This window comes from Scyliorhinus canicula, chromosome 4 (genome assembly GCF_902713615.1).
Source record: "Scyliorhinus canicula chromosome 4, sScyCan1.1, whole genome shotgun sequence".
Classification (NCBI taxonomy): domain Eukaryota; kingdom Metazoa; phylum Chordata; class Chondrichthyes; order Carcharhiniformes; family Scyliorhinidae; genus Scyliorhinus; species Scyliorhinus canicula.
Genome location: NC_052149.1, coordinates 109,263,101 through 109,335,189, shown reverse-complemented (window position 1 = coordinate 109,335,189; position 72,089 = coordinate 109,263,101).

Below are 72,089 nucleotides of genomic sequence, written 5' to 3'. Positions count from 1 at the left end.
GATGACGCCTATTCGGAGGCCTCAGACCAATGTGGAAACACGATACAACGAGGCCCATGCAGCAACCAGGGCAGTGGTGGAGCGCTGCCTTAGCCTCCTGAAGATGAGATTCAGGTGCCTGGACCGCTCCGGAGGGGCCCTGCAGTACCAGCCCGACAGGGTCGCTCGCATTGTTGTGGTCTGCTGTGCGCTGCACAACATCGCGATGCAGAGGGGAGATGACCTGCTGCAGGAGGCGGAGGGAGAAGCCAGTGGCAGTGGTGCCAGCACAGAGGAGGAGGAGGAGGAGGAGGAGGGGGAGGAGGAGGAGGAGGAGGAGGCTGGCGGAGTGGTGGGCGCAGCACGCAGACACGACCCAGGTGCTGGTGATGTCCAGGAGGAGGCACGACGGACCCGGCGAGGACGGCGGGCACGCGACGCCTTGATGGCAGCACGGTTCACGCGTCGTATGCGACGTCCCCGCTGAACACCAAACCACCACCTGCATCGCTAGTCATGCAGAGGGTCAACACACAACTGCCACCACCACACCCCCCCCCCCCCCCACCCCCTCTCAGTGTACACTGCTCCACTTAGACATCACCCTTACCACTGGGTCCAGACGGAATGGTACAACATCGATGGCTGTATCAGCGGGTGTGATCAGTGCCATGTGGAATGATGACAGCCCACTCTGCGAAAAGCTGTGAGCTCAGAATCGTTATAGAGAGTCTGACCCATGGCAATAGCTGAACCATCCACCTTGGTGGCCGCTGAGATCGTCACGGACACTCTATCACGTGCCCGCGTGGGCTAGCTGGGGGAGGGGGTGCGGGGGGGGGGGGGAAGGGACTGCACACCCGGCACCGAAGTTTCACCGCTCGTCAACCCCAGCGACACTCGGTCACCATCACGAATCCTGTGGCTGTGGAACAATCACACGGTATTACAAGTAAGGTGGAACAGTGCGTTTAATGTGAACAAACATTTACAGGTGCCCTAGCCCCTACAACTAAACTGTGCCCTTCACCCATGCCAACTTACTCAGTGTCTATCTTTGTCGCCTTACGGGCCCTACCACTACGTCTAAGTGATTCCCCAGATGATACAGCAGGAGTGGAGGAGGACTGCTGCGAATCGCCCCCTTCGACTAGTTTCTCCTTCGGCAAGCGTTTCCTGGGGCGACCCGGCCTTGATGGGCCAGGCTGCTCTGCTGGCGTCTCGGGTGACGTTGTGCCACCCTGCTCTGCCTGCTGCCCACCCGATGCACCAGGGATGGGGCGGGGGGAGGCCGAGAATTCCGGGACGTCCCGTGATGGAGTTAATGGGGCGGGCCCCGAAACCTCCTCCTCCCTCGGGGAGCCCGGTGGCCCCCGGGCCTCACTTTGGGACAGAGGTGCGAGCAGGGAGGTGCCCCGTCGCGCCACCGACACCTAGTGCTGCCAGTCCTGGAGGCCTGCAACGGTATCCACCAGGATCCGAAGGTTTGCAGAGACGGAGTCCAGGGAGTTAGATATTCCCGCCAGGGACTGTGCGACCTCAACCTATGAGTGCACGACGCCATCCAGCACGTGTGTCAGGCGGTTGATGCTCTCCGCGACTGACTGCTGCGACTGGGCCATGACCTGCTGAGACTCGGCCAAGGCCCACAGCGCGCCGGCAATGTCGTTTTGGCTCTGGCGCATTGCTGCCTGTGGGAGGGCAACCCTGTCCAGGGCCGAGGATGACGCCTGCACGTGAAGCCCAACGTCTTGCATAACCTGACCCATGGCCGAAACCGTTTCCCCATTGCCTCCACCGCGGATGCCACCCGTGCGGTGTCGGCCTGGGTTGCTGCCATGAGTGGCACCACTCCCTGCTCGTGGACGCGGTTCGACTCCTCTAACAGCGTCTGCAGAGTCTGGAAGACAGCCCTCATCCCGTTATTGTGTCCCTGGGTTTCTTGATGCATCGGCTGTGCGGGTGGGTTGAGAAAGTCCAGGAACTCTGAAAACGTCTGGGAGCCAGCTGCATGCTGGGCCTGGCCTAGCCTCCGCCAGTCCGGGCCCTCGGCTGCTCCGACCTCCACCTGCTGTACCTGCTCAGCTGTGATGTGCGACCCAGACTGTGACCCAGGAGCCTCATCACTAAATAGGCCCGCCGGGGTGTGTGTCTCTGGGATGATGGATGTGGTGGGAGAAAGCAGTGCCTCAAGCTCAAGGTCGTCTTGGGTGGACACCTCCTTGATGTCATCGGCCCGCTGAGAGGCCGCAGGGCGTTCGCAGGCCATTTCTTTATCTAGCGGTGTCGCCGCCCTCTGGGCGTCCTGCTCCACAGATTCGGTTGGGGAGGATGGGACTCCCCGCTGATCGGGCACCCTCTGTCGTGCGGCCCCGGGTGAGGTGGGGGCAGATGCCTGTGTCCGTCTGGAGCCAGACGGCCCTGGTCGTTCGGCATCATGTCCTAGGGAAGAGAATGAAACGGGTTATTTAGATTCGCTCGGCCGGGCGCTGGACGGTCCCAGTGGGCAGCGTGTGAAGGGACAGAGGATGGGGGAGGTGTCCAAGTGGGCAGGGTGTGTGAAGGGACAGAGGATGGGGGAGGTATCCCAGTGGGCAGGGTGTGTGAAGGGACAGAGGATGGGGGAGGTGTCCAAGTGGGCAGGGTGTGTGATGGGACAGAGGATGGGGGAGGTGTCCCAGTGGGCAGGGTGTGTGAAGGGACAGAGGATGGGGGAGGTGTCCCAGTGGGCAGGGTGTGTGAAGGGACAGAGGATGGGGGAGGTGCCCAAGTGGGCAGGGTGTGTGATGGGACAGAGGATGGGGGAGGTGTCCCAGTGGGCAGGGTGTGTAAAGGGACAGAGGATGGGGGAGGTATCCCAGTGGGCAGGGTGTGTGAAGGGACAGAGGATGGGGGAGGGGGGAGTGTTTGTCATGCAGGGTTGTCTCACTTGTTGCAGCTCCGCCAACCTCGCATTGCGCGATCTCCCGAGTAGCAGATCCGCCAACAAGGTCCAGGGCCCTCTGCTCAAAAGTGGTGAGGGGCCGCAGGATGGGCAAACCCCCTCCCGTCTTGTTCCGCTCACCGGTGTTGTGAGCGGTCTTGTCCTGTTGGGGGAGGGGGCATAGGTAGATCATTACAATACGGCAGGTATCAGCAGTCCGTTCAGATACTGGCACAGTTTGGGGGTCAAGTTGTAATAAGACGATTGCATCTCTCCACGGGGGCCAGAGCGCTGGGTCTGTGACAACTTTGTGAACCACCCTCAACTCACTCTGCCACAATCCCCCTCCACCCCCCGTGCCGGGGGGGGAGGTGGGTGATTAAGTAAAGGGGGGGAGGGATGGTTGTGACCCGGGGGCACCCTCTTGGCACTTACCCTGGCAGCCCTGGTGAGGTCGTGCATCTTCTTCCGACACTGGTCAGCTGAACGAGGGGTCTGCCCCACAGCACTGACGGCAGCAGCAACCTCACGCCAGGCCTGGCGCACCGCGCTGGCAGGGTGGCGATGCCCTCTACGCGGGCAGATGATGCCCCTCCTCTGCTCGATGGAATCGAGCAACATCTCCACATCAACCTCCATGAATAGAGGGGCTGCTCTCCTCAGCTCCGACATCCTGGCCTAGTTTCTGTGCTCGCCTGCGCCTTTCTACGGCATCGGGCGGCGTCACGTGGGCGTGTCCGTAGTGTCGCCGCATTCCGGCGTCATCGCGCATGTGATTGACGCGGCCCCGTTCCTAGCCCATTTCCCGAACGTGAATACCTCGGGTGCGGAGAATCGCGCCCTCAATGTCATATCACCACCTCCACGGTCAGAGATGGCAGGAATTAGATACAGGTGAAACTTGCCTCTAATTCAGATCAACACCCTCAGGAACGTACCACTGGAACATTGAATGAGTCTTGAGGCCTGTGAATAAGATGACCAGTTGTGTATCAGTTAGAGATAAAGGTTAGAGAACTTGGTGCATTGTGCTTACACCTACACATAACCATGGAGACAAAGTATTCAGCATTAGAGAAGATTTGTGCCAGATCAAATGGGATAAATTCTAAATCTGGGCCCAAAGGTGGCAGCTTTGTGAGAAATGAGGAATTGTGATATCTTGCGTGTGCTCGCAATTTGCTTATCACAGTATGTACAAATTTTTAAAAATCAATTTAGAGTACCCTATTGTTTATTTTTTTTTCGAATTAAGGGGCAATTTAGCGTGGCCAGTGACGCAGGGCCGGGATTCAAACCCAGGTCCTCAGCGCCGCAGTCCCAGTGCTGACCACTACGCCATATGCCGCCCTGTACAAATATTTTTTGTATAAGTGACGGTGACTTGTGAAGGATGCTCAATGTTATTTCCAGTAAAGAAAATCAAATGGGAAACTATTGCATTCTCTTCGTACCTAATTCCCAACCTAAACAAATAAACACATTTAAAAGGATCCCATAAATATACATGAATATAAATCCAACTTTGATCAGAAATTAGAAATACAAAAATGCAATATATTCATCTTAACAACAGATCTCTTCAGTGATTAGCAAACCTGCAACCTTCACCATTGGTCCTTCATCCCTGACAGCTGCCATTTTGTTTTTGTTGTTAGTGTTTCATTGACACAAAAATAACACTGTGATTTAAGTAGACTTACTTCAGTTTTTTACACTTAATCATTTACAGATATTACATTTAATCATAATAGTGGTGCCTTTTCAGTTTGAAGGGGCTCTTGGACAGATAGTTCCCGCTACTGATATTACTTATTGTACTACATAAAATAAACAAAGTGAAGAATGGTGCCCCAGTAATACTGCAGACAAAAATACTCAACCTAAAAAATGGTTTAAAATGTTCAAAAAATAACTCTTTGTACTTACATTGTTTATCAGCCTGTACACTTTGCAAATTTAATAGTGTTCTGCAATACACAGCTGAGGGCATTACATTTGACCCCATTAAAATTAGGGACAAGTGTTTATTTTCCTTCTAGACATTCATTTCAGATTTGAAGGCCCTGGAATTTATCCCAGCCCTACAAGCTCTATATCATTTTTCTTAGGCCAACAGAGAAGACAGACACATTAGAAATCAAATGTATAATCCCCTGTACCTCCACACAGACTGTCAAACCTGTGCTGTGGCAGAAACACAGCCACAGGTCGACTGCAAGAAGACTGATGTGGGTTTGTACCCAGCTCTTGGCCCTCCAGTGATTTGAGTGCCTCTCCCAGGGATTAGGGCGGATATCATCGAAATCTACTGTTGCTACAGGTATTCAGCTGAATGGCAGATTCTCGCCAATCACCTGACGAACAAAAGGTGGCTAGCATACAAAAATTGAGTGGGATGGGAACACTGACATTTTATCTGTTGACATTTTACCAAAATACAGTGTCCATGTAACCAGAATTGATCCAAATTCAGCAAACGTAAACTTACACGTGTTTTGGAAAGGTCCTTCATCTTCATATATCACTGAAACACGAAGCGTCAAAAAATGCACTTTGCTTCAATCAATTTATCCACAATCCTTAGGTTACCCACATCATACCAACTTCACAAACTATTTCTCAACCCAGAAAATAATCAGAAGACCAGGCCTCTGCCAACAAGACATCTGTGAGTTGGTGCCTGAAAGATGTGTGAATGGGTATATGTTGACTCACTCTCTGATTTTGACTTATGATAGCCTGGCTACAGCTAGAAACAAACGATGTGGGGAATTGTGAGCATTTACCCACAATGACCAACATACAACTGATTTTAGGCGCTCTGCCTCTCCAAAATAAAAGCTCCTTGGCAGGACTCTCCATTTGGGAGACTATGGGCATGATCTAACTAAAACAAAGTCGGACGTCTTTCTTGGCAGCATTAGTGGGGTCATTCCCTTTCTCCCCGCCAGTATCTAACGGCACTCTATTGCTACATTGGGCCCTAATGGGGAACACCCTGCCGAGGCCGCACTTCTGCATAATTTCCTGCAATTCCCCGACAAGCAGAGCTCCTCAGTGCAGCAAGAGACCGGGACGCCATTTTATATGGCGCCCAGATCTCACAACTTCCCAACATTAACTCTGGACTCCCCCCAATGACCCAACTCACCTATAAGGGGATCCTCACATTTGAACACATTTATTGAACAGTTAAAAATTCTCCTACTTGGGTTCGACTCTCCTGCTGATCTTGTTAAAGTAACTCAATCTAACTAACCAGTCTGCTCTAATCCATGCAGTGGGTGTGATGCTTCCCTGATCTGCCCCTGTCTCTCTTGAGTGTCGCCTACGGAAAGGGAAAGAGCATGTGTGTCCTGTCCTTTTATATGGGTAGCCCCCTTGTGGTAGTGTTACCTCTGGGTGTGTCTTGACTGCCTATTTAGCACACTGGGCTAAATCGCTGGCTTTTAAAGCAGACCAAGTCAGGCCAGCAGCACATTTCAATTCCCGTACCAGCCTCCCCGAACAGGCACCGGAATGTGGTGACTAGGGGCATTTCACAGTAACATCATTGAAGCCTACTCGTGACAATAAGCGATTTTCATTTCATTTAATTTCATTGGTCGTGTCCTATCTTACTGGCCTATTGGTTGAATGTCTATGTGTCATGATGACTCTGGTGCTCCCTCTAGTGTTTATTTAGTTCTAGTCTATTTACATTAAGTCCTTGTGTATTTACAGTGATGCATATCACCACATCCCCCCTTTTTTCGTGTTACATATTTTCTGTACATGGTTAAAGAAAATTGAACAAAATAGGTAGATAAGTGATGATATGTACAAATCATGATGAGTGATGATTACACAATAAGTCCAAATCATATGTATGAGTCCAAAGTTCATGAATTAATATGGTCGAGTGGCTTTCTTGTTTTGTTGGTGAAGTGGTGATGTTGATGGTGGCATTTCCATGTGAACGCTGTCAGTGTCCCTGTGCTTAAGGAACCAAGAAGTGGTCAAATCACTTTGTTGTCTAATTTGGACTCTTTTTTTCTTTCGATGCTTGTGGTAGTGATGTATGCAATCTGTGTTGTCCTGCCATGGTATAGAACATAGAACGATACAGCGCAGTACAGGCCCTTCGGCCCTCGATGTTGCACCGACATGGAAAAAAAAAACTAAAGGCCATCTAACCTACACTATGCCCTTATCATCCATATGCTTATCCAATAAACTTTTAAATGCCCTCAATGTTGGCGAGTTCACTACTGTTGCAGGTAGGGCATTCCACGGCCTCACCACTCTTTGCGTAAAAAACCCACCTCTGACCTCTGTCCTATATCTATTACCCCTCAATTTAAGGCTATGTCCCCTCGTGCTAGCCACCTCCATCCGCGGGAGAAGGCTCTCGCTGTCCACCCTATCTAACCCTCTGATCATTGTATTGAGCTGAGCAGTAACAGTGTCCCGCATTTGCAGAGTTGTACCATGTCGTACCAGTCGTAGTTCCATTGTTGTTGTTTTTGTCGTCCTTGTTATCGACAATGTTGCCTCTGGCACACTTCTTGATGTTGTCTTAGTTGTTGGATTTGTAGGTTTTGTTGTCGTGTTTGTTGCGCTCAAGGACCACACTCTGTGGATAATACGAGTCCTTCACACAGTTACTCGGGTCAGCGTGCTTTGTGGCATCTGCTGTTTCCTTGAGCGTGCCGTCACTGAGTCTGCGGTGCTCCCCGTCTGGAGTCATATCCGGCTTACTTGAATCAGCTTTGGCTTGTCGATGCTCCCCATCTGGAGCCCTTTCTGGTTCACCTGTGTCAGCTGAGGTTTCTTGATGCCTCCCGCCCGGAGTCGTTTCAAGTTCATTTGAGTCAGCTGCGGTTTTGTGATGCTCCCCATCCGGAGTCAAAACATTCAGGAATGCATTTGCTTCTGGAGAGGCTCGAGCAGATGAGGTTTGAAGTAATGTGGTGTCACCGGAGTCACCAGTAGTCTCACTGTGATTGTCGAGTGCCTCTGTACACACTACCTGAGGTTTGTCACGTTGCACATTTGGTATGGGAAGTGGAATGCCGTCGTCACTTGTCGCACATACCGTGGGTAGAGCCTCAGTGTCTTCTTGTCGTTCACTGGAACTGGGTCGACTGTCATAATCTTCTTGCTGTGCATTTGAGCGTGGTTCAAATAATCTGCATGGACTATCATTGTCGCTTTGTTGTTCACGTGAGGTTGCTAGACCTTCATGTTCTTGCTCATGCAAGGACTGCGCTCTGGAGTCTTGCGTTGCTTCCATCGTGGAGTCTGTCCATGAGCTCGCTGTGGAGGCTTGTGTCACTCCCTCTGTGGAGTCTTGCAGAGTTCCCTGTGTGGAATCGTGCACTGGTCGCGCTGTGGAGACTGTCATCGCTTTCTGTGTGGAGGCTGGGACCCTTCCTGGTGCGTGGACCACTCTCTGTGTGGCAGCAGGCCGCTCTCTGTGGGCTTGTACCGCTCTCTGTCTCTTGGCGTCAGGCCACAGCATAATCCTGCACTCACGAGTCGGAATGTCATATATACTGAGCTGAAGATCCTCAAACCCAAAGAACTGGTCCATATCTGTGTCAGATTCTTCACTGTACAACACGTCGCTTTGAGGTTCGAATTTGGTACTGGGGTCGCCATCTCCAAAGGTGAAATCTTCATCTGAGTCATAGTCTTCAAGAACCATATCATCACGTTTTGTGTCAGAGCTGTCATTGTGCTCACGATGTCCAAAGAAGTAATCGACGTCTGAGTCATAGTCGTCAATGACTAAATCAGCTCTTAGGGTGGTGCTAACTGCTTGTTGCAGGGTTCTGCAGAGGTTACTTTCAGCTACTGGTCGAAGTTCAGGCATTTTGTTTTCTGGCTTTAATTTTTTTTTACTGTTTTGGGACATTTCCCCTTTAAGTGGGCGTGGTCCGGGGCCTCTGACGTCATGACGCTGGTTACATAGAGCGTAGGAATGGATTGCGCATGCGCAGATCGCTTTTCCTGTACTTTGCACCGGTTGCGCAACTGTGCATGCGTGGCTTCTCGCGCATGCGCCCATGGACCGTCCTTCTCTGTGCGCAATTTGCGCAACTGCACATGCGCGGCTTCACGCGTATGTGCGAAACACTGTTTTGCCAGTACGCTTCTTATGGGGAACTGTGCATGTACTGTTCCTTTACCAAGATGGCTGCCAATCAAAATTGCCGTTTTCTGCATTTGCCTGGAACTGCCTGGAAGTCGCTCTTTTCTTGACCTTTGGAGTACTTGAATGTCTCGAAGATTTCTGCTGCTCTTGCACCGGCAATAGTGAGCAGAAGCTTTATTTTCTCTGCATCCGCCATGCCATCTAGGTCGGACGCTACCAGGTAGATCTCGAATCTCTGCCTGAACGCACGCCAGTTTGCACTAAGGTTGCTGTGGTATCTGAGCTGCTGTGGAACTGGAATCATGAACATCTTGCCTGGGTGCTGTTGCTGGTGGTCACAGATTTGTTGAGTTGAACTATAGGGATTCAACAGGTCACTAACTGGTACCATGTTGTGTTATGCTTCTTCACGTAGCATAAGCTGCTTCCTTGATGTATACTCTGACAAAGGAAGGTTCAGACTTGGAGATGGATGTAACACATTTATTGAATAGTTAATAATTCTCCTACTTGGGTTTGACTCTCCTGCTAATCTTACGATAATAACTCAATTTAACTAACCAGTCTGCTCTAATCCATGCGGTGGGTGTGATGCTTCCCTGATTTGCCCCTGTCTCTCTGAGTGTCACCTATGGAAAGAGAAAGAGCATGTGTGCCCTGTCCTTTTATATGGGTGGTAGTGTCACATCTGGGTTTGTCTTGACTGCCCATTGGCCGTGTCCTATCTTACTGGCCTATTGGTTGAATGTCTGTGTGACATGATGTCTCTGATGCTCCCTCTAGTGTTTATTTAGTTCTAGTATATTTACATTACCCCCTTGTGTATTTACAGTGCTGCATATCACCGCAGACCTCCCTTATGGGGGGGCTTCCAGGCTGGGGTCTCTCTTATGGAAGGGTCTCTGGTGAGGGTCTCTCTAATTGGGGTCTCTAATGGGGGCGGGAAGTGGGGTAATCTGGTGGTGGGTTGGGCAGCTCTTGTATTGTAGGGAAGGAGGGTTGCCCTCCCTGGACTATGGGGGCAACTCCCTTAAAGTGTTAGCCCTTTGGTCCACCGCAAGGTCCACCGCGTTTGTCAAAACCAGCATCAATTTTCGCCCACCTGGTGCCCATTAATATGATGGAAATTGCAGGAATACTTTTTGCCTGATGCTGGAGTATCCGCCACATCAGGAGTTCTGCTACGGCAATGGGCAACGGAGAATCCAGCCCCCTTTCTGAATAATCTGTTGTCTTCATTAGAATTCCTACAGTGCAAAAAGAGGCCATTCGCCCCATCGTGTCTGCATCGACCCCGTGAAAGAGCACTCAGGCTCACTCCCCACCCTATCCTGTAACCCTTTACCCCACTTAACCGGTGAACACAAAGGGGCAATTTAGCACGGTCAATCTATCTAACCTGAAGATCTTTGGGGTGTGGGAGGAAACCAAATCACTCGAAGGAAACCCACGCAGACACGGGGAGAATGTGTCAACTCCACACAGAGTCACCCAAGGTTGGAATCGAACCCGGGTCCCTGGCGCCGTGAAGCAATAGTGCTAACCACTGCACCACCATGCCGCCCTTTATTTTATCCATGTGCATTTTTCATAATTGTCTATTTTTTAAATATATGAAAATCGCTTATTGTCACAAGTAGGCTTCAAATGAATTTACTGTGAAAATATTATTTTGAAAAAAATCATTGGAGCTTCAACAGATCAATTGATCAACTGATGAACAGAAGGTTGGAAATTGCTGGCATTGGAACAGGTAAGGTTTTGATGCAAAAGTTCAAAAGAAGGACCCGTACCAATTTTAAATCAGCAATCCGAGGATTCAGGCTGGGGGCTCGCCATGTGCAGTACAGTAAGACACCAAGATAGAGCGAGACAAAGAACAAAAGATGAACATAACTTGGATGAAAGTTAAAGTTGTCCCAAATTGACACTGTTGCAAGTTAATGCTGAGGAAAGTTAAAGTTATTACTAATTGGTAATCTATCTAGAATGAACTAGACTGCTGTATCAAGCGAAGGGCGAGAGCATTCCGATACTGTGAAAAATGGTGGAAAATGTTGGTGACTCAGAGAACTGGAAGTCATATTCAGAGAAATTCCATTATTACATTTTAGCCAACAAAATATCAGAAGAAATTAAGGTCCCTGTATTCTTCAGTACAATCGGAAGCAAAACTTTTATTTCGCTAAGAAGCTTAGTTCAGCCAGAGATTCCCAAAGATAAGGCATAAGAAGTGGTGAAACTATTAGAAGATCATTATTCACCAAAGCCAGGGCAGCACGGTGGAGCTGCGATTAGCATTGCTGTCTACGGCGCTGAGGACCTGGATTCGATCCCGGCCCTGGGTCACTGTCTGTGTGGAGTTTGCACATTCTCCCCGTGTGTGCATGGGTTTCACTCCCATAACCCAAGATATGCAGGTTAGGTGGATTGGCCATACTAAATTTCCCCTTAATAGGAAAGAAAATTGGATACTCTAAATTTAAAAAAAATAATAATTCACCAAAGCCCTTTATTATTGTGAATAAGTTTCATTTTCATAAAAGGAATCAGTTAGAAAGTGAAAATATTGCGCACCCCTCAAGCGACTTGCAGAGTTTTGTGCATTTGGCGATTTGTTAGATGACACAATTAGAGATCATTTAGTATGTGGTTTGAAAAATAAGGCCATTCTATTATTAATGGGACATAATCTAAATCTGAAGAGTGCATTAGTTATTGCTGTTTCAAAGGAGCTCGAGGTTTCGGACGTTTCTCAGCTTAGAGAAAGCACAAGGATCTATAAACTGGCTGCTGCCCAGAAGAAGCCTACCTAATAAGAGGCATGCCATCACTGTGCAAAACGGGCCATTCACAGGCTGGTTGCTGGAGCAATGACAGCCAGTATAAAAATTATTGCAGAACTGGCCACGCAGCAAGAGCTTGCTGGAGTAAAATAACTTCTCCAAAGAAGATCACACAAGGAAGATATTCAAAGGAAGTCATTCAAAGGAAGACACAAAGCAAATTCAAAAAAGAAAATTCATAATGTGGAAGAAAAGAATAACAAACACAGTTAAACTAAAACAGTTCATTCAAATGAAGAATTAAAGTTGAACCTGTCATCAATTGAGGGTGAGTCACACCGTCTTTGGGTAATGCCAAAATTAAATTAGTTTTGCCCAGTTAAATGGGCAAAACTATTAAAATCGGGGTCGATATGGGGGCTGAAATCTTCCTAATTCCTGCGACCATTTATAAATGAAAATGGAACCACCTGTCTTTAAAACCAGCAGTGTGATCTTGAGAATTTATACTGAAGAGATAGTACCACTGAGTTGTTACATCACAGCCAAAGTTAAATTAAGTGGACAAACAGCAGTTACCGTTCCATGTGGGGTGAGGAAGTTTTTATTTAACTCTCTTTGGCCATTCTTGGCTGGAAAGGATTAAATTGAATTGGAGAGCAATCAACAACTTGGTTTTTTCTATTTTTAAAAAAAATTTAGAATACCCAATTCATTTTTTCCAATTAATGGGCAATTTAGCGTGGCCAATCCACCTACCCTCCACACCTTTGGGTTGTGGGGGCAAAACCCAGGCAAATATGGGGAAAATGTGTAAACTCCACGCTGATAGTGACCCAGGGCTGGGATCGAATCTGGGACCTTGGCACTGTGAAGCAGCAGTGCTAACCACTGCACCACCTTGCGGCCCCATCAACAACTTAGTTGATTCAAAGTCAGACTTACAGACCAAAATGTAGCTGTCTTTGAAGACACACTGGGATCCGTGAAAGACGTGCAATTATCCCTGAAGATTAAGGAAGATTAAGGAAAATAGCCAGACGAAATGGCTCAATACCTGAGCTGTACCCCAATATGTCCCAACGTTGAAGCAGAGCTATTGAGACTTGTGGAAACAGGAGTCTTAGAACCCATTACTATAAGTGACTGGGCAACTCCTATTGTACCTGTCATGATGTAGGATGGTACAATTCGTATCTGCACAGATTTTAAGACAACAATCAATCCGGTACTACATGTGGATCAATACCCGCTGCCATTGTTGTAAGATTTGTTCGCAGGCCTAGCAAAAGGACAGAGATTCACCAAAATTGACCTTTCACAGGCCCACCTGCAAATGATAGGGGCTGTTTAGCACAGGGCTAAATCGCTGGCTTTGAAAGCAGACCAAGCAGGCCAGCAGCACAGTTCAATTCCCGTAACAGCCTCCCCGAACAGGCGCCGGAATGTGGCGACTAGGGGCTTTTCACAGTAACCTCATTTGAAGGCTACTCGTGACAATAAGCGATTTTCATTCACTTTCACGAATGTGGCAGCTGAATCTCAACATCTGTTCACCATCGTCACTCACAAAGGCCTATTCTGCTACAAGAGATTGCCTTTTGAAATAACATCAACGCAGCTTAATTTCAACACTTAATGGACCAGATCCTAAGTGGCTTACAGGGAGTACAGTGTTACCTAGATGATATACTGATTACCAGCACAAATGAGGAAGAACATATATAACACTTTGAAGCTACACTAAATTGACTTCAAATTAATGGGTTTCATGTCAAGAACGATAAATGTGATTTCTTCTAATACAATATCTAAGACATGTAATTGACAGTAACGATCTTCATAAAGCACCTAAAAAAAATGGAAGCCATTATGGAGGCTCCAAGACCAACGAACATCACTCAACTTAAGTGATGTCTAGGCTTAATCCACAATCTGGCAACCCTATTGAGGCTGTTGCAAACATTATTGTGCACAAGACAGGCATGGCAATCGACACCAGAATGCGAAAAACATAACAATCTGTAAAAGAAGCATTGAAAAAGACGGAGGTGTTGGAACATTTCAACCTGAAGTAACTATTACAACGTGCCTGTGACATTTTGCTGTATGGTTTTAGAGTGGTGGTGTCACATACACTACCTTCGGGAAGAAAGACCAATAGCGTTTGTATCTCGTACGCTAACAAGTGCAGAATCTACCTGCGCTTAGTTGGAGAAGGAGGTGCTGAGTATTATATTTGGTGCACAGAAATGTCACCAACATCTGTATGGTCGTCACATCACGTTGTTGACGAACCACAGGCCCTTAACAACTATTTTTGGGCCAAACAAAGGCATCTCCTCATTGGCTGCAAGTAGACTCCAATGATGGTCATTAATTCTATCGACACATTCGTACAAAGTCAAATACCACCAATCCATAATCATGCCAATGCGGATGCATTATCACACGTACATTTACCAGCTGGTCACAAACTACCTAGTCGTGATTTTTTGAATGTTCATAGAAAGAGAATGTTCCAGTGACAGTAGCTCGAATACAAAGTCATAACAGAAATGATCCTGTGATGGGGAAGGTACTGGAAATGATAGTAAAGGAGAGGATAGCTGGAAAACATCCAGAGTTAAAACCGTCCATTTCCAGGAGACTTGAATTAACCGCATAGGGCATAGGTTTTGGAGCAGCTACACAAAGGACATTCAAGCATAGTGCAAATAAGTGAACTATCACAAAGTTACTTTTGGTGGCCAGTAATTGATGCCCAAATAGATGAAAAAGCAGGACTCTGCTTTTTTTTCTGTAAGGAACAAACCACCATTGTCTCCATTGTATCCATTGGAGTGGCCTAAAATGCCATGACAACATTTGCACGTTGATGTTTCTGGTCCAGTTGAGGGAAAAATGTTCATGGTCATTGTAGACGCACACTCAAAGTGGACTGAGGTGGCCGTAATGAAGTCAACCACGGTAGCAAAAACCATTGAGAAACTCGACCAGATCTTTGTGAGATTCGGAAAACCAGAGCAAATCGTGAGTGACAATGGACCACGGTTTACAGTACTAGAGTTCGAAGACTCTTAAATATGTGTGGAGTTCAACATATTAAGTCAGCACCTTACCACCCATTCACAAATAGTTTCAGCAGAAGGCTTGCCCAGTTCTTGAAACATGCATTGAAGGCTTCAAAAGACAAAAGTTCACTTCAGTGCGGTGTGAACATGGTTCTAGCAACATACCGAAATACGACACATGCAATCAAACAAAGACCACCAGCTTTGCTATTGATGATAAGGAAGCTGAGGATTACTTTTGCTTTACTCTTGCCAGAGGAGGCACCTGGCATAGTAGATCAAAACCAACAGTCACAGATCTTGAGAGGAGAAAGTAACTCAAGGAATCACTTGTTTCAACAAAGAGAACAAGTGCTAGCATGCAGCTACACCACTAATGACAAGTGATCCCTGTGACAGCATTGTCTCAGGCAGGTCCAATATCCTACAAGAGCAGCCATGCAAATCAATTATTGTCAAGAAGCATTTGTGTGCCAGTGCCAGAACTACCTCAGGAGGTGATGGTCTCTGTTCCATCTGACTGAGTAACTTCTCGTTCATCTACGGTAGAAGATATTGCACCAGAAGTACCTAACTACGACTGGTCTTCCCTCGTAAATAGAGACTACAACGCTTTCCGGGTACATACATCTACTAGAGAACTTGAAAATACGTCTGAAGAGGGTGAAGCCATGCCCGATAGTGGCAATCTTTGGGGTATCGGAGCCGCCAGAACTACACATGGGGAAGGGGGCTAACGCCCTTGCTTTCGCTTCCCTAATCTCACCCCGGAAAATCCTGCTCGGCTGGCGATCAGCAGCACCACCCAAATCTGCAGACTGGCTCGCTGACCTCTCGGAATTCCTCCACCTGGAGAAGATGAAGTATGCCATCCGAGGGTCAGAGGAAGGCTTCCTAGATACTTGGGGGCAGTTTGTCGGCCTGTTCCAAAACATGTTCGAGGCTAGCAATGAGGAGTAAGTTAAGAATAAAAAAAACAAGATAGATGAGGAACCAAAGAATTGCGCAACCCAAAGGTGTGTGTGGGGGGGGGGGGGGGGGGGGGGGGGGGGGGGGGGGGGGGGGGGGGGGGGGATGGAAGTGGGGAAACCACAAAATAAGATAAGGGGGACCCCCCTTAAAATAAAAGCAAAGTACAGCTGAAGCCAACAGTGGGGGGGGGGGGGGGAGAACAGGGGGAGTACGCAAGGGAGGGTGTGGTAGGGGGAGGGGCCATAGACCGATCCAAAGAGTGATGAAATGTATATCGGGTCAATTAGAAGAAAGTAAAATTAAACATTTCTGTACAATAAAGTAAATTAATGCGGGTAAGAAAAATGTGATGTATATATACAACTGTTTAGAAATATGCAACATGCCAATAAAAAGATTTTTTTTTAAATTACATGTAAGGCCGAGAATGACAAATTCCCGGAAGTGTGCAGGCAAACAGCGAGGAATAGATGCCCACCTGATCGCCTATCTTATTAATTGTACAATATGATGCTTGCACTAGTCAATAAACCTCTGTTAATTTCACATCAAACCCACGTGCTTCGGCAATCCTATTTCTTTTGTACAGTCAGTCTAAGGAGACAACAGAACCGGGTCCTGTACATCGGTTGATGGCCTGTTGCCCCCTCCCCCACAATGATCAGAACGCTTTCTTGTTTGAATGAGCAGCTTGTTTTCTTCTTCATTAATAGGTGATGTGTGTATACCGGGAGAATGTGGACCAATGTAGCATCCTGATCCTTTGTTATCCTGTGACCCACTCCTGAGAGTTCCAGTTCTCCTTCCTTTTTGTTTTTCTTGGGAGATGTTGACGGCAATGATCATAATCCTAATATGTTGCTCCTGGTCCCGCCTGTATCAATGTATGGATTGATGTTGGTTCTGTACTAGGCCTGAGATTGGGTTTATGTCGAGTTGTGTGATTTATATGGAACACCTTTTTAGGAATGGGTATATCCGGGACCCTGCCTGCCCTACCATGCAATCGCTTCTGGGTTGGGGCAGGCAGAATACCGGAGAGAATCCCATCTATACAATTTTACGCTCCCCCCTACCCCACCCTCCCCACCACCACCACCACGCCTCAGAAACCGCCGAAGTGGGAGCATAAACCTCTGGCCAATAATCCCCTGCTTTCTCACGACAATACATCCGTTTGTTCATTATTCTGAAATAAACATTTAAATTGATGAAAAAGTGGGTATTAGCAAACAAAATGATGTCGCCATCACCACAGTATAACGCAGTTTACTAGAATTTATTTTTAAATTCTGAACTTTGCCTCTCCAGCTTGACAGTGTAGGAGGATGTGTCAACCTCATCCCTGACACCCAACAGTTATTGAAATTCTGGGTTGACACACAAGGCACTAACTGAATTTGCTTGGCGTTGGGGCACAATATATAATCACCCACTGAGACAACCGGACCATTCATTCCAGAGATGTCACAGTCTCACAGAAGTTATACCTTACCTCACCAAAGCTACATTTCTTCATGCAATAATTATTTCTGTTTTTAAATTAATTGGAGCTGACAAAAAAACTATCGTAACAAATGCTGCTCCATCACATTGAGGCACAATTTAGCTCATCGCACATTGTTATATAATTGTTATGTAATTCATATAAATGGCAATATAAGGAGTTGAAAAAGTTAGGCCCTAACCGATACTTACAGGTCAAACAAAATGTAGCACCCCAACAACTGTGAGATGTATAATTTTTCAGTGTCACTTTGCTACAATCAACCTGAACTATTACATATAAAATAAAATCAGGGAATCCTGGAAAAAAACATCATTCCATTATCAATCTTCAGCTTCAGATTTATGGTTGTGAACCTATTTTTCATCTTCTTCTTCATCCAAATAGTTTTGTGAATTGCTTTTCTCTGGGAACTGTCAGATCTGGTCAGTTCATGCATCAGTAAGGTTCCCCTGTCAATCGTGTTCTCAAACTCACTGTCATCTTCCATGGTATGGATGTTTTGGTTTATTTTCTTTGTCATTTTCCCTGCTGACCTGTCTCTGGTAACTCAGTTCCATCTTCTTCTTTTGTTCCACATACCGTTTCCCAGTGACAGAGCTTTCCACAAATTGTGCCATTTTATCCATATGTAGGACATTTCGTTCAACCTGTAAGCTCAGGTGGTCGTCTGCGGCTCTTGCATATCTTTCTCTCTGTCTGGTCTGCATTCTTTTTGTTGCTGTTTCACTGCGTGGACCTTGATGCCTTTCTTTGAAAAAATACTTTTATTAAAGGCATTTTGCATATATACGTAGAAATATCAGGAAAATCCACAGGAACAAAAAACAGAGGCCCACAACAATCCTGATACCAAGCCCACAACTCTCCCTGCCCACTTAGTTTTGTTCCCCTTATCTCTCTTCCCAGGACAAAATCAGGCACAAACTCCTAAACACCCCCCCCCCCCCCCCCTCAACCCCCTCACCCCAACGCCTCAATTGACCTTAAAGAAATCAATAAACAGCTTCCACCTCTGGATGAACCCCTCCTCCCCTCCCTGTAAGGCGAACTTGTCCTTCTCCAAGTGCAGGAATTCTGCAGGTCGCTCACCCACACCCCTGCCTTTGGCAGCTCCGAGTCCCGCCAGCTAAACAAAATCCATCTCCAGGCTATTAGGGAGGCAAAGGCCAAGACGTCGGCCTTTCTCCCCACCTGGTCTCCCCTATTACCCCCAGCACACAGTCCTCTGTCTGCGACACTAACACCTCCGCTACCAACTTTGCATCCACATGTAGCAGAGAAATCAGGTGGAATGGCCCACACTGCTCTGGCTCCTTTCTTTAAGATCAGCAAAATGAACAAAATCAGAAACAAACCCCTGTGACTAATTTGAGGGGGGGAGCTCCCCACTTCCCCTCGACTCATTGCATATCCCCACTCGCAGAGGCCCCAGCTCTGCAGAAAACCTCATGTAAAACCCGGCTGGAAACCCATCTAGCCTTGCTTGCATCGCGCTTACATCATCCATCACCTCCCTCAGTCCAGTCATGGCCCTCCAATCCCTGCATCTTCTTCTCCTCCACCCTTGGGAACACCAGCCCTTCCTAGAAATGTCTCCTGCCTTCCTCGCCAGGAGGGAGCTCCGACTCATACAATGCTCTGTAGAAGGCCTCAAACACCCCATTCACCCATTCTGGGTCTGACACCACCTTTCCTTTTCATCCCTCAGCCTTCTGATCTCCCTCGTCGCTGCCTGCTTCCTCAGTTGGTGCACCAACATCCTGCTTGATTTTTCCCCATACTCGTACACTGTCCCTCTGGCCCTCCACAATTGCACTACACCTTGTAGACACCAACTCAAACTCCATCTGGAGCCTATGTCCGTCCTTTAGTAGCCCCTTTTCTGATGCAACCGAATACCTCCGATCCACCCTCAAAATCTCATCCACAAGCCTCGCTCTCTCCTCGCGCTCCACCTGCTCCCTATGCATCCGAATCAAGACAAATTTGCCCCTGACTGCCGTCTTAAGTGCCTCCCACAGCGTGGAGGCCGTGACCTCCCCCATGTTATTCCACTCCACATAACCTCAGAAGGCTGCCCTCAGCCTCTCACATGCCCCCTCAGCAACCAACTAGTCCACATCTAACCTCCACTGCGGCCGCTGAGCCTCCCCCCCCCCCCCCCAATACCCCCGCAAATCCACCCAATGCGGCACGTCGTCGGATGCACAATTGCCAAATACTCTGAGTCAGCTAACCCACAAACAGCGCCTTATCCATCACAAAAAAATCTAACCGGGTGTATAAAATGCGAAAAGTACAACAACTCTTTTCGCCCTCCCAAAGCTCCATCGGGCCGCTCTACCCCATAAGGTCCATGAACCCCTCAGCACCCTAGCCACCGCCGATACCAACAAGGACCGAGGACATGACCAATTAATCCTCAGATCCAAAACCATATTAAAATCGCTTCCCATTATCAGCCAGTGCATGTCCAGATTTGGGATTTTCCCCAAATCGTCCACCTCATGAAGTCCACATTGTCCCAATTTGGGGCATAGACGTTCCCCAGGACCACAGGCATTCCTTCCAGCTTCCCACTAACTATCACGTGTCTGCCCCCCCCCCCCCCCCCCCCCCCCGGGTCGGCTAAAATACTGCCCACCTCAAAGGCCACTCACTTGTTGATCAGCACCACCACCCCCTTGTCTTCATGTCCGACCCCGAGTGGAACACCTGCCCCATCCATCCCTTCTTCAGCCTCATCTGATTTCACAGCTTCAGGTCTGTCTCCTGAAGAAACACAACGTCCACCATCAAACTCCTCAAGTGTGCAAAAGCAGGTGACCATTTAACTGGCCCATTCAATCCCTACACATTCCGTATAACCAACCATGTCAAGGGATCCCCGCCCCCTTCCCCTGTCGATCAGCCATAACCCTTCTTTAACCAGCTACCCCGGTCCACAACTCACACTTTTCCAGGCCCGCCCCAAGATGTCCACCGCCATTCCTCCTTAACCAGCTGCACCACACCAACCACAGCCAGGTCCTGATGGTTACGCAACTTGTTCTCCTCCCAAGTACAGTTCGTTGTCTGCTTCACCCACCTCAGAAACTTCTTGTCAAGAACACAATGCAGCCTCACCACCATCTCCCTCAGCGGCTCCCCCACGTGCGGCCTCCTCTTCAGCGACCTGTGCACTTGATCCACCTCAAGAAGATGGTCAAAGACTCCCTCCGCATCAGCTTCTCCAGCTCACCCCATACTTGCCGGCTTCCACACCTTCAATGCCTTCAGGCATCCCCACGATCCGAAGATTTTGCCTCCTGGAGTGGTTCTCACGATCCTCCAGCTTCTCCCTCAGCCTTTTCTGACTGCTCCTCACTATCCCCATCTCTGCCTCCAGCAAGGTCAACCGATCCTCATGCTCCCCCACCATCTACTCCACTTTATGGATCGCCAGGCCCTGCCTCTGCTCCACGCCCTCAATCGGTGTCCTAAGCGGCTGTGCCACTTTTGCCAGTTCCTCTAAGGCCTCCTCCTTTGCTGCTGGAATTTGCTGTTGTGGAATTCCACAAGCTGCTCCATAGACCACTGGGTGGACAGTGCTGTCCCCTACTCTTCGGCATCTTCTCCTGTGTTGCACCACAAATACTCTCTTGCTCAAGCTGTTGTCTCTTTCTTGTTGCACTTCTTTACCAATGGGCCATAAACCTATCCCAGCAGACGGGTTTTACATTCCCTCAGTGCACAAGCACCTTTTGCCATCCAACACTATAAAATTCAGGTGAAGAAGGACCGAAAAAATCCACCTCAAGCGGGAGTACCAAATGTGTGACCACTCACTCCATGGCCACCACCGGAAGTTCGCCTTTCTCTTGACTAACTGAAGGCTAGCCATTTGGGTGGTCAGCATCTTTGTTTATCTACTCATGGCTTCATGTGCTCTGGCATTATCAACTGCCTGCAATATTGTCAACTTTTCACTCAGAGCTTTTTGTACATCAGTGTTTGTATTGCCCCAAATTCGCCTTCCTCCACTTTTTTGAATTTACACTTGTTGGCTTCATTTCTCAATCTCTCTAAGAAATTGTCAACTGGCTCACCTGATTCCTGCCTCAGGCTTTAACATTCATATCAATGGATATGGTGATTTGACTTTGGCTGGCGATATGCACTGAATTTCTCAAAACAAAATTGACTGTATTTTTCCAGTTGTCCTCATTGATCTCCCAGCTATTAGACAAATCTAATCCATTCCCTCATGCCCACAAAAGGATGCGGCAGACATTTTCCTCTTTGCCACTGCCTTTTAGAAAACAGCTGAATGCCAATCTGGACTTTTGTTTAAACCTCTCAAATACGTCTCCAACATGATTAGCCCCCCAATTCATTCTGAGCTGGAGCTGTATGTTAATTGCTTCAATGGTGGCCATTTTGTTTTCACATGATTCACTCAGCTTTTTTCTCTCTCTGGCACTAATTCAGCTTGTTTTTTTCTCAATCTAATTCAGCATTAAATCCATTAAAATATTTGGGCTATGCTCACAGACATGTGCTACCACCATGTCATGTGTTGTGGTTCCCAGAAGTTTGAAATAATCACACTTTTAAACCGAGATGCTGGAACTTCATCAAATGTATTTCTCAGGTCACCCCATGCTCTGTGCACCGATACATTGTTAGTTGGGAATACAAACTGTAGTGCATTAGTGGGTGATGTGGCATTCTGGAAAACTATGCATAAATATAGTTCCTTAATCAGATTGGAATAATATAATAGCCTATCGGGTGCTCACTTCCTGGCAAATGAATTGCCCTCTACCAATTCAGGAAACTGGAATCACAAAGCTCCGAACAAGTCTAATCAGCTACCTGTCTTGTGAAGGCAGGTAGCTCTGGCGGGCTCAAGTCACCACAGGAAAAATTACATTTGTGTGCTCCATTGATCTCCATTCCCGCCCTGATGTGGCCTGGAAATATTTCTGACCTGTTAATGGTAGGCTGTCTAAGTTCCATTCCTCCCTTCTTTAACTCATCATTTCCAATTCAGCTCCAGGTAGGAACCATGGGATTTCTAGCCACCTGGAAGGATATCTGATTAAGTGAATCATGTTTGACAGTACATACTGATGTTGGCCACAACCCACCTCCCCCTGTCTGGTCGATGTCTTTCTTATGTTTAAGGCCATTGTCCGTTTAACAGACTTTGAGTTACCTTTTATAGAGTGTTATTGTCAATGAAATGGAGGTGGGACTTACAGCAGACTATTTAACAGCAATGTCCAACTGAATCTCTACAAACTGCAGCAAAGCCCACCAATAAAAGCAGGATATTTCCCCAGGAAAGTGCAGTGAATGGAGAATAGTAACAGAGGGCGCGATTCTCTGGCCTCCCATCATTGATTGGCCGTCCCAGAATGTGGTCGCGCTGGCGCCGATTAGTACTCCTTTTGAAAAACGTGAACCTGGCGGAAGGGCTTCTGTGGGGAGCCGAGGAGGTGAGTAGCCATCTTTGCTCACAGGCAAATAGCCCGGGCACTGGGCTTTCTGCTCCTGGCCTCGGGGGTGGGGGTCCCTCAGCTGGGGGTGGGAGACCCTCCGCAGGGGTGGTCTGCAATGGGATGTTGGGGGGGAGGCAACCAGGGGGGCAACTGCATACGGCACCACCATGCCAACCCCTGGTTCATGTGTACCCATTCCTGGGGCAAGCCTTGTCCCTGCCCAGCTGCCCCATCGACTACCCATAACTCCCACCGACTGCCAATGTCTCTGGTCATGTGGCTGAAAGCTATTGCTAATAAGAAATTGGCAATCGTGGCTGAGTGAGCACTTCACATAACCCAAGTGATTCCTGTGGGTGGGCAGGCCATGTAACATGTGGGAGACATTGCCCAGCATCTCAGCACACTTTGATGCCTGGATACTGTGACTGAACACTACGAGAGGCAAGTACATGTCCATGACTGGAGGGTGGGTGGGTGCCACAGGGAGGGGGAGATGGACCAACGGTTCGATGTTTGGCCCGCATTGCAGAAGAAGGTGACAGAGGCATCATACTGGTCGTGCACAAAGGTGCTTATTGTATTTGACAATTCCCCACCCTCCCAATGGTGCTGCCTCCCCCTCACCCCGGGCCCTCAGTGATCTTCGATGTGACTGGGACATGCTGTGCAGCACCTCGGTAATGCCCCCCCATGACTGGGACAAGCTCTGCAACACCTCGGCCATTCCCACCTGAGAGCGGGACATGTCCCACAGAACCTCATCAAGGTCAGCCTGGTACTGGGCGACATCCCCCAGCAAGGTGGGCATTCCGTCGACACCCTCAGCCATGGCCGTCACTGACTACGCAACGCCTTGGACACCTTCACTAATGGTGCCGACGGCGTGCACCAGGATCTCCACTGTGCTTGCCACCCTAGCAGTGTTAGCCACGGTGCCACACATTGCCAGCGACATCTCCAGCACACACAGCCTCTGGGACCCCTCCAAACGGCTATGGGTCTGCTGGAGTGACGCTGACATCTCCCTCTGAATGTTCCGGCTGCTCCTTATCGTGTCCATCAGTTCCGGGATGACTTCTTCCACAGGCTCAGCATCAGGCTGGGACCCAGCTGGGTCCTGGGATCCGACAGACCTCCGATTGCTGTCTCGCCTGGGAGTTCCTGCCTCCACCTGATGTTAGCCTGACCACTAACGTTTCCCACTGAGGTGCCTGTATCGGCACTGGTGGAGGGTGGGGATGACAGCTGTGCTGCGACTATTATGGTGGCATCCTCGGAGCTCTCCTCCGAGGTGTTCTCCTGAGAGGCCAGACTGGTCACTTCCTGGGCCGCTCCTCGAAGGTGGTGAGGATCCTGATGTTTGGCACACCACCTCCAGTCTGGGTCTTCTCCTGGCGATTGTGGGAGAGTTTATCCCGAGGAGACACAGAGAGGCCATCGCTGGACACAAGTTTGGTTCACAGTCATGGGAGGGAGTATGTGTGAAGGAGGGGTTGCGAGAGTTGAAGGAGAGTGGTGGTGGGGGGGGGGGGGGGGGGGGGGGGGGGGTGGGGGGGGGGTAGAGGTCTCAGGTTGGGGGGGGGTGGGGGTTGGTGTCTACTCACTTGTACTGCCTGGTGAAGGTCATTGACCTTCTTCCTGCACTGGAGGCCAGTCCTACTGGTCACACTCCCCAAACTCACTGCCGCTGCCACCTCGTCCCAGACGGCACTGGCTGCCCTGTGGCTGACTCTCCTGGACCCTCGGGGGAACAGGACCTCCCTCCTGACCTCCACAATGTCGAGCAGCCTCCCCAGGTCTGTGTCTCCGAATCTTGGAGTTGGTCTCCTCGGCTCCATTGTTGTTAGCTGGGCAAGTGCAGCTTAAGTGCTGCTTGACCTTGTTAACTGAGAGTTAGTGAGCGCGGTCACGGAGAATCAGCTGGTGAGCCTTCATTTTAGGCGAGAAGCCCGTGAGGCCTCATGAAGTGGTTCAATTAACGTTAAATTGCATTGCCGGCCTCGCTGGACTGAACGCCGGGAAGCCCGCGGCAGTTCCCGCTCGCTACCACACTTAGAAAGCTTTCCGGAGAATCGCACCCATACAAATTATGTTCAGAAAATCAATTCAAGTCACTGACAGCAATGTGGCCTCCAGGCAATGGTTGAAGCTTCTTCTGGTGTTATGATATGCAGCCGACATTTCAAGGCTTAAAATATTCCCAGGTAGCATATCCAATTTAAAAATTCTAAAACTGCTATTTTAACTTAACAGCGATCAATGTGTGGAAAAAATTCAATCTATTTTGACATCTAACCCGTCTGATCTTGGGAACAGTGACATTTAATATTTAACTCCCCTGTCCATGGAGCAGATTGTGCCCCCCCCCTCCCTTACTTCCATTGCTTTTTATTGAATATTTTAATTTGAAGCATTGCCGCAAGACCACGAGCAGAAAGAATTATAATCCAGCAAAATCATATCAATAGAGGGAGTTCTGCAGCAATCGCTAATTAAAGTTACCCGCCCTTCCCTTGTGAGATCTGCATAGTTTCAGAAGTGATCGTTAATTCAGTCATGGGGCTAAGTGAGATGCAGGAGCTCCAAGCTGGGGGCCAAAACTACTGCCATGAAGCTATTGTCGCGCAATGTTAAATTCTGTCATTGGGCAACACTCACTTAGTTCACTCACTTCGAATTCCCTGTGGAACCGACTATTCATGACTGATTGAGCATGAAATTGGTGACAAGAAGTAAGTAAGATGTTCAAGGCAGTCGTCAGCTACAGGGATTCAGAGGCAGGACCTACTGGCCCATGTAATTTGGTCGATACTAATAATAATAATAATGAAGAACATATTGTTTCTTCAGTTCAACATTTACTCCCAGGAGACAAGTGACTCTTGGCGCAATCACGGACTGGAGATCCCACTGTTGGTTTCATTGCTGTTTATCACTTTGTTACCTTGGTTGTGCTGATAAGTCCTAACTGCATTTGAACTGGAGATCCTCCTGCTCGTGGAAGGTACCTGAATGGACAATTGGGTCAACAGCATTCATTTCACTCAAGTACATGTTCACTGCCAGTACCAATAGCAAATATACTCTCCAGCACTGTTAACTGAGAAGGTTCTTCTTCTGTTTCTCTGCTTGCATTAAATTACCCGACATCTCCCTTAGAATTCAACCCACAGATAAGTTATTATGAAGCTGGAGCTTATCCCTTTCCACACTGTGTCAAAAGAAACATATCCAGAATTAAATCTTAGACAGTACATAGGGCGTGATTCTCTGGGAAGATTTCTAAGTGTGGTAGCAAGCGGGAACTGCTGTGAGCTTCCCGGCGCTTGGCCCAGCGAGGCCGGCAATGCTATTTAACTTTAGTCCGTCCACTTAACGAGGCCTCGCGGGCTTCTCACCGCAAATGAAGGCTCGCCAACTGTTTCGCCAGCACCGCACTCACCAGTCCCCGTAAACAAGGTCGAGTAGCACTTAAACAACATTTGCTCAGCCAACTCCAGCCAACTCACGACAATGGCAGCCAGGAGACCACCCCCAAGATTCGGGGATGCAGATCTGGCCAGGCTCCTAGATGCAGTGGAGGCCAGGAGAGGTGTCCTGTTCTCCCAAGGGTCCCGGAGAGTCAGTCACAGGCAGCCAGTACTGCCTGGGACGAGGTGTCAGCAACTGTGAGAGGCGGGAGTGTGACCAGGAGGACTGGCATCCAGTGCCGGAAAAAAGTCAATGATCTAAACTGGGCAGCATGAGTGAGTAGACACCAACACGCCCTTCCCCCACCCCGAGACCTTTCCACGCCCACGTGAGCATCCACCCCCTCAACTCTCCATGTGACCCCCAACCTTTCCTTTACCCCCCTCCCCCCCCCCCCCTCTCAGACCACTGTGAACCACGTGTGTAGCTAACAATGCCCTCTCTGTGTCTCCTCAGGGAAAGCTCTCCCTCAATCGCCGGGAGCAGGCCCAGAAGGGCGGTAGTGTGCCGGTCATAAAAATCCTCAGCTCCTTCAAGGAGCGGGCCCTGGAGGTGACGGGGGTGGCCGAGGATAGGGTGGCCACCAATGTGGAGGCTGACAGACGCCGCAGAGGTGAGGAACCACCGCAGTGTTCTGGCACAGTGTCCAAGCATCAAGGTGTGATTGGAATGCTAGGTAATGGTTCCCACATGCTATACCGGCCCGTCCACCCACGGGGATCCACTTGGGTTGTGTGAAGTGCTCACTTAACCACGATTGCCAATTCCTTATTAGTAATAGCCTTCAGCTGCATGGCAAGAGGCCTCGGCAGTCAATGGGGGTTATGGATGGTCGGTGGGGCAGACGGGCTGGGAAAAGGCTTGCCCCCAGAATGGGTACACATGATCCACGGGTGCCGCATGGTGGGTGCCGCATGCAATTGACCCTCCAATTGCACCCCCCCCCCCCCGTTACGTGGATGGGGTGGAGGTGTGGGCTTAAGTAGGGTGCTGTTTCCAGGAGCCGGGGCAAACTCAATGGGCTGAATGGCCTCCTTCTGCACTGTAAATTCTATGATTCTATGACCTATCACTCCCATTGACCACATGTCCATTCCCCCCCAGTGCCTCCCCCCCCCTTCCCATGGCGGCCCACACCAGCTGAGGGTTCCTCCATCCCCGCCGAGATACTGGGGAAGCAAGCCCAGCGCCCCGGGCTCTTTGCATGCGAGCAAAGATGGCTGCTCACCTCCTCAGCTCCCCACAGAAGCCCTTTTGCCAAGTTCACCTTTTTCAAAAGGAGTCCTAATCGGCACCAGCGTGACCACCTGCTGGGGAGGACACTGAATCACGGGAGCCCCCTGGATATAGGGTCAGTCCCATAAGACCATAAGACATAGGAGCAGAATTAGGCCACTCGGCCCATTGAGTCTGCTCCGTCATTCAATCATAGCTGATATTTTTTTCATCCCCATTTTCCTGCCTTCGCCCCATAACCCGTGATCCCCTTATTAATCAAGAACCTATCTATCTCTGTCTTAAAGACACTCAGTGATTTGGCCTCTACAGCCTTCTGCGGCAAAGAGTTCCACAGATTCACCACCTTCTGGCTGAAGAAATTCCTCCTCATCTCTGTTTTAAAGGATCGACCCTTTAGTCTGAGATGGTGTCCTCTGGTTCTAGGTTTTCCTACAAGTGGAAACATCCTCTCCACGTCCACTCTATCCAGTCCTCGCGGTATCTTGTAAGTTTCAATAAGATCTGCCCACATCCTTTTAAACTCCAACGGGTACAGACCCAGAGTCCTCAACCATTCCTTTTTTAAAAAATAATATTTTATTAAGGTATTTGAAAATTTTTATAACAATAACATAAACAGTCCACATTAATAAGATCCGTCTCCGGGCTACCAGGGAGGCAAAGGCCAAGACGTCGGCCTCTTTCCCCCCTGGACTCCCGGATCTTCCGAGACTCCAAAGATCGCTACCTCCGGACTCGGCACCACCTGTGTTTTGAGTACCGTGTACATTGCCTTAGCAAAACCTGCCAAAACCCTCTAAGCTTCGGGAGTGCCCAAAACATGTGAGCATAACTTGCTGGGATTCCCGCACACCTTTCACACCTATCCTCAACCCTGAAGAAATTACTCATCCAGGCCACTGTCATGTGTGCCCGGTGAACTACCTTAAATTGTATCAGGCTAAGCCTGGTGCACGATGAGGAGGTATTAACCCTGCTTAGGGCATCCGCCCGTAGACCCGCCTCTATCTCTCCTCCTAGCTTGTCCTCCCACTTGCCCTTACGCTCCTCCACCGGGGTTTCCTCTGCCTCCGAAAGCTCCTGGTAAATATCCGATACCTTCCCCTCTCCCACCCAGGTACTGGAAACTACTCTGTCCTGTATCCCCCGTGGCGGCAGCAGTGGAAAGGCCGGCACCTGTTTTCTCAGGAAGTATCGCACCTGCAAATACCTAAAGCCATTCCCTGCTGGCAATTTAAATTTATCCTCCAAAGCTTTCAAGCTGGGAAGGCTCCCATCTATAAATAGATCCCCACATCCTTCCAATTCCTGCCTCTGCCAACTCCGGAACCTACCCGGTATAAACCTGTAGCTATTAGCAATTTGGGTCCAAATCAATGCTCCCTACACTCTCTTATATCTCCTCCATTGCCCCCAGATCCTCAGAGCCGCCACTACCACCGGACTTGTGGAATATCGGGCCGGCGAGAATGGCAGAGGTACCAATGCTCCCAGACTGGTGTCTTTACATGACGCTGCCTCCATCCGCTCCCATGCCGACCCCTCTCCCACTACCCACTTCCTAATCATGTCTATATTAGCCGCCCAGTAGTAATTGCAGAAGTTCGGCAGCGCCAACCCACCCTCCCCCTTACTGCGCTCCAGCAACACTTTCTTCACTCGTGGGGTTTTATTCGCCCACACAAAGCCCGAAATAATCTTATTCACCCGCTTGAAAAAAGGCCTTAAGGATGAGGATGGGGAGGCACTGAAAGACAAACAGAAACCTGGGGAAGACCGTCATTTTCACGGTCTGTACCCTCCCCGCCAGTGACAACGGGAGCATGTCCCATCTCTTAAAGTCCTCTTCCATTTGTCCTACCAACCGGGATGGGTTTAATTATGTAGTACCTCCCATTCCCGGGCCACCTGGATTCCCAGATATTGAAAGCTCTTCCCTACCATTCTAAGCGTCAGCTCTCCCAGTCTCGTCTCCTGCCCTCTTGCCTGGATCGCAAACATCTCGCTTTTCCCCATGTTCAATTTATACCCCGGAAAACTGGCAAATTCCCCCAAGATTTGCATTACTTCCCCCATCCCCTCCAACGGGTCCAAAATGTACAAAAGCAGGTCACCTGCGTAGAGCGAGACCTGGTGCTCCACACCACCCCCCCCCCCCCCCCCCCCCGCCCCCCCCGAACCAGCCCTTTCCAATTCCTAGAGGCTCTCAACGCCATGGACAATGGCTCTATGGCCAGAGCAAACAGTAATGGGGAGAAGGGGCACTCTTGCCTCGTCCCTCGGTGTAGTTCAAAATACCCCGACCTCAGCCGGTTCGTACGCACACTCGCTACTGGTGCCTGATAGAGCAACCGCACCCAGTCAATAAAGGCCTCACCAAACCCAAACCTTCCCAGCACCTCCCTCAGGTAATTCCACTCCACCCGATCAAAGGTCTTCTCTGCATCCATCGCCACAGCCACATCCGCCTCCTCTCTTTCTGAGGGCATCATAACAACATTTAGAAGCCTACGAACATTGTCCTTGAGTTGCCTGCCCTTAACAAATCCCATCTGGTCATCCCCTATCACCCCCAGGACACAGTCCTCTATCCTTGTGGCCAGTATCTTAGCCAGCAGTTTGGCATCCACATTCAGTAGAGAAATCGGCCTGTGTGACCCGCATTGTTCCAGATCCTTCTACTGTTTCAGGATCAATGAAATAGAGGCCTGCGATATAGTTGGGGGGAGGACTCCCTTCTCTTTTGCTTCGTTAATGTCCTCACCAGCAGTGGGCTCAATATCTCTGAAAACCTCTTATAGAATTCCACTGGGTAGCCGTCAGGTCCCGGGGCCTTGCCCGTCTGCATGCCATCCAGCCCCTTAATTATTTCCTCAATCTCAATTGGGACTCCCAGCCCCTCCATCAGGTCCTCCTCCACCCTCGGGAACCTCACCTGATCCAGAAATTGCCTCATTCCCTCCACCCCAGCCGGGGGTTCCGACTCATATATAATTTACTATAAAAGTCCTTAAACACCTCGTTCACCCCCGCTGGGTCCAGGACAGTATTACTGTCTCTACTCTTTACTTTACCTATTTCCCTGGCCGCCTCTCTTTTCCTGAGCTGGTGCGCTAACATTCTGCTAGCCTTTTCCCCGTACTCATAGATCGACCCCCTTGTCTTCCTCAACTGTTCCACTGCTTTCCCTGTGGTCAACAGCCCAAACTCCACCTGTAACCTCAGCTGCTCCCTGAGTAGCCTCTGAGTATCTCCTGTCCACCTGGAGTATCTCCTCCACTAATCTATCCCTCTCGGCCCGTTCCAACCTTTCTCTGTGGGCCCGTATCAAGATTAATCCCCTCTGACTACTGCCTTCAAAGCTTCCCAGACCGTCGCTGCAGAGACCTCCCCCATATAATTTCTTTCCAGGTAGTTCTGGATGGGCTTGTACACCTTCCCACAGATCATTTCATCCGCTAGCAACCTCACATCCAGTCTCCACAGCGGGCGTTGCTCTCTCTCCACACTAACCCGTAGATCCACCCAGTGTGGGGCATGATCCGACACTGCAATTGCCGAATACTCAGTATCCACCACCTTCGGTATTAGCACCCTGCTCAGAACAAAAAAGTCGATGCGAGAATATACCTTGTGGATAGGTGAAAAAAAGAAAAACTTCTTCGTCCTTGGCCGTGAAAACCACCATGGGTCTACTACCCCCATCTGTTCCATAAAACCCTTCAATTCCTTTGCCGCAGACGGCCTCCTCCCTATCCTGGATTTTGACCGGTCCAATTCCGGATCAATGACCGTGTTGAAGTCCCCTTCCATGATCAGGTTATGTGACTTTAAGTCTGGGATCTTACCTAACACCCGCCTCATAAATTCCACATCGTCCCAATTCGAAGCATATACGTTCACAAGTACCAGTCGCACCCCCTCCAGCTTCCCACTCACCATTATGTACTTTCCCCCCCTTGTCTGATACGATTCTGCCTGCCTCGAATGCCACTCATTTGCTGATCAAGATCGCAACCCCCCTGGTCTTTGAGTCCAGTCCTGAGTGGAACACTTGGCTAACCCACCCCTTCCTCAATCTCTTCTAGTTTGCAACCTTTAGATGTGCCTCTTGTAGCATTGCCACGTCCGCCTTCAGTTCCCTCAAATGTGCGAACAAGCGAGCCCTCTTGACCGGCCCATTCAGTCCTCTCATGTTCCATGTGATCAGCCTGGACGGGGGACTTCCAACACCCCCCCCCCCGGCCAACTAGCCATCACCCTTATTAGGCCAGCCTCGAGCTCACACCCTCCCATTCCTCGAATCCCCACTCGGGCTATGGCCTTCCTGACCTCCCATTTGTCCCCTAGTAACAGTTCCTCCCCTGTCAGCAAAGCAGCTCCCCCCTCCCTCCCCCCCAGCAACAACACTAGAAACACAATCCCCCAAGTCAAGCTCCAGCTTAACACCTGCTCACCCCCCACTGTGCTTCCGAGAGTCAGCTGACCCATGCTGACTCAATAGCTCCCGCCCCTGGCATCAAGCAGCCTGTCTCCATATTGTACTCTCCTCTCTCCCCCACACATGAATAAACATTTTAAAAGCATCACATTCCCCAGTAAACAAACAACAGAAAAAACAGTGAAGAAACAGTGACTTTAGAAAAATAGTCATCCAAAAAGCAGAACGAAATTCAAAGCCCATCCCCCCCTAACAAGGTCTCTGCAAGACAGATCAATCTTTAACCATTCACACAGCCCATTATTTCACATGGAGCCACTTAAATGTATACAATCCAGCACCACAAATCGCCGCCACAGTACTTCTCCAAGGCTTAAGTGTCTTTTAATTCGCCTCCAGCTTCATTTCTTTAATAAAGGTACATACTTCATCTGACATTTCAAAGTAGAAGTCCCGTTCCTCATGTGTGACCCACAGACGGCAAGGGTACAGCATCACGAACTTCACCCCCTTCTTAAAGAGGGTCATTTTTGCTCGATTGAACCCAGCTCGCCTCTTGGCCAAATCCGCTCCCAGGTCCTGATAAATGTGCAACTCCCACTTCTCCCACTTGCTGCTCCGTTCTTTCTTGGCCCACCGCAAAACGTGTTCCTTGTCCATGAAACGGTGAAAACATACCACCATGGCCCTCGGTGGCTCGTTCACTCTGGGTTTCCTTGCGAGGGCTCTGTGTGCTCTGTCCAATTACAGAGGCCGAGGGAACGCCCCAGCCCCCATCAACTTCTCCAACATGTCCGTCACATAGGCCCTTGCATCCGATCCCTCACTGCCTTCAGAGAGGCCAACAATTCTGAGATTCTGCCTCCTGGACCTATTCTCCAGGTCCTCCAGCTTCTCCTGCATTCTTTTCTGCCGGTCGTGCATCATCCCCACCTTGCTTTCCAGCACGGTTATATACTCCTCGTGCTCAGACAACTTCTGTTCGACCTCCTGAATCGCTCTCCCGTGGGTTTCCTCATTCTGAACCACTAGATCAATCGAAGCCTTAATCGGGTCCAGCATGTCCTTCTTCAGCTTGGCGAAGCAATCCTCAAAAAACTTCACCAGATGCTCCGTCGACCGCTGTGCCGTCTCCCCGCGGCCCTGCTTCTCCGCCATGCTGTCCCGTGTTACCAGCTCTGCTTGCGTCTCCCTTATAGGACTTTGTCGTCTCACACGGCCACTTCTGCACCATTTCTCTACACACCGGAGGGGGATTTCTCCTTACAGTCTCACTATTCACTGATTTATCCCATAAAATCCAGAAAAAAACGGGGGGAAAAGGTCCAAAAGTCCGTTACAGGCGGGAGCTATCAAATGTGCGACCTACTCCTCCATGGCCACCACCGAAAGTCCCCCTCAACCGTTCCTTATATGACAAGTTCTTCATTCCAGGGATCATTCTTATGAACCTCCTCTGGACCCTTTCCAAGGCCAACACATCCTTTCTTAGATACGGGACCCAAAACTGCTCACAATGCTCCAAATGGAGTCTGACCAGAGCCTTATACAGCCTCAGAAGTCCATCCCCGGTCTTGTATTCTAGCCCTCTTGACATGAATACTAACATTGCATTTGCCTTCTTAACTGCCGACTGAACCCGCACGTTAACCTGAAGAGAATTGTGAACAAGGACTCCCAAGTCCCTTTGTGCTTCTGCTTTTCTAAGCATTTCCCCATTTAGAAGATAGTCTATTCCTAAATTCCTCCTTCCAAAGTGCATAACCTCACACTTTTCCTGCTAATTGTATGGAAATAGGGCTTAAGTGGTTTTTCACCTCGCTACGGCGAGATTCCGATTTTGCCTACTGGAGTGGGCTGGTTGGAATAGAATAAAATGGAATCCCTACAGTACAGAAAGTCCATCTGGCCCATCGAGTGTGCATGGACCCTTTGAAAGACCACCCTACCTAGGTCCTATCCGCAGCCTGCAACCTCACCCAGAGGGGCAATTTAGCATATGTCCAATCCACCTAACCTGCACATCTTTGGACTGTGGGAGGATCCTGGAGCATCCGGAGGGTCGCTAGCGCTGTGAGGCTAATCATTGCGCCACTGTGCCGCCCCTAAGCTGGGGGTTGTATAGCGAACTGTTTGGCGCCTGTCCCGGTTCTCGTTTTCGGCCTCTGCCCCTATTCACCGGCCTCGTTTCGCTCGAGCGGGAGCGCAACGAGGCCGCAGAAACGCGGCCATCATTTCTGGTTTTCTGGCCGTACACTTCACACAATAACCATCTATTTGGCATTGAGAGAGACAATTGATTTGTTAATTAAAATTGCAATGGCAGTTATGTTCAAGTAATTCAATAATGTTGATGAAGACTGCATTAGAAAAGGCTCCAATCACTGCAGATATCGGAGAGTTAGGTTGGCTCAGCTTGCTATTATTTTTCAAATTCCCTCGATGAAATACATTGAGGGTCATTTAATACACTGTTCAGCGTTATGGGAAGAAAGAAAGACTCTCATTCATACAAGTGCTTTACAGCCAATGAAATGGTTTTGAAGTACAGCCACTGTTGTGGTTTGGGTAATGTGGCAGGCAATTTGTGCATAGCAGGCTCCCACACAGGGCAATGCAATGATGAGCAGCTCATTTATTTATGCAATGTTGATTGAGGGATAAATATTGCCCAGGGCACTGGAAGAACTCCCTGCTCTTCTTGGGAATAGTGCTGAAGGACCTTTTGCATTTGCCTGAAGGAGCAGGCACAGAGATCTAAAGCAATGTGAGAAGTTTCTTCAAGCAAGGATCAATGTTCTGTTCTCAGACCAAAATACACAAGGAAGAACACTTGTCAAATGGTGTGGGGGGATTTCCAGGATCAAGCTCGTTACTAATTCATGAGACGTTTTGGACAAGCATTCAAACTGATACTAGAGTGGGCTGATGTGGCTCAGAATGGGAAAAGGTTACCGGAGGAACAATGCAACATTAAAGCTTTTCAGGAATTGTCTACTACTACTTAAGTGGATGCATTAATTTTTACAGTAGAGAACTGGAGAATTAGCTGGAGCAGGGGGAAGTTCCATTCCAGATATCAACCTGCAGGCAGGCCTTCATACAGCAAATACAATAGTAGTGAGTTGTCCGCTTGGACAGCCCAGGGCAGAATCCAAAAGCCAAAATAACCAGCTGCTCAGCAGGGGAATTGTCTCACAGATTTGCCGGAGTTTCATATGTGCAGAGGGCTCGGAAACAGATGAAACAAACAATGAACACCCTCAGAGATAGGGGGGGGGGGGGGGGGGGGGCACTATTACAGTATATCAATCCGATGAAGAAAGAAAGATTTGCATTTATACAGTGCCTTTCATTAACTCAGGATGTCCCAATGCGATTTCCAGCCCAAGCAGTACTTTCTGAAGTGCTATTGTGATCGAGGAAATGTTGCAACCAAATTGCACAGAAATAAACAGTGTGACAATAGCCAAATGATCTGTGTTGTGGTGTCGCTGGTTGATGGCTGAATGAAATCCCCTTATTCTGCTAATTCACCCCATAGGATCTTTCACATCCACATGAGTGGGCAGTTCTTTGGTTTAACAATCCATCGGAAAGGTGGACCCTCCGACAGTGCATAATCACTCAGCTGTGCATTTAAATGTCAACCTGTTTCGTGGCAAAATGCATCCTTTCTGTTGATGTGAATCATGCAATTATGGCCGGGTATTTGTATCTCTAAACAGCACTACCATAGCTCACAGAACGGTGGCAATCGGATGAAGGCGCCGCTGAGTGACAAGCTGTTGGACTGGAGAAGCGACAAAATATATGCAGGAACGTCTCTGGCTGCTCGGAGCTCCCATGACCTCCTGGAAACAGTTGGATAGTGTCATGCTTTCACTGTGTCTGGAAGCAGCTTGTGGTGTAAAACCTGCAATTACTTTCTCTGTCACCAGTAAGTAATTAGCAATTGATGAGGATGACTCAAGGTACGCATTCAGCTTGTAACAGATGTCAGTGAGCCTGATTCTTTGGTAAGGAAGAAATGAATCGGATAGACTACAGCTCGATTGGACAAGATTACTTGATTTCTCATTAATTATGTATACATCTTCCAGACATGATACTCTTCTGAACGACCTCCTCTTTTAGCCTGTCATCTCTCGCCCTCCCCACCTTTCCTCACCACCTTGGCTTTCCTCCCTTCCCCACCTTCAGTTTCCCCTTTTCCACATGCTGGTTTCTAAAATTTAGTAAGTGCAGCGTTGCAAAAGCAAATTCAAATCCGAACTTTTGCCTATGTCCTTGTGGAAGAGATCAGAATAATGGTTTCTCCCTTTCCCACTTCTCAATTGACCGAGGGCATATTTACTGACTCACATCTTAGTGACAATCTGCTTCCATTGTATTTTTAATAACATGGAGCTTGAGGTTATTCACTGAGGAAGGCCACATTATTTTTTTGGTTGTCAAATCTGCTGCCTAATTCATCATCGGCACACTATTACATTGCACCTTGGTTAGAAAATTCAGATTTGAGTGGAGGAGCGGCACGGTGGCACAGTGGTTAGCACTGCTACCTCACAGCGCCAGGGACCAGGGTTCAATTCCAACCTTGGGTGACTGTGTGGAGTTTGCACTTTCTCCCCGTGTCTGCGTGGGTTTCCTCCGGCTACTCCAGTTTCCTCCCACAGTCCAAAAATGTGCAGTTTATGCACATGATCAATTGTCCCTCAGTGTCCAAAAAGTTAGGTGGGGTTACTGGGTTCCAGGGATAGGGTCGGTGCGTGGACTAAGGGTTGGTACAGACATGATGGGCTGAATGGCCTCCTTCTGCACTGTAGGGATTCTATGAAAGAGAGGGATGGAATTTGTACCTGCAGTAATGCACAATAACATTGCACATCCCGGTATGATTAAACCCTGACTGTGGTGATAGCCAATTGTCATTGCCACCACAAATTGATCTTTAAGGGCACCACATAAAAACAATAACACCTGAGAGTCACTGGTTTTACTATCTGTTATTGGTACAATCTCAGTAACTTTCTATTAATTATTGGTAAAATCAAGTCCTTCACATTTCGTGTTTCTCCTCTGCATATCCCTCCTCAGCCAGACCCAGGAAACATTCTGCACCCAAGTTCACTTATGCCTCCCTCAAATGCCTGCTGGACACAGTTGAGCCCCATTGCGATATACTCGACCCACACTCGGGAGAAGACCGACAGACATGGACACGAATCCAGCATAGGGGGAGGGTGGTGCGGTGAAAAAGAGGACAACCATCCAATGCTGCAAGAGGATGAATGATCTCCATTCCGTCAGGGTAAGCCACTCTTCTCATCACTGTCAGCTCACACACTCACAGACCGATCACACATCCACAGGAATCTCACTCACTTTCAGCTCAAGGGACAATAACATTCACATTCCCACACACATCTTCTCCCCTGTGAGCCGCGTCCTCATTTCCTCGCTGGTCTGGCGAACCATCCACCCATGCCAGGCATCCTTATGCCCTGGCATGCGTCCTGCTAACCTCTCTCTATCTGTCTTCATTCAGGACAAGCTGGCTCACAACCAGAGGCAGAGATCCCAGATGGGTGGATGGATGCCAGAATTCAATGTCCTTTGAGGACAGACCCATTCAGCTGGCCAGTGAGGACATGAACCTTTTCTGTGCTGCCAGTGAGGTCAGCGCTGCTGAACCAAGTGTGGATACAACACTGCAACATCCATCAGACAACCAGGCCTTGCACTAATGACCTCTCCTTCCTTTCGCAGGCACACCTGGTATGCAGCCAAGGGGGTTCATGAGCCAGGTCCTTGACTCTAGCCCTTACAGCAGCACAGAAAAGGAGTTCACAGATCCCGAAATTGAAGAACCGTCACAGCGTTCACCCACACCCGCCACCAGTACAGCGACACACACCTTGGCGGCACTCAGTTTCAGAATAGCCTCGGAGTCACAATCTGGTGAGCATATCACACTATCTGAGCCGTGGCAGATGGGGCCATGGATGTCCCAGAGTGTCAGCACTTGGAGCATTGCTCGAGGCCAGGAATATGCTGTGTCCCAGTCAGATGATGAACCTCTGGACTCGGTCATGCCTGAGTTGCTGGAGCTCCAAAGGCAAGGGAGGGAAAATCAGGAAGGGATGTCTGCTGCACTCGGCAGTTTGCAAAGCTTGATGGAGGAGTCCATCCGCCTGCAGAGTGAGGTGATAGTGGCGGCAAGACAATGTACCGAGATCAACACTGATAGGGTGACCTCGGTCCAATAATTCTGTCCTTCCTGCAGTGAAGATACTTGCTACTGTCCATCAGTGTCAATATCTGGGTGGATGGAGCGCAGCTCCACAGGCCAAGGAGGGTGGCATTGCCACACAGCAGACCCCAAAAGCAGGCTGTAGCCCCCAAGTCTCAGGTCTCCAAAGGACACCTACCAAGGTCACCACAGACGACAGGGCATGGCATGAGCAGGCTGCCTCCACCCCTGGTATGGATGTTGTGGATGCACCAAGATGTAGCGGCAGGGTTAGAAAGGTTAATACATTTTCATTGCACAATGCGAGCACAGGTATCAACTCCTTCTACATAATGTTGACTTCTGTAAAGAAACTTCTACTAATTTGACCCTTTCTATGGTTCCTTGTTATGATAAATTTATTCCTGTCAGTTTGAAGTGGAAACATTGGGCGAGATTCTCCCAAAACGGGAGAAATCGTAAAGCTGCCGTAAAACCCGGGCGGGTTTTACGGCAGCACGCCCCTTCCCGACCGGGGACCGATTCTGGTCCCCGGTCGGGGCTAGCAGCCCGACGCCGTAGGCTCCGGCAAGACGGGCTTAACGAAAATCGTTAAGCCCGCTTGCCGGAGTTAGCGCCGGCTGATGCGTCATATGACGTCAGCCGCGCATGCGCAGTTTGGAAGACTCCAACCCGCGCATGCGCGGGTGACGTCATCGCGTTTTTGCGCGAAACCCGCGCATGCGCGGGCCGGGTTGCCCCTCAGCCGCCCCGCGAATGGATACTGCGGGGCGGCGGAAGGACAAGTAGTGCGCGGGCATCGGGCCCGCTGCCCGCGATCGGTGCCCACCGATCGCGGGCCCATGGCACCCTTGGCACGGCCGTGGTACGGCCGTGCCAATCGGTGCCATGGTTATTAATAGCGAGTTTGTGACGCCGGTTTTACGAACGGCAAGACCAGGTGTGTTTGCCGTTCGTAAAAACGGCGGAAAGGGCTGGGACTTCGGCCCATCTAACAGCTGAGAATCGCTGCCGGCCGTAAAAAAACGGCGGCAGCGATTCGGGTCGGGACTTCGGCGGGGGTGGGAGAATAGCGGGAGGGCGGCAAAAATGTCGGGAAGGCCCTCCCGCTATTCTCCCACCCGTCGTGGGGGGCGGAGAATTTCGCCCTTAATTCCTGCACAAGATAAAGTCAGAGACCTCAGTCCCCAGCTTCTTCCCTGTGCCTTGTTCAACCTCCCCAGCACATTGATACCATTCCTTCACACTAACATATCAGTTATGCCTGTAACTTGATGGGAATGTCGACCAGAATGTACTGGGCTTGCATCACACAGTTCAGTCATTCTCCCTGTGTGCTCTCTGCATCTCCCAGGTGTGGGTGGCTCTCTATCCCATCAGATTCTGTTTCCTGTAACACTGTAGTCCTCAAGGGTGCAGCTCACAGAGGATGCCATAGGATCAGGAGAAGTGAAAGTTTCCCCACTTCAATTTCGGGATCTGTGAACTCCTTTTCTGATATGCATCACTGTAAATACTAAAGGGGTTAATGTAGGTACACTGCGATTAAGTAAACACTAGAGGGAGCACCAGAGACATCATGACACACAGACATTCAACCAATAGGTCAGTAAGATAGGACACGGCCAATGGGCAGTCAAGACACACCCAGAGGTGACACTACCACAAGGGGGCTACCCATATAAAAGGTCAGGGCACACATACTCTTTCTCTTTCCATAGGCGACACTCAGAGAAACAGGGGCAGATCAGGGAAGCATCACACCCACCGCATTGATTAGAGCAGACTGGTTAGTTAGACTGAGTTACTATCGTAAGATTAGCGGGAGAGTCAAACCCAAGTAGGAGAATTGTTAACTGTTCAATGAATGTGTTAAATCTATCTCCAAGTCTGACCCTTCCTTTGTCAGAGTATACATCAAGGAAGCAGCTTATGCTACGTGAAGAAGCATAACACAACAGGGACTATGGGCATCCACTGCATCTCCATTCCAGGAGCCTTATCACAGAGGTATGTACGCTGCCATCAATCAGTCGTGAATGTCATGGTCACAGATTCAATGTGAAGATAATGGAATGTGGTCATCACCCTCTATAAACCACCATCGCCTCATAGCCGACATCCTCAACCTCAAGGATCTCATTAGCCTCTTCTTTGAAATCCTCCTCATTGAGGCGACATACCGCTCCTCCATCTCCTCCTCAGGCAGTTCTTTCCTCTTTGCCTTTAGACTGTGTAGCATGGTGCAGGCAATGGCGTTGCATGAGACACCCTGTGGATTGTATTGCAGGACTCCACCAAGGCACCAGAACTTCATCTTCACCATTCCTATGGTTTTCTTGTACAAAGTGCGAGTTGCAGCAGGAGCCTCATTATATCTTGTCTCTGCTGCACTCTGTGGCCTCTGCACGTGCATCATTAGCCATGTCCTCAGCACGTAGCGTCTGTGGACCCTGAATGATGCCAGGGATCTGAAAGTGGCTGAGAATATAGGAGTTGACAATTCCGGTGATGGCCATGGATTGAGCGGTCACACATTTGGTGGCTCCCACTCAAGGCGGTATTTTTTGGTCTTTTCCTTCCTCAAAAGTTGAAATATTTAATGGCAGGAGGGGAGAATTGGGAGTGGCGGTGAGGTTGGGGGCCTTGGCGGGGGCCACCATGCTAGCTGGGCGGGCTAGTTAACTGGTGTGAAGTGGGTGGTTGTCAGGAGGTAGGTGGAAGGGGCCTATTTTGGTTGAGGGGGAGGTGGGTTGCTGACAAGGGTGTGGTTAATGTGGTGCAGTTGGAAAAGGATCAATGATGGTGGACATCCGAGGTGGGATTGGAATGTCTACAAAGGTTGGCCCAAAAAGGGATATGGCTGATCGGCAGGGGAGGGGGGGCAGGGCATCCCCCGACCAGGCTGGTAACATGAAATGTGAGTGAACTGAATGGGTCGGTCAAACGGTGTGTTTGCCCACCTGAGGAATGTGAAGGCGGACGTGATCTTCCTGCAGGTGACGTGCTTAAAGATAGGGGGCCAGAAAAGGTTGTGAAAAGGATGGGTGGAGCAGGTGTTCCACTCAGAACTGGATTTGAAGATGAGGTCAGATTGTTGGTGAATAAATGGGTGGCATTTGAGGTGAGGAATATTGTGGCAGACCTGGGGGGGGGGGGGGGGGGGGGGGTGGATTTTAAGACGGTTAGTGAACCGAGTTTGGACCAGTCGAGCCCGAGGTCGGTGAAGGTGTCGGCAGTGCAAAGGAGTTGGGAGGGTTTATGGAGCACATCGTGGACACGTGGAGGTATGAGAGACCGAGGGTGAGGGAATTTTCATATTTCTCCCACATGCACCGGATCGACTTTTTTGTGTTGAACAAGGCCTTGATGGCCGGGGTGGTTGACTCGGAGTATTTGGCGATCGTGGTCTCTGACCACGTGCTGCACTGGGTGGATTTGCTGGATATGGGGCTGTTGACGGGTGAGGAGGTGTGCAAGTGAGTGAGGGCTGCCATTCAGGGGAACGTGGAGCTAAATGACACGGGGAAGTCATGGCTACCATGCTGTGGGAGGTGCTTAAGATGGTGATTCGAGGGGAGTTTATCTCAATTCGGCCACATAGGGCGGAGATGGTAAGACTGGTAGATGAGGTCCTGAGGATCAATTGTAGGTATTTGGAGGCCCTGGAGGCAGTGTTGTTGAAGGCAGAGGCTCCTTATGGAGTTTGGATTAGTGTCTATGGGGGAAAAGGTGGGCCAGTTACGGAGGGCCAAGGGGCAGTATATGAGTATAGGGAGAAGGCGAACAAGATACCGGCCAAGAGAAAAGCAATATCACATCAATATCAATATCACACCCACCACGTGGATTGTAGCAGATTGGTTTGTCAGTCTGAGTAGATATAAGAGGATCAACAGTAGAGGCGAACCTAAGTAAGAGAATTGTAAATAGTTTAATAAATGTGTTGAAGTTATCTCCACGTCTGAACCTTCCTTTGTCAGAGTGCACATCAAGGAAGCCGCTTATGCTACGCCAAGAGCACAACAAGACATCCCCCTCATCATCTGGCAGAGTAAATGATGGTAAGGACTGGTTGGGGGTGAATGGTTGGTTTGAGGCCTTTTATACGGAATTTATACGAGTCGTAACCCCTGGCGGGGTGGAAGGGGGGATGTTGCGGTTTTTGGAGGGGGTGGAGCTTCCCAAGGTAGAGGAGGAGCTGATTCAAGGATTGAGGGCTCCTATCAGGTTGGGGGAGGTGATGGAGAGTATAGGGGCGATGTAGGCAGGGAAGACCCCAGGGCCGGGCAGGTTCCTGGTAGAGTTCTATAAAAAGTTTGCGGGGGGGGGGGGGGGGGGGGGGGGGGGGGAAACCTGGGACACTGCTGGTGAGGGCGCATAATGAAGCAAAGGAGAGGGGAGAACACCCCCCCCCTACATTGTCACAGGCTTCCATCTCCCTGATATTGAAAATGGATAATGATCCAGAGCAGTGTTGGTTGTACCACCCGATATCATTACTGAATGCAGATGCCAAGCTGTTGGTGAAGGTGTCGGCTTCGCGAATCGAGGACTGCGTCCCGGGGATAATAGGCACGGACCAAATGGGGTTTGTGAAGGGTAGGCACTTATCGGCAAATGTGAGGAGGCTGCTTAACGTAATTATAATGCCTTCGGAGAGGCAGGAGGTGGAGGTGATGGTGGCGATGGATGTGAAGAAGGCATTTGATCAGGTGGAGTGGGACTACCTGTGGGAGGTGCTGAGACAGTTTGGTTTCGAGCAGGTGTTTGTGTTCTGGGTCCGATTGCTATACAGGGCACCGGTCACAAGTGTGCGGACGAAGCGAGTGAGTTCAGGTTATTTTAGGCTGCATCGGGGAACGAGGGAGGGGTTTCTGCTCTCCCTATTGCTCTTTGCTTTGGCGATAGAGCCGTTGGCAATTGTACTTAGGGCATCAGGGGATTGGAGAGGGATTGTGTGGAGGGCACCGAGCCCAGGGTTTCATTGTATGCAGATCATAGAATTTACAGTGCAGAAGGAGGCCATTTGGCCCATCGAGTCTGCACCGGCTCTTGGAAAGAGCACCCGCCCCAAGGTCAACACCTCCACCCTATCCCCACAACCCAGTAACCCCACCCAACACTAAGGGCAATTTTGGACACTAAGGGCAATTTATCATGGCCAATTCACCTAACCTGCACATCTTTGGATTGTGGGAGGAAACCGGAGCACCCGGAGGAAACCCACGCACACACGGGGAGGATGTGCAGACTCCGCACAGACAGTGACCCAAGCCGGAATCGAACCTGGGACCCTGGAGCTGTGAAGCAATTATGCTATCCACAATGCTACCGTGCTGCATTGCAGATGACCTGCTGCTGTACATTTCGGATCGATTGGGTGGGTTTGTCGAAATTATGGGGATCTTGGAGGAATTTGGCCAGCCCACAGGGCACAAGTTAAATATTGGAAAGAGCGAGGTTTTCCTGATTGAGACTAGTGGGCAGGAGAGGCGATTAGGGGAGCTGCCATTCAAGGTAGTGGGGGCAAGTTTTAGATACTTGCTAATCCAGGTGACACAGGGCTGGACACAGTTGCACACGCTGAACTTGATTCGGTTAGTGGAGCAGATGAAGGGGTCATTAAGATGTGCTGCTGCTGTCACTGGTGGGGCGGGTGCAGACAGTAAAAATGACTGTGCTGCCAAGATTTCTGTCTGTGTTTCAGAAATCCCAATCTTCTTCCCAACGTCATTCTTCAAAAAGGTGAATGCGCTGAGATCTGGGTTTGTGTGAGCAGGGAAGATCCCGCAGGTCAGGAGACTTTCCCAGGACAGGGTGAGGAAGGGAGGCTGGTGTTGCCGAACATGAGGAACTACTACTGGACAGCGAACATCACCATGATTAGGGAATGGGTGCTGGGGGAGGGGTCGGCGGGAGGTCGGATGGAGGCGATATCTTGTAGGGGAACTAGTTTAAGGGCTTTGTTGTCGGCATCTCTGCCATTCTCGCCACACTAGGCGCTCAGTGAGCCCAGTGGTGATGTTGACCTGAAGGATGTGGAGGCGGTGGAAGCAGCATTTGGGACTGGAGGTGCCTCGGTGTGGGCACCAATCTGTGACAGCCATAGTTTTGCACTGGTGGGGGGTTGTCGGGGATGGCGGCAGGCAGGGATTGAGCGATTTGGAAATCTGTTTATAGGGGGCAAAGACCTGGAGGAAGAGTAGGAGTTGCCCAGAGGGAACAATTTCAGGTACCTGCAGATCCGAGATTTTGTAAATAGAGAGGTGCTGTCCTTTCCTGGGCTTCCGCCCCTGGGGTTGCAAGAGAAGGTGCTGTCGAAGGATGAGATAGGGGAGGGGAAGGTGTCCCAGGGCTACAAGGAGCTGATGGGCTGGGAGAGGGCCATGGTGGGGGGCATAAGGGGGAGGAGGAGCTGGGAGGGGAGGAGCAGTCCGGGACGCGGGCTGAGGCCCTGTGGAGGATGAATACATCCTCGTTGTGTGCGAAGCTAAGCCTCATTCAGTTTAAAGTAGTCCATTGGCCACAAATGACGGTAACGCGGATGAGTATGTTTTTTGAGGGGATAGAGAAGAGGTGTGGGCGGTGCAAGAGGGGGGGTGCGAATCATGTCCACATATTTTGGGCATGTTCGAAGCCGAGGAGGATCTGACAGGGGTTTGTGGACATAATGTCCGAGGTGTTGGGAGTGCAGGTGACCCCGAGTCCAGAGATGGCGATATTCGGGGTGTCGGAGAACCCGGAGTGCAGGGGGTGAGAGAGGCAGATATTTTGGCCTTTGCCCTCCTGATAGCCCGGAGATGGATTTTGCTCAGATGGAGGGACTCGAAGCCACTGAAGGCGGGGGTGTGGGTGAGCGACCTGGCAGAATTGCTGAGGCTGGAGAAGGTCAAGTTGTCCTCAGGGGGTCAGTCGATGGGCTCATTCAGAGGTGAAGCCATTTATTGATTTCTTTAAGAAGGATTGAGGGGTCAGCAATGGGGTGGGGGGAATGGGGGGTAAGGGGGAGAAAGGGGCAGTATTGGGGAAGCGGAGGGGGCATGGCTGTTGGGTGTTTATAATGTTGTTTGGTTGTTCTTCTGCTTTTGTTTGTTGATATGAAAATACCTTGAATAAAATATTTTTAAAAAAGTGAATGTGGGTGTCGTTCACACTCCCTGTAAATCGAGCACACTCCTGCAGGGTGCATTTGGCAGATTGCAGACCAGCTGAATATTGAGCGAGTGGAAACGCTTGCAGTTTGCGTAGTTGACAGCTCGGTGCCGCCAAGCTCTAAGTGCCACGTGAGCACAGGCAAAGGTACCCTGCCCCTATGCAAATCCAGTAATTTGTCCAGATCCCATCTCTCTTGCTTTCTGGCTTGTCTGATCCCAGTCAAAATGCATAATACTGTGTGTCCTTGCAAAGATTGCACCTGTGACTTCCTCGATGCACTTGTGTGTGGAGGCTTGTGAAATCCTGCAGAGGTCAGCGATGGATCCCTGGAGCCACGGGAATAGAAATCGAGTCCTGCTATAACTTTCAGTGACTATAGCAGTGGATGCCTTCCAAGTTCCCATGACACCAAATCCTGCAGCAGGTGGCAGATGTAACCAACCAGTTCCCTGGACATTTGTACTTCCAACAATGATTTCTCGGTCATCTGAAGGTATGCCAAGTGCCATCTGTAGACCCTGGGTCTAGCGATGCATCTACGAGCGACAACTCTCTGTGGTTCATTATCTACATGCAAAGCAAGCCTTGTCACCCCTTCCTCCTGATGGTTGTCCTTCTGCCTTTGGCGAACCAAGTGGAACAGTTGACGTCTTCTTCATTTTTCTCTCCTGCCTATGAGTGAGAAGAGTGACAGCGAGATTACCAGATTCCATGCTTCTCACTGCAGTATCAAAGAGAGAGCCTTGACTGTTAGCATCAGGCTGCTAAGGACCATTCTTTGTCCATTCATTGTCTGCAGCTGCCTCTCAAAGCCCATTCGCTCATGTGCTGGCCAAAACATTGATGCCAAGTCCATAGCTACATGCTGGTTGGACAAGATCCCACACCACCCCAGCCTGACACCGCATGATCAACTGGCAACAGCTTCAGCCACTTGACTACATCCTGAGCTCCCATCTTAGGCGCAAGCACTATCCCATACCTCACACCAAGACCTTGTGCTCAGCTTGGCCCATGGGGCTACTTGTCAATAGACATTTAGCACAGAGCCAAGGATTACAAACGCTATCCTTATGCAGTGTGTCATGGCCAACTTTATAAGAGGATATTGTAGCTTGCCCACTCGGGCAATGGTGCAGCTACACCATAGCAGTCATTGAATTTGGTAGTCTGCGCGTGAAGGGTTAAATGTTGAGCAGCCATCATTGGCTCTCACATGTAAACGCTGCTTGAACGTGCACAATTGTGTGAGTAGTTTTGACCCCAAGCCTGTCAATTGGGCTCAAGCTAAACAATCCTAGCTGAAAAGAGTACTGATCATTGACATATTTTTCCATCAGCCTTGTTCTTGTGTATATCCTTCCTCCATGTGCAATGGCATCCCCTGTGATTTGTGGAACTTTCAGGCAATGCTGACAGCCACCTATCCCCCCAACCCCCTCATCCCCAACCCCCTCATCCCCACTGCACTGAAGCCTGTGCTTTGGGCTTCTCTTATTTTTGAGCAGCCCTTCACAGATGCCCATACCCCAGCACCAGAATAAGCTGTTGTTCAGTCTTGCCTCTGACCCCTCCCCCCTGCCTTCTCTCTCAACCCCTCCCACTGATCCCTTCCCTCCTGAACAGATGGAGCCGCTCCACAAATGCTGTGCCAGCCTGAGTGCGTTCACTGAGCTTCCCTCAGAGCTCTGATGACTGCAATCATGTGCCTGTGAATAATATTTTGTTTAATTTAGAGTACCCAATTCATTTTTTCCAATTAAGGGGCAATTTAGCATGGCCATTCCACCTACCCCGCACATCTTTGGGTTGTGGGGGCGAAACCCACGCAAACACCGGGAGAATGTGCAAATTCCACACGGACAGTGACCCAGAGCCCGGATTGAACCTGGGACCTCGGCGCCGTGAGGCAGCAGTGTTAACCACTGCAGCACCACCGTGCTGTCTGCCTATGAATAGTATTGTACATAGTTAGCAATGTGACCTCCAACCAGCCGGTGGCATCGGACATCGGGCATGTGACATCCGATGCTGGCCAGTTTGGTAGTAAGGTGTACAACAGGACAGTCACAGATAGAGTGAGCCCCCAGAAAATTCAAATAACCTGGTCTGTATAGTATTCTGATTGTTATCTTTCCAATTGTTCATCAATAAATCATCATTCTAGTTAAGTCATCAGATGTTCTGTGTACATCATTCTAACGGCAAGGCCACAGAACACAATACTGACCAGATGCATGCCTTTTAAAACCTGTTGCGCATCGTGACGTTTGGATATCATGCTGCCACAGACACTTTATTTGACGTGGGGGTGCGATTCCGGTGCATGTTTCTGATACGCAAATATATAATAATAGTGTTCCCAACGGTGAATGGCAGGAAACATGGCCGGTCACTGACAGGGAGAGGGTACAAATGCATCCTGCATTAATGTTGCTGGAAAATGCATTTAGGGTCCTTCAGCGATATTTTCCACTCGCGCCTCCAAAACCACCCATTACAAACGGGAGGGGAAAATCCTGACTGAAGTCTTGAATTATTGCTGGAATTGGGTCTGGAGGTTTAGGAAGATGTGGTTTATTGTTTTCAGTCACGGATTTCACTTGCTCCATTCCAGTTGAGGTATGTCCAAAACTCTTGCGCAAAATCCTGGCTTGGTTCATTAAGGGGGAAGCCAGTCCACACTCTTTGCCTACCGAAGATAATTAGGCAAGATCTTGTTCCTTTGTTGCTCTGGATTTCACTTCTCTGATGCCTTATCAAATTTGCTGATCAAAAATATAGTTTTTGTCATGTGATCAAAGTGTTTCAGTCCATTGGCCTGACCAACAGGGCGCATTTAGTGGGCTACTCAATGGCACTTGGCCATTTGTTTTGGCCTCGTGGAGTTTCTCTCCACCGAGGTCACATTCAGAGTGATTTCCTGCTGGCGAGCCGATCTCGCTAGCAGGAACGGCTGCTCTCAGATCGGGGCAGCATTTTGATCAGTCGCTCCGATCTTTCTGCCTCTCCACTTTCACGCCTCTCCTCCCAGCTTTATCGAGTTCCCTCACCCCCCCAACTTTGGCAAGGCCTTTGGGAACTCCCCTCTAATTGGTAAGGCTCCTTGGCCCAACCCTTGGCAGTGCTAACCTGAAACCAGGGCACCCTGGCACAGCCAGATTGGCTCCCTGGCCATGCTCCTGACACCCTGGCACTGCCAGGGTACCCATGTGGCACTGATAGAATGCCAAGCTCACAGTGCCATAGTGCTTGGGGGAGTGATAGGGTACCACTCTACTCTGTCCCCAGCCACCAAGGGCCCCAATAGCCTGTGAGACCCCCAAGGTGCCATTACGTCTCATCCACATTTGTGTGGACCAGTACTAATCAGCGCCCTGGAGAGGTCTTGCAGGCACAGCCATTGAGTTCGGGCGCTGGGTAAATCTGGATGAGCCATTAAGCTCATTTGAATTTAAATATGTAGATCTAGCTCTTGGCCAGCGAGGGCGAGATCCAGATCGCGCTGGGTAGAGCGTGTCGGGTGACTCACAATCGGCCTAGCGCCCGGCACGGAGCCCGATTTGGGGCTCTCATGCAATTCACCCATTGCGCCCAAATCTCACCGGGCACAACAGGGACGCTGAATCGCGCCCATAGTTTCTGACAAATAGGCCATTGTCAAACAATGGGTTTGGCAGCCATTAATCACAGAAAGGTCTGTCACATTTTAATTACTTCTCAAAGATATGTCCGGAAAGTATGTTTTCATTTTAATGACTTGTCCAGACATGAGGATTGGCTCAAGAGCCTTGTTTAGTTCCATGAGTATTGACTGGAAAGAAAAGGTCAACTGACCTCTCAACCCCATTTTGTTTTAATGTAAAATGTTCATTCAAATTTATACCACATATGTCCATGACACAGTATTGTGTCAGAGTGACACTTGTTATATTTAACCGAATAATTCTTCACGCATTAGGTTTTCTTCTCAATCTACATCATAGCTCTAAACTCAACGCAAAACCTCCCCACCCTCTCCGACCTCTGCCTCCAAGACATCATGAACTCCCACCACACAGAATCTTCCAGCTCAGTGATGTCACCACTCACCCTCCATCCCAACTCAGTGGATAGAGCCAGTAGTGGGCTGTCTAAGCAGCTGATGGAGAGACAGCCTGGAATCTGGGAGGTGGGGAAGACAGACAAAGTAGGAAGATGCGAGGTGCTGAGTGTGGGGAAACAGTGGTGACTAGGGACTGAAATTATGAGGCAGGTGGATGAATCGAGGGACTGGACGGGGGTGGGGGGAGCGAGTAGGAAGAGAGTAAGTGTGGACTCTGGAACATTTTGTCAAAATCAGAACCATGCTTATTGGAGCAATAGCAAAATCGAATCCACAATATTAAAACATGCAACACCATGTTAAACTCATTGATCTGATATATTTCACAATAACCTTGGACAGAGCCCATATTTTCCCCAGCATAACTTGGTTTTAAGCTCACTACAGCTTCGCAAACTGTACTGTAACAATTTTATTCATTGACTTTAATGCAAATATTATTTTTTTAAAAACATAACCTTTTGAAATGTGCCAGTTCCAGTCACATCACTTTATTCCACTTCGAATTTTAATTTTGCCTCTTCAAACATTGATGCCAGCCTACGCTTTGTTTCTACTCTCATTTACTCAGTACCTTGCATGAAAACACTGAGTAAGGCAAGGGGCAGAGTTATATACATTCAGATATCTACTAGGACTACATAATAACTGCGGAGACCATGATTATTTTCTGCCAGTGGGAAGTTGTATTTGCTGAAACATTTTTTTCACTGATTTTCAGAACTACAATTTGCCCATACTTTTCCTTTGATGCTGTCAGTGTTCAGGAACACTTTTAATTCATTCCATGGGTTTTACAGCAATGTAACAGACCATTTGTCCCAACTGGCCCATGCTGGTTTTTACACTGCACACAATATTCCTCGCAACCTATTCCATCAGCACATCCTTCATTCCTATTGTCCCTCATTGGTCATCTGGCTTCCTCTTAAATGCATCTATTCTATTTGTTTCAACTACTTTGCCTGGTAGTAAGTTATACATTTTGACAGCTCTCTATGAAGATAAATTTATCCTGAATTTCCTTTTGCATTTATTATTGACTATTTTATATTTACGACACATGGTGCTGGTCCCCCTCACAACCAGAAACATCGGCTCCACTCGCACGCAATCAAATCTTTCAAAGTACAAACAAACAAAATCTAATTGAGATCACCTCACATTTCTCGAGGGATCGGCCCCAGATTATTCCTGATAAATATAACCTCTTAGTTTTGACAATATCCCTTCAAATACTTTTGCTATCCTCTGCCATGTCCTCTCATCCCCTTCATAATATGTAGCTCAGAACTGTGCCAATGAATGTATCCAGATACGTCCACTGTGCACTGCTGCCACATTAACAGTATTCAAAGGTGTGGTGTTCTTTGTGTTACTTATTTAGGATGGATTGCGTAGTGTTCCACAAACACCACATATAGCTTTTATTTAAACAAAGCTATGATTTTATTTGCATGACTAAACTGGGATTTGACACTTAGTCCTTTTACAATACAGAATTGATTAATAACATCTAACTACACTCACCTACAGCTAATCTCACTCACAGGTATAACTATAATCTAACTTTCTCTCATTAACTGCTTTGATGACCTTCTCTAGCTATCTCCTGCTTATTCCTTCCCTAAGGTCTAGCATCATTGCCTTATATAGTAGTATCTGCAGCTCCCTCTAGTGGCTATTCATGGTACTACATTAAGTGGTCTGATGAGCAAGTTTGCAGATGATACTAAGATTGGTGGAGTTGCAGATAGCAAGGCGGACTGTCAGAGAATACAGCAAAATTTAGATAGATTGGAGAGTTGGGCAGAGAAATGACAGATGGAGTTCAATCCAGGCAAATGCGAGGTGATGCATTTTGGAAGATCTAACTCAAGAGCAGACTATATGGTCAATGGAAGAGTCCTGGGGAAAATTGATGTACAGAGAGTTCTGGGAGTTCAGGTCCATTGTACCCGACAGGTGGCAACGCAGGTCGATAGAGTGGTCAAGAAGGCATACAGCATGCTTGCCTTCATAGGACCGGGTATTGAGTCCAAGAGTCGGTAGGTCATGTTACAGTTGTATAGGACTTTGGTTAGGCCAGATTTTTTTTATATAAATGTTTTTTATTGGGTTTTTGAGCAAGGTATAAATACCGTTATGTACACAGAATAAGAAACATATATGTATATATACACATATTTAGAAGAGATGGGCACACCCCAACATAAAATACAATAAGATATAAAATAGAATAACTGGTGGGGTACTGTGCACCAGCTCGACAGCGGCAGCTCTGTACACCTGGCAAAATTATTTACACCACGTAAGTAGGCGACTGTTTGCAAAGGGGGGGGAGGGAAAAAGGGGGGGGGGTTGGGGATTGGGGAGGCAAATATACATTTGGGTGCCGGGGAGATAATTACAGTGTGCGATACTTGGCTGTGTTTTGTGTTGTTGTCGCCTGCTTCTCCTGGACGGGTCTCGCTGCCGTCCCGCGCTCGCCTCCGCTTCTGCTGCTCCTCCAGTCCTCCATCTTTATTTTCCTCGTTCCCCGCTCCTGGAGATGTCATGCACGTTTTGGCATCCCGTGCCTTCCTTCCGGCTCCTGTTTCCCCGCCCCACCCCGCTGGTTCTCCTCTCTTGTCCCCCCGTCCCCCCCCCCCCCCAGTCTATCTCTCCCTTTCATGACTTGGCTACCTTCCCCCGACTCCCGACCATTTTCCCCTGATTCTTGGCTACCTGGCTATTCTTCCTCTTGTTCGTTGGCCACAAGCAGGTCCCGGAACATTCGCGTGAATGGCTCCCACGTTCTGTGGAAGCCGTCGTCCGACCCTCGGATGGCGAATTTGATTTTCTCCATTTGGAGAGATTCCGAGAGGTCGGACAGCCAGTCTGCAGCTCTGGGTGGTGCTGCTGACCGCCAGCCAAACAGGATTCTACGGCGGGCGATCAGGGAGGCAAAGGCAAGGGCGTCTGCCCTCCTCCCCAGGAATAGATCTGGCTGGTCTGAAACCCCGAAGACCGCCACCATCGGGCATGGCTCCACCCTCACCCCCACCACTTTGGACATAGCCTCGAAGAAGGCTGTCCAGTACTCCACAAGTCTGGGGCAAGACCAGAACATGTGGGCGTGGTTGGCCGGGCCTCTTTGGCACCGCTCACATCTGTCTTCCACCTCCGGGAAGAACCTACTCATACGGGTTCTTGTTAGGTGGGCTCTATGTACCACTTTTAGTTGCGTCAGGCTGAGCCTTGCGCACGTGGCGGTGGAGTTGACCCTATGCAGTGCTTTGCTCCAGAGTCCCCACCCTATCTCAATCCCCAGGTCCTCCTCCCATTTCTTTCTTCTTGCATCCAGTACGGTGTCGGCCCTTTCTGTCAGTCAGTCGTACATGTCACTACAGTTTCCCTTGTCTAGTATGCTTGCGTCCAGTAGTTCTTCCAGTAGTGTCTGTCATGGCGGTTGTGGGTACGTCCTTGTCTCCATTCGTAGGAAGTTTTTAAGCTGCAGATACCTCAGCTCGTTCCCCCTGGCTAGCTGAAATTTCTCTGTCAGTTCATCCAGTGTTGCAATCCTGCCATCCGTGTATAGGTCCCTGACTGACAGTGTCCCTCCGTCCTGCCTCCACCTTTTGAAGGTGGCGTCAGTCAGTGCTGGTGTGAACCTATGGTTGTTGCAGATGGGAGCTTTGTCCGACATTTTGGTCAGGCCAAATTGCTGCCACAGTTGGTTCCAGGATTGGAGGGTGGCTATCACCACCGGGCTGCTGGAGTGTTTTTTGGGTGGGAGTGCTGCCGTGGCGCAGGCCCGGAGGGAGGTCCCCACACAGGAGGCCTCCTCCGCGCGCACCCACTCAGCCTCTGGCTCCTTGATCCATCCGTCCATGCTGCTCTGTGATCTCTGCCTCCCCTTCGGATCCCTCTCCAGATTTTTGCTGCCCTGAGCGCGATTGCTAGCGGTTCGATTGCTAGTGCGAACAGCAGCGGGGACAGTGGGCATCCTTGTCTGGTGCCCCTGTGCAGCTGGAAGTGTTGGGAGTTGGTATTGTTGGTCCATACGTATTGTTGGGAGCGTTGTATAGGAGCTTTACCCAGGAGGTGAACCCTGTTCCAAGCCCGAACCGCTCCAGTACCTCTATGAGGTATTTCCATTGGACTCTGTCGAAGGCCTTTTCTGCGTCCAGGGAGACGATCACCTCTTGTGTTCTCTCCCCGGAGGGGGTCATTATCACGTTCAGCAGGCACCTGATGTTCGAGGTAAGCTGTCTACCTTTGATGAAGCCCGTCTGGTCCTCTGTGACCACCTCAGGTACACAGTCTTCTAGCCTTTTGGCTAGGATTTTGACCAGTATTTTGGCGTCTGCGTTCAGCAGTGAGATGGGTCTGTATGACCCACATTCCGTTGGGTCTTTGTTTTTCTTAGGTATCAGCGAGATTGAGGCCTGTGCTAGCGTGGGTGGCAGTGTGCCCCTAGCTAGCGAGTCTGTGAACATCTCCCGCAGGTGCGGGGCCAGTGCTGTCGCGAATTGTTTGTAGAAATCCACCGGGAATCCGTCAGGTCCCGGCGCCTTCCCCGCTTGCACGGAGCTAATGCTCTCCATGATCTCTCCCAGTGCTAGTGGTGCCTCCAGGCCCCGTTTTCTACCCTCCCCCATGACTGGAATGTCCAGTCAATCAAGGAACCGTTTCATCCCAGACTCCCCCCTTGGGGGCTCTGAGGTGTACAGCTCTTGGTAGAAGGCCTTGAAGGTTTCATTAATCCTCTCTGGTTCTGTTTCCAACGTGCCTCTGGTACCTGTGATTTGTGCAATTTCTCTGGTGGCTGCCTGCTTTCTCAGCTGGTGTGCCAACAGGCGGCTGGCTTTGTCTCCGTGTTCGTACAGGGTCCCGCGCGCCTGGCGGAGTTGGTGCACTGCTTTCCTGGTGGAGAGCAGGTCAAAGTTCCTTTGTAGCTCTTTCCTCTCCGCCAGGAGCTCCACGGTCGGGGCCTCGGATATTTTCGGCCTACCTCCAGTATGGAGTCGACCAGCTGCTGCCTAGCCACCCTTTCCTCCCTATCTCTTTGTGCTTTGAAAGCGATGATTTCCCCTCTTAGTACGGCCTTTAGCGCTTCCCAGAACGTGGCGGGTGAGACCTCCCCGTTCTGGTTGTTCTCCGTGTACTCTGCTGTGGCCCATGCTATCCTTTCGCTGAAGGCCTTGTCAGCTAGTAAGGCACTGTCCAACCTTCATGTGGGGCGCTGGGCCCTGCCCATCTCTAGCCGCATGTCCATGTAATGTGGAGCGTGGTCTGATATCACAATTACGGAGTGTTCCACTTTGTCTATCCCTGGAAGCACCGTTTTCCTCACCACAAAGAAGTCAATTCTGGTGTATACGTTGTGTACTGGGGAGAAGAAGGAGAATTCCTTCTCCCCCGGATGGGCGAACCTCCAGGGGTCCACCGCTCCCATCTGCTCCATAAAGTGGCTGAGGTCCCTTGCCATGCTTGAGGTTTTCCCTGTTTTGGGGTTTGATCTGTCCGTCTGTGGATCCTGTACACAGTTGAAGCCCCCCCCCCCCCCCCGCCATGATTAGTTGATGCGTCGCAATGTCTGGGATTTCTGCCATGGTCTTTTTGATGAAGCTCGTGTCGTCCCAGTTGGGCGCGTACACGTTGACTAGTACCACCGGTGCCCCATCCAGGGGGCTGACCATGACATACCGTCCCCCCGGGTCCGTAACCGTCTTTGTCGCCCTAAACATCGTCCTCTTGCCGATCAATATCTCCACCCTCCTGGCCCTTGTCCCATAGCAGGAATGGTAGGTCTGTCCCGTCTCCTGGCTATATCTGCCCCAATATCCTAATAAATTCGAATGGCGTGCCCTTCCCATTTGCAGGCTCTATTTTTCCTGGCCCAGCACAGGATTGTCTCCCTATCCCGGTACCGGTGCAGTTTGGCTATGACTGCTCTCGGGTGGTCTCCTGCCTTGGGCTTCGGGCGCAGCGACCGATGTGCTCTGTCCATTTCTGGTGGGTTGGGGAAAATTTCCCTCCCCACTAAGTTGCCCAGCATCTCAGCCACGTATGCTGTGGGGTTTCTACCCTCACTCCCCTCTGGCAGGCCCACTATCCTGACATTTTGCCTTCTCGAGTGGTTTTCCTGGTTATCTACCCTGCCCTTCAGGCTCCCCTGTGTTGTGCCCAGTCTCGTCACCTCCCTCTCCAGGGCCGTGACCCGGTCGCTCACGTCAGTCGCTGCTTTCTCCAGCTCCTTAATGGTCGCCTCCAGGGCTTCCAGTTTCTCCCCTACGGCATCCAATTTCTCCTCTAGTCTGGTCAGGGCCTGCTGCACCCTTGACATGGCCCTGGCTACTGCTGCCTGCACTGCGGCCTCTATGTCTGCCTTCGCCTCTGCCTTGTTTGGTACGGCCACATTTGGAATACTGCGTGCAGTTCTGGTCGCCACATTACCAGAAGGATGTGGATGCTTTAGAGAGGGTGCAGAGGAGGTTCACCAGGATGTTGCTTGGTATGGAGGGTGCTAGCAATGAAGAAAGGTTGAGTAGATTAGGATTGTTTTCATTGAAAAGACAGAGGTTGCGGGGGGGGACCTGATTGAGATCTACAAAATTATGAGAGGTATGGACAGGATGGATAGCAACAAGCTTTTTCCAAGAGTGGGGGTGTCAATTACAAGGGGTCACGATTTCAAGGTGAGAAGGGGAAAGCTTAAAGGAGATGTGCTGGAAAGCCTTTTACGCAGAGGGTGGTGGGTGCTTTGCCAGCGGAGGTGGTAGACGCAGGTATGATAGCATCATTTAAGATGCATCTGGAAAGATATATGAACGGGTGGGGAACAGAGTGAAGTAGACCTTGGAAAATAGGCGACAGGTTTAGATAAAGGATCTGGATCGGCGCAGGCTGGGAGGGCCGAAGGGCCTGTTCCTGTGCTGTAATTGTCTTTGTTCTTTGTTCTTGTAATGCTGATAGTAATGATAATACCACAAAAGGAACCATAGTCAGCCTTCTAAACAGTCGTCCTTTCCTCCCCCAACACTACCCCCCCCCCCCCCCCCCCCCCCCCCCCCCCCCCCCCCCCCCCCCCCTGTTGCACGTTTTACTATGGGCGTAAAACGCGTTTATTGGAGTGTATTAACACGCCTCCGAGTTCGACGTGTGCTTAACACTGCTAGGCTCTGTTCTATGTAATTATTTAGCTCTGGAGTCGCCAGTTGCCGTATAGGCAACGTCACAAGTATTCCAAGGTTAAATTCAAAGTAATAAAGACGATACACCGATTAGTAAAGTTCAAACGATCAATATTTATTATACAGTTAATAATAAATACTCATGCACACACTAAGAGACTAAGCTACAACTAAACATAAGCAAACAGAATACTTATCTAACAGGAACAGGCAAGGTCAGAGAACGAGGCCTTCGTCCTGGTTTTGTCTGCAGCCTTCAGCAAGCGTTCTGGCACTTGGGAGTCTAGCGGGCTTGGATCGCGTAGCGAGCGTTGAACTTACGGTTTCGGCGGCTGGTGCTCAACGGCTGGAGTCAGGATACCAGGTGTCAGTCGGGGCCGGAGCACGGGTGTAACAGACCGGAGAACACGAGGTCCCTATCTTTTATAGGGGTTCCGTTGTCCTTCCCTCTTCCCGGGCGGGCTCTACCTATTGGATCAATTTCTTATCGATACTGGATTAATTCCCCAATGCGAGGGGGTCTCCGTGATGGAGGGGGCGTTTCTTATGTCCTTTTGTTTGGAGGTTTCTGGTGCCTCGATGTCTGGGTCTTGATTGGAATGTGTCCATTCAGAACCAAATGTATCTATTGTGTGGGTGTTCAAGTCTGATGGCCTCATTAGCATGCAAAGCGTTTTGCCATTTGCACCTAGCTAAGGTCTTTTCACCTGAGCCCAAACTGGTTTCTGCTGCTGCAGAATGCAAACTGCTCTTTGCAGACTGCTGTTCTGGCTGAACTGTCTGTTTCCCAGCAGCCTTCCATTTTAGTTTGGCTCAGTGTCCATTTTGCGTGGCCAGCATGGCTACATTCCCTCCTTGTGATCCTCACAATCATACTATTGTGAAGGATCACCTATGTGCTTTGCCTCCTTGTGTTCTGACCTCTTGCCAGTTCCTGTTCTACTCTGTTCTAAACTATGGGAAGAAGAGAAAAAAATTTTTTAACTAACATTTCTACTTGGCCCTATGTCAAAGGGGACATGCATTACTACAACTGGGAACCTCTACCTATCACTATTAACCTTAACCTTAACTTAAACATTTAATCACTCTAAAACCTTAACCATTCACACCACAACATCACACTTCCCCACTCGGCAGTCGAGTATGGAACAATATAATACATGGCTGAATTTTATTTACAGAGTGTTGTAATCAGTGAGGGGTTGAGGGGTTTTGGTGGAATCCGAAGATGGGGGATTGCACTCTATAGATGGGTGAGGTGCTGGAACGAGAGGCTCTCCTCTTCCATTTCCTCAACCTGAGGGTCTGCACTAGGATGATGAGGATCGCGATCACCAACAGTGATTCGATTATGTAGGACATGGAGTACCACGTCATGAATTTAGTACACCAGGTCTGAACCTCGCTGATCAGAGCTGAGCACTGGGGGTTTGTTGTACTAACATTTACGGTGGGGGTTGTGGGGGAAACGTGTCTTGTTTCCACACATATACATATGACATTAAATAGTAATAAGTGGGCTTCCATCATTTTGCTGTTCTTCTTCTTTCTCTTCCTTCTTCCTCCGGTATTGACAATCCTGGCTTCGACCTCTGTCTCGTCCTTTGAAACCTTTGGGATCAAGCACAGTATCTGTCAATACACAGTTTAAGACCTTTACTTGTTAGTGCATCTGTCTTTCAAATCCCAATTGACCCTTTAAAATGACTGGCTAAGTCACACCCTGTGACTCCCCTCATTTTTTTTTTCAAAAAGCGAATTTAAAGACCAGCATACACCTAACAATCCTTCCTTCTGCGAGCCGTCTCGCAGGCTTTGCTAGTTTACCATCCGAATGTTCCCGGATGTAAATAGCATGTGGGATGGCGGCCGAAGGGCTACCTAACCTAAAATGAAAACAAACTTGGAAAGAAACATCCGAATGAGTTGCGTATGGGCCGCTACGGGTATGAGTTGGATGGGATCCCCGGGTAGGGCGTGCTGTGCCATACCCGAGCTTGGCTGACCAAGGGTTGGTTCTCAGACAGGGCGGGTCCTCAGTGCCGTTTGTCCACTGCCTGAGTAACCTGGAAAGAAACGGGTACGAATGTGTTTACCATGACTTGCAGCCTCTATTTCGCCGAATAGAGGGGCACCTAAAAAACCAAGGGAGCCAAGATGCTCCAACTGAGGACATGAGCTGGTCTTCAGATATTTTAGACGATACGGTGAGCTGCTCACCAGGCTGTCACAAGTGTTACAACTTTGGAAAAGATCTCCAATCAAACCGAAGTTCTCAAAAGTATCTGCGGACAAACTAACGTGTATGTGAGGTGGTCACAATCTTTTCAGCTGAAAAGAAGATGTCCATCCTCCAACTGAAACATTTACATTCCTGAAAACAAACAAACATAAAACGAAGACAAACATACGTGCAGGTTCCATCAGAAAGGACATCGTTTCCCTCAAACGATTCCTATCTTACATCATCTGGACACCTCACTTTGATTCTGCCTCTGTGAACAGGGTCACAAAGGGGTTGCCGTGTCGGGAGTCAGACACCGTGTCGTCCTGCTCTCCCGGATCCCACACCCTTGTGTGGATCAGGCATGCTATTTTGGAGTTGTGTGACCGGGGGTCACTCTCGTCATTGCGGACAAGTCTGTAGGAATTGTCCCTGTGCCATTGTGTGGCGTCGAGTGTGTTGTCGGGGTAGTCGGGGTCGGGTGGTGGTTCTGGATTTTTAAGGTAAGTGACTTCCATGGGGTCACTGGAGTCGGGGTCGTAGTTGGTGCAGTGTGGGCTGTATGGCTGTGTGGTGTCGCTGTCTTCAGAGTCAGCGTCTGTCCTACTGTCTCTGCTGTGGCAGCTTGTGGGCGTGTCGGGGCGTGGTCTGTAGTGGTCTGGGGGCGGAGTCGTGGGCGAGTCCGTTGATGAACTGGTCTGTGAGGGGGATGGTGGAAAAGTGTCTCTGGTGGGCGGGGTGAAGTGTTCTGCTGCATCCAGCAGGACATGGTGAGCATGGTTGGCCTGTGTTCCATATGCCTTTAACTGGTTTATATGGAACCACGCGGTCTTCCCATTAGGATACTTTATCCTGTAAACGGAGGGGCTAATTTTGTCCGAAATTGAGTAGGGACCGGAATATTTTGGAGCCAAAAAACTGCTGGGGTTATAAACAGATAACATTACCTGTTGCCCAACCTGGAATTCTGTGGTGTGGACGGTCTTATTGAAACAGGCAGTCCGTTGCTGTCGGCGTTTCCCTAGCTGGACTGCGGCTGCGAGCTGTGCAGACCTCACAGTCTCAACTAGATCTTTAACTGCCTTTTCATGTGTGAGGGCCGTCACTTCGGGGCTTGTCATGTCCAGTCCTAAAAGGAATTCTGTACCTTTCATAGGGCGTCCGGTCATGAGTGTGTGTGGTGTGTATCCTGTCGATGTGGAGACAGTGTTCCTTATGAACATAAGTGCAAATGGGAGCACTGAATCCCATGTGGAATTGTTCTGTTGAACCATTTTCCTAAGGGTAGTTTTTAGGGTCCGATTCATGCGCTCCACAATCCCGCTGGACTGTGGATGATACGCAATGTGGAAGTTCTGTTTGATTCCGAATATTGTCAGGACGTTCCTCATGACCCGTCCTGTAAAGTGAGATCCCTGGTCCGAATCGATACTTCGGGGTAAACCCCATCTCGTGAAGATGTGGTGGGTCAGGATCTTTGCAGCTGTCTTTGCTGTATTTGTTCGTGAGGGAAATGCCTCTACCCACTTGGTAAAGGTATCTATCACCACCAGAACGTATTTATAGCCATTCCTACAAGGGGGCAATGGACCTATAAAGTCGATCTGGAGGTTTGTCCAAGGGCCGTTAACTGGGCGAGTATGCCGAAGTTGTGCCTTCTTAGAATACCTTTCCGGGTTATTCTGAGCACAAATCAGGCAATTCTCTATGTAGTGCGTTACATCATTCCTGAGATTAGGCCACCAACAGAGTTGCCTGAGGTGCCTCGTTGTTGCATCAATTCCCTGATGCCCGTGTCCGTCATGGAACAAGGCAATCATCTGATTCCTGTCCTGCTGTGGGACCACATAAAGTCGGTCCTTAATGATCACACCCTCATGTGTGGTCAGTGCGTGTTTAAAGTGCTCGTAAGCAGGCACAAAGTTTCCCTTGAAAACCTCCCTGAGGTCTCCGTCCTGTTTTTGTGCTGCCACGAGATCTTTAATATCAGTCTGTGAGACTTGGACTGCGCTCACAGGGGCGCTAGCTGGTGCGCTAGCTGGGGGGGTCCATAAGTGTCCTCTCCTGGAACCTGCCTTAGCCAACGCGTCGGCCTTTACATTCCCAGGGGGTGATGACCTATGGTGGCTTCTTACTTTTATTATGCCGAAGGTCCTGTCCTTCGCTTTCTCTAGGATATGCTGGAGTAAAGGGGCTGATGGAAGGGGTTTTCCGTCTGCGGAGACAAAACCTCGTGTCCTCCACAGGGGCAGAAAATCGGTTAAACTGTTACAGACATATAAGCTGTCTGAATATATGTCTGCTGGGCTGGGGAAAGAATCGGGGTGGTCCACTATGTACGCTATGGCTGCTAGCTCTGCTGCCTGCGAGCCTAAGTGACCTGGTAACTTAAGAGCTATCTCTTCGAGAGCGCGCCCCTGCGCGTCCTCTACATAGATGCCGCATCCTGTGATACGCTCACCATTTAAAACTGTGGAGGAACCGTCTACATAAATCCTCAAGGGTCCACACGTGTCTGTGGGCTGGGGGCTTTGTTTTGGGTTCCCTATCTTCCTGGGGGGTGTTTTTGCTAAAAAGGGTCCTGTGTTATGCAGGGGAGCTACAATTTCACAGTCATGGGGCTGTCCGGGGTATTGGAGGTTGTCTGCTAAGTATGTGTGGGTGCGTGTCCGTTTCACTGTAATGTCCCGTCCTTGTAAAAGTAGGGTCCACCTAGCTGCCCTAATCTGGCTAACTGAACCGTCCTTCAGTCGACCGTCTAGTAGTAGCTGTGTGGGTGTGTGTTCGGTCAGAATAGTAATGGGGTTGAGTCCGGTGATGTATGAGAAATACTGCACTGCCCAGAAGACAGCAAGGAGGTGCCTCTCACAGGCTGAAAATCCTTGCTCTACCGGGTCTAACAGTCGGGAGGCATAAGCCACTGGTCTTAGCTGCTCGTGCCGTTCCTGAAGCAACACGGCCGAGAGGGTCAGATCGGTGCTCGCTACCTCTATTGCGTACGGTGAAAGTTGGTCGGGGACTAGCAGCGCGGGTGCTGCACTAAGGGCTCGTTTTAACTCTTCCACAGCGCCTGTATGCTGCGGAAGCCATTCCCAGGGGGCTCCTTTCTTAAGGAGGTCTGAAAGTGGGGCGGCTTTTGTCGCGAATCCGTCGATGTGGTTCCGACAATAGCCAACCAGTCCTAAAAACGACCGGAGGGCTGAAACATTCTGGGGAAGGGGCAATTTGACGATCGAATCAATTCTTTTGAATTCGATCTCGCGTTTGCCGTGCGTGATGACTGATCCCAAATACATCACTTTACTTTCCAATATTTGGGCCTTTTTCGGGTTAACTTTACAGCCAATTTCAGTTAAGAGTTCTAGGAGTTCGGCCAGAAGCGAAATGTGCTCTGCCTTTGTGTCTGTCTGCAGTAGTAGGTCGTCTACATACTGTACCAGACATTCGGGTCGGGAAAATTTTTCTAATCCACTTGCCAGCTGTCGGTGGAAAATGGAGGGTGAATTGTGGAATCCTTGTGGGAGGCATGTCCACGTATACTGCTGAGTTTTGAAAGTGAATGCGAATTTGTATTGGCACGCTTTTGCCAATGGTATTGACCAGAATCCATTACTGATGTCCAATACCGTGAAGTACTTGGCGTTGAGACCCTGCTTGAGCATGGTCTCGGGACTAGTAGCTACCGTTGGGGCTACTGCGGGGGTTACTTTGTTGAGTTCCCGATAATCGATGGTCAGACGCCATGATCCATCGGGCTTCCTCACTGGCCAAATAGGGGCATTGTTGGTGGAGGCTACCGTTCTCAGTACACCTTGGTCCAACAAGCTGCCTATAACCTTTTCTATTTCCACCTCTGCCTCGAGGGGAAATCTATACTGCTTTTGCGGTCGGGGGTCCTGTCCGGTAACATGAACTTGTCCAGTCATTCTGCCACAGTCATGACGGTGACTTGCAAATGCTGTCCTGTGTTTGTTTAGTAGGGCCTTAATTTGTCTGTCGGTGTGGAGTGTAGTCAGGTCGAATGAGTACTCTCCCACTGCGCTAATCCGATTAGCGTAGTCTCCTACTGTGAGGGTGGCTGGGGCTCTGTCTGATCTAGCCATTCGCCAGACACACTGGTTCACTGGGTCGAACGACAAGCTGTGAGCGTTCATAAAATCTATCCCCAGGATGTGCTCTGCTGTCCGGGGAAGATTTACTAAAACTACGGGGTGCCTTGTGCTAATGTTCCCTAGCTGGATCGCTACGGGTGCTGTGATATGTCCCTGCTGCGAGTGTCCGGTGAACCCGCTAAGTGTGATGGTGGAGGTGGTCGGCCACGTGTCTGCGTGTGCCGTGGTTGTGGAGTTAATGGTGGTGCGGGATCCTCCTGTGTCCCACAGTAACTCTATGGGCTTCCCTTTGACTTTTGCCGTGACTACGGGCCTCCCTGATGAGTCCCATAGTGTGTCACAGACCCAAGTGGGGGAGCCCGAACACCGTCAGTTCGTCTCGTCCACATTGGTGGGTCCTGACTGTACTGCTACATTGTGGATTGGTTTTGCTTTGTTGCGGTTCAGAGTGCCTGTCTGCTGGCCTCTCTGAGATCGCTGGGGTGCATTACACTCTTTTGCCCAATGCCCTAACTGTCCACAGTTATAGCATTCCTGTCCTTTCTGTTGAGGGCTGCTCTTGCCTTCATTTACCCATGCGGGCTTCTGGTGCTCTCTGACTGCTTGGATATCTGCAGCAGTCTGAGCCTCTTCTGGGGATCTAACCTTTCCTTTTGCCTGAAGCGATTGCTCCCAAGCGCGGGACAATCTTTTCAGGACCCATTTTTCGTTATGGGCCTCTTCTGAGGGGTCGTAATTATTGCAAGCGCTCTGTCCTGCTTCTGTTGCGTGTGAGATAATTGTGCGCGTCCACTTAACCATGTTTTCGCGGGTTAAATGCGCTCTATCTAGCTGTCCGAAAACTGCGCTGAAATGAATCCACAGCCTTCCTGCGAATGCTGTGGGGTGTTCGGATCTCTTCTGCCTGCACTTATTCAATCCTTCTACGGGGTCACCTCTATTGTACCCGATGGCATCTAAAATGGCAGTGTGCATCTCCTCTAGGCTGCCTCCTGCCACGTTTTGTGGGTCGGGGAGGGCTGCCACTACACTCTGGTCTAAGCTCAGCACGGTGAGCTTAACCTGCTCTCTCTCATCCAGGCCGTACATGGTAGCCTGCTGTTTTACTTTAGCGAAGAACTGGTGGGGGTCTGCGGTGGGGAGGAACGGAGTGATCTTTTCACAAGCGTCCCTTAGCTGGGTTACTGTTAAAGGGGTGGTGTAAGTTATGTCTGGGGCGCCTTCTGATTCGGCTTTCCTCTGTGTGGTTACGGGATTCATGGGTGCGGTTATGATCTGAGCTGTGGGGGGTTGGGGTGCCTGTCGTTTCTGCTGAGCTGCTGGCGCACATGTTCCCTGAACATAACGCTGCGCTGTCTCGCTTAATTCCTGCCAATCTGGGGCGTTTTCCCCATCTAACTGAGCTCCAAAGGTGCTTTGGAAGCCATTCTGCACCGAAAGCAGAGATTGCAATTCCGCAATCTGTTTCCTGCATTTCGCGTGGTCAACTGTGCTTTGTCTTTGTTCGGTCGTTGCAGCGTGGAGTGCTCTCAAAGCTGCTTTGAGATCGGAACATTGCCTCTGCAATGCCTCCACCTGCTTTTCCGATTCCTGTCTTAACAGAACGGCACGTTGCACGTCCTGATAGGCTTTCTCATACTGGGTCTGGGAACTGTTCAGATGAGCTAGACAAGACTGGTGAGCCCTTTTGGCATCATCCACCTCTCTACCCTTCTCTGCCAACTTCCCTTTAAGATCCAGGTTTTCTTTCTCGATGTCCCTGACATCGACCTTACTCATTCGGTTCCTTTCCTCTAAATCTGCCCGGAGCGTCCTGATGACCTCCTCTGCGCCTCGCAACTGTGCCAAGCAGGACACAATCGCCATCGGCTTGCGTGCTTTACCTAAACTCTTTTTGTGTATCTGAGAGAGGTTCTCCCACCAAGTATGACCTATACTTCCGGGACCTGTCTCCTCATTTGCACAAAACTCTTTCCAAAGGGGCCATCCCTTTCCTTGTAAATATTTGCGGAGTTCCAGCTCCCACGTGGGACACTGGCCTACTCTGCTACTGCTGCTGGTCGCTGCGACCACAAACTTTGCTGGATCCATCAGACGTTCCATTGCCTGCATGGCCATTTCCTCTGACTCTCTTTTTATAATTTGGAACAGGGGGTTGCTGGGGTGGTGTTTCGTAAAAAGGGTACGGCTTACGCTATTTTCCGATCACAAAACTACCGAAAGTTTGTCGCAACAAAAAGCTTTCAGTTTTACCTTACAGCCCTGTTAGTACGCATGCACTAAAACACACTTCCGAATTTCGCTTATTATTTTGAACACCTTGAATACTTGTGATCTCTTTCTTTCTCTGCAATTTGGAGTTCTAATTCAAATTTCAGGGTCCTGGACACTGTGGTGTTTCCACTTACAACAGGGTCCCGGCGGATGTCGCCACTAAATGTTGCACGTTTTACTATGGGCGTAAAACGCGTTTATTGGAGTGTATTAACACGCCTCCGAGTTCGACGTGTGCTTAACACTGCTAGGCTCTGTTCTATGTAATTATTTAGCTCTGGAGTCGCCAGTTGCCGTATAGGCAACGTCACAAGTATTCCAAGGTTAAATTCAAAGTAATAAAGACGATACACCGATTAGTAAAGTTCAAACGATCAATATTTATTATACAGTTAATAATAAATACTCATGCACACACTAAGAGACTAAGCTACAACTAAACATAAGCAAACAGAATACTTATCTAACAGGAACAGGCAAGGTCAGAGAACGAGGCCTTCGTCCTGGTTTTGTCTGCAGCCTTCAGCAAGCGTTCTGGCACTTGGGAGTCTAGCGGGCTTGGATCGCGTAGCGAGCGTTGAACTTACGGTTTCGGCGGCTGGTGCTCAACGGCTGGAGTCAGGATACCAGGTGTCAGTCGGGGCCGGAGCACGGGTGTAACAGACCGGAGAACACGAGGTCCCTATCTTTTATAGGGGTTCCGTTGTCCTTCCCTCTTCCCGGGCGGGCTCTACCTATTGGATCAATTTCTTATCGATACTGGATTAATTCCCCAATGCGAGGGGGTCTCCGTGATGGAGGGGGCGTTTCTTATGTCCTTTTGTTTGGAGGTTTCTGGTGCCTCGATGTCTGGGTCTTGATTGGAATGTGTCCATTCAGAACCAAATGTATCTATTGTGTGGGTGTTCAAGTCTGATGGCCTCATTAGCATGCAAAGCGTTTTGCCATTTGCACCTAGCTAAGGTCTTTTCACCTGAGCCCAAACTGGTTTCTGCTGCTGCAGAATGCAAACTGCTCTTTGCAGACTGCTGTTCTGGCTGAACTGTCTGTTTCCCAGCAGCCTTCCATTTTAGTTTGGCTCAGTGTCCATTTTGCGTGGCCAGCATGGCTACACCCCCCACCAAAAAAAATATAATGTAGCACAGCTAATTAGACTTGGTATAAGTTGTCCTGAAGTATGGCAGCTCAGGACCCACAATTTGTGGGGTGGGGGCCAATTTAAAAAAAAAAGGTTTTGGTCGAGGACAGGGAGCAGTTCATAAAATATTCTCATTATATTTGGCACTCTTACAGTTGTGAAGGTTCATAAGTCGAAAAGAAAACACATGCAGCTCATAGGAGGGCCACAATGAAAGAACCTACTGTGTTGCCAACTGTGAAATTCAACAGGGGTGGATAGACATTGAGCAGCAGACAGAAGTTAAACAGGTAGCAGCTATAGTAACGGAAACCTTTGAAAGGCACAGAATAAAATCCATCAGTTCTGAGCATTGAGTAATGGAGCTCAGCAATCGGTGCATGCCAAGAATCAATGAAGACGTATTGTTGTACCATAGCATCACCAATCTGATTACAAATCCCCGTGCCTTGCTTTCTAGGGAAGTGTAATCGCTCGAAAAGCAGATTGCGTTCCCATATGTTGCAGCTCCTGCTGCAGAATCTTAAGCTTTCTCCATCATTACAAACAGTGGTATTTCTGATTCAAATGTGGATGGGTGCAGGGTTGATTCGGATGTGATGGAGGGAGAAAGAAGTGAAATTTGGCAACAAATAGATTTTCCCACTCTGGCTGGATGTATTCCTGGAGCTTTTGTGCAGAATGACAGAATTATGTAATGGTACAGCACAGAATGAGACCATTTGATCCATCAAATCTGCAGGAGCGCTTTCAAAGCACAATCCAGTTAGTGCCACTCCCCTGCTCATTCCCCATCTCTCTCTGCTATATATTTATCCTTCAAATATTTATCCAATTCCCTTTTGAATCTGTATCTAACATCCTATCAGGCCGTAAGAGCATCAGATATAAGAGCAGAATTAGGTCATTCAGCCCATCAAGTCTGCTCCGCCATTCAATCATGGCCGATATGTTTCTCATCCCCATTCTCCTGCCTTCTCCCCATAATCCCTGATCCCCTTATTAATCAAGAATTTATCTATCTCTGTCTTAAGGACACTCAGTGACTTGGCCTCCACAGCCTTCTGCTGCAATGAGTTCCACAATATCACCACCCTCTGGCTGAAGAAATTCTTTCTCAGCTTTGTTTCAAAGGATTGTCCCTTCAGTCTGAGGTACTGCCCTCAGGTTTTAGTTTCTCCTACAAGTAGAAACATCTTCTCCACATCCACACTCCTCTCAGTATCCTGTAAGTTTCAATAAGATCCGCCCTCATCCTTCTAAACTCCATCGAGCACAGGCCCAGTCCTCAACCATTCCTTATATGACAAACCCTTCATTCCAGGGTTTATTCTTGCGAACCTCTTCTGGATCCTCTCAAAGGCCTGGACAGCCTTCCTTAGATACGGGGCTCAAAACTACTCTCAATATTCCAAATGGGATCTGATCAGAGCCTTATACAGCCTCAGCAATACATTTCTGCTCTTGTATTCTAGCCCTCTCAACATAAATGCTAACATTGCATTTGCCTTCCTAACTGCAAACTGAACCTGCATGTTAACCTTAAGAGAATCCTGAACTAGGACTCCTAAGTCCCTTTCTGCTTCTGATTTCCGAACCCTTTTCCAATTTAGAAAATAGTCAATGCCTCTATTCTTCCTACCTCACACTTTTCCACATCCTAGGCTGTTAAGTCCTTCTGCAGCCCCCCCCCCCGGCTTCCTCAATACTACCTGTCCCTCTACAGATCCCCCCTCCACATGGAGATGGATGGAAGATGTTACAGATTAAGGAACTGAAATGAAATGAAATGAAAATCGCTTATTGTCACGAGTAGGCTTCAATGAAGTTACTGTGAAAAGCCCCTAGTCACCACATTCCAGTGCCTGTCCGGGGAGGCTGGTATGGGAATCGAACAGTACTGCTGGCCTGCTTGGTCTGCTTCAAAAGCCAGCGATTTAGCCCAGTGAGCTAAACCAGCCCCTATGGTCACCAGATGCTGATGAGGGAGGCAATAAAAGTGAAAATCTAGCAGGCGGTCAAGGTGGCAGTGACGGAGGTATTGGTCGTCATGCAGATGTTGATCGATGGACTGGGGAAGAAGGTGGAGGCTTCGGGGAAGATGATCCTTGAGCTGGAAAAGGCCTTAATGGACCAGAGCAACAGGATTGTCACTGGAGGCTGAGATCAAAAGTTTGGTGGCACCCAGGTTGGTTGAAGGGAAAGACGAGGACCAGGAGAATAGGTCCCAATGCCAGAATATCCGGATCATGGGCCTGCTAGAGGGGATCGAGGGTAGCGAGCCGACAGACTCATGGAGGTTCCTGCACCCCGGCGAAAGACAATTGTTGTTCTTTTCATTGGTGCACAAGGTATACACCTGTATCGACTTCTTTGCAGTGGGGAATTTGGTGCTTCCGGACATAGTAAGAGCGGAATATTCCGCGATAGTCATCTCCGACCATGCTGCACATTACATAGATGCGAGGTTGGAGGCGGGCTATGCCCAACACCTCATATGAATTATGGACACAGACCTCTTTGCCGACAAAGTCTTCTGCCAGCAAAAGTCACAGGCCATAGGCGAGTACACACTAACAACCAGAATGGGGAAGTCTCACCTTCCACGTTCTGGGAGGCACTGAAGGCAGTGATTAGGGGAGAGATTATAGCCTACAAGGCACGTAGGGATAGTGAAGAGAGGGCAGCCAGGCAGTAACTGATCGACTCCATTTTGAGATCAATAGAAGATATTCCGAGGTCCCGACTGTGGAGCTTTTGATGGAGAGGAAAAAACTACAAATGGACTTTATCCTACTATCCACTAGGAAGGCAGTGCACCAACCCCGTCATACACGGGGGACCTTTTATGAACATGGAGAGGCCATCTGCCTATTGGCTCACCAGCTGAGAAAGCAGACAGCCATGAGGGAGATAGCCCAGGTGAAGGATAGCAGAGGCGGACTGGCAGCTGAACCAAATGAGGTCAATCAAGCAGTTGAGGCCTTTTACGGGGACTGTACATCTCTGAGCCCCCAAATGGGGACTCGAGGATGAAACAGTTCCTCAATGGACTGGACAAGCCAGTTGCGTGGGGACGATAGGCAGAGGGAGCTGGAAGCACCAATAGGACTAGGAGAGGTGGCGTGTGAGGGTCCCTTTAAGAAAAGTAGCTGCAGTGATGTCATTGTGTGGGTGGAGCTGAACTGTGCTTCTGGCTTTTACTTTTGTTTTGAGCTGGAAGCTGTTTTGTAGCTCAGTTTTTGGTTTTGTTTTCAGTTGGAAGCTGCACTCAGACAAAAGAAAGATTCTCTGGTCTCTGCATGTTAAAAAGGTGTCTCCAGATCACTTGATAACTTCAAAGTAATACCTGTTTTCTGTAAGGAATTCAAACCCACTGTTTTGTAAAAAAAGTGGTGTTTTGATTTATGGATGTTGTTATCAAGTTGAAACAGCAGAACAAAAAGTTATTGAGGGTTAAATATAGAGTACTGTAGCTGTGTGGGGTATTTATGTTTGTAGTTGATAAAATGCTTACTGTGTGTTAATAAAATGTTAACTGAATTGGTAGAATAAACTTTGTTTTTGATTTAAAGTGCTTAAGGCCTTCTGTTGAATACAACCTGGAAAGTAGGCCCTTGTGTTCTTCATAACCAAAATCTATAAGCAGTTGTAGGTCAGGTGAACTCGATGATATACTTTGGGGCTCGCTAAACCCTGGCCCATAACAGAAGTCATGGAGAGCATCAACTCCATGCAGGTGGGGTAGGTGCCGGGGCCCAATGAGTTAGAGGCGGACTTCTATAAAAGATTCTGATTCCGGTGGTGGCCATGGAGTGTCGCACATTTGGCAACTCCAGCTCAAGGCGGCTTTTTCGATCCTTTTCCTCGTGTGCTGGGCGGATGTTTTGGTGGAAAAAGATGTAGACGTGGTGGAGAAAAGTTATACTCCTCTGGTGGAGTCATAGAATCATAGAATTTACAATGCAGATGGAAGCCATTTGGCCCATCGAGTCTGTACCGGCCCCTGGAAAGAGCAGCCTTCTTAAACCCACGTCTCCATCCTATCCCCGTTACCCAGTAACCCCACTACGGATGACTGCTCGAAAGGGCGAGGGCACCACGAGATGGAGCAAGACAGAAGCGGGAGGATGAACTAGGGACGGAAGTAGGGTGGGGACCCCGGAGCGAAGCACTAAGCAGGGCCAACTCCACCTCCTCCTGCGCAATGCTAAGCCTCATGCAGTTCAAAGTGATGAATAGTGCTCACATGACAAGATTCCGAATGAGTAGGTTCTTCCCGGAGGTGGAGGACAAGTGTGAACGGTGCCAGAGAGGCCCGGCCTACCACACCCACATGTTCTGAGCATGCCCTAGACTTGTCGGGTTCTGGACAGGGAGGGAGGGGGCAGCAAGGAAGGAACCCAGGGAAACATCAGGAGGGGACACGGGAAAAGACCGAGGAGGGGGCCAGAGGCCCTCCCCAACAAAGCCATAGGGGCAACAGTAACAAATCCAAAATGAAAGAGGTCCTACTGCACAGCGCCGGCCCGAGGGTTGCTGGCGCCCCGGGCAAGCTGAACTTCGGCGCCCTTGGGGGGGGGGGGGCCGAGAGGGGGGAGCCGGGGCCGAGAGGGGGGGGAGCCGGGGCCGAGAGGGGGGGGGCCGGGGCCGAGAGGGGGGGGCGGGGCCGAGAGGGGGGGGGGCCAAGAGGGGGGGGCGGACCCGGGGGGGGGCTGAGAAGGGGGGGCGGGGCTTAGGGGGGGGCGGACCCGTGGGGGGGGCCGAGAAGGGGGGGCGGACCCGAGGGGGGGCGGGGCGGACCCGAGGGGGGGAGCGGACCGGGGGGGGGCGGACCGAGGGGGGCCGCCCTGGGGGAGGGCGGCCACCGCGCATGCGCTGGTTGGCACCGGCCCAACTGCGCATGCGCGGGACCCGAGTCTCTGGCGCCCCCTAGCACATGGCGCCCCGGACGACTGCCCGAGTTGCCGGTGCCTTGAGCCGGCCCTGCTACTGCATCTACGACAGGAGAAAGACCCAAGATGGAACCCAAACAACAAAAAAAGGGGGAGCAAGGGGAGGGGCAATGAAAGGGGAACATGTAAAATGTACTTATAAACTATCTTGCGGTTGTACAGATGTAAAAATTCAATAAAAATATTTTAAAATAAAGTAACAAAAAGGACAGGGGGTTCGGGTATCGGGTCTTGGATGTTATTTCCAATGTTTGGCTTTTGTAAATTGTATCTGCTTTGCACAGATTTGTTAATTTTGTATTGTATAAAAATGAAAAACTTGAATAAAAACTTTTTTAAAAAAAGATTCGTCACACATGACCTCCCCTTGACAAAGCCATGTTGACTGAATCCCATTTTACCATGCACTTCCAAGTATTCCGCAATATCATCCTTTAGAGCAGACTCTAAAATCTTATCAACAACTTAAATCAGACTAACCTATAATTTCCCATCTTCTGCCTCTTTCCCATCTTAAACAGGGCTGTTTGTTAGCCATTTTCTAGTCCGCTGGGACCTTTCCTGCCCCCAGTGATTCCTGACAGACCACTACCAATGCCTCCCCAATCTCCTCAGCTATCTCCTTCAGAACCCTGGGGTGTAGTCCATCTGGTCCGGGTA